This window comes from Vitis vinifera, chromosome 16 (assembly GCF_030704535.1).
Source record: "Vitis vinifera cultivar Pinot Noir 40024 chromosome 16, ASM3070453v1".
NCBI classification, from domain to species: Eukaryota; Viridiplantae; Streptophyta; class Magnoliopsida; order Vitales; family Vitaceae; genus Vitis; species Vitis vinifera.
The window spans coordinates 21,240,113-21,312,201 of NC_081820.1; the positions used below are offsets into that span (position 1 = coordinate 21,240,113).

The 72,089-nt window shown below is 33.4% G+C and overlaps 5 protein-coding genes across 5 annotated transcripts; all 5 read right to left on the bottom strand.

Moving 5' to 3' along the window:
- Nucleotides 1–3,597: 3,597 nt before the first annotated feature.
- Nucleotides 3,598–5,414, bottom strand: LOC100254045 (stilbene synthase 4-like). Its single transcript, XM_003634021.4, has 2 exons — nt 5,137–5,414; nt 3,598–4,798 (listed from the first exon to the last, which is right to left on the bottom strand). Exons 1-2 carry the CDS (start codon nt 5,312–5,314, stop codon nt 3,798–3,800), a joined length of 1,179 nt encoding a protein of 392 aa, XP_003634069.1. The 5' UTR covers nt 5,315–5,414; the 3' UTR covers nt 3,598–3,797.
- Nucleotides 5,415–18,014: 12,600 nt separating this feature from the next.
- On the bottom strand, nt 18,015–19,959 carry LOC132255344 (stilbene synthase 2). The gene is made up of 2 exons (XM_059743472.1): nt 19,655–19,959; nt 18,015–19,298 (listed from the first exon to the last, which is right to left on the bottom strand). The coding sequence occupies exons 1-2, from the start codon at nt 19,830–19,832 to the stop codon at nt 18,298–18,300; spliced, it is 1,179 nt and encodes a 392-aa protein (XP_059599455.1). The 5' UTR covers nt 19,833–19,959; the 3' UTR covers nt 18,015–18,297.
- An 8,220-nt stretch (nt 19,960–28,179) lies between these two features.
- LOC132255345 (stilbene synthase 4-like) lies at nt 28,180–29,988 on the bottom strand. The gene is made up of 2 exons (XM_059743473.1): nt 29,721–29,988; nt 28,180–29,382 (listed from the first exon to the last, which is right to left on the bottom strand). The coding sequence occupies exons 1-2, from the start codon at nt 29,894–29,896 to the stop codon at nt 28,380–28,382; spliced, it is 1,179 nt and encodes a 392-aa protein (XP_059599456.1). The 5' UTR covers nt 29,897–29,988; the 3' UTR covers nt 28,180–28,379.
- Nucleotides 29,989–42,579: 12,591 nt separating this feature from the next.
- Nucleotides 42,580–44,496, bottom strand: LOC100855299 (stilbene synthase 2). Its single transcript, XM_002268806.5, has 2 exons — nt 44,217–44,496; nt 42,580–43,860 (listed from the first exon to the last, which is right to left on the bottom strand). The coding sequence occupies exons 1-2, from the start codon at nt 44,392–44,394 to the stop codon at nt 42,860–42,862; spliced, it is 1,179 nt and encodes a 392-aa protein (XP_002268842.3). The 5' UTR covers nt 44,395–44,496; the 3' UTR covers nt 42,580–42,859.
- Nucleotides 44,497–52,749: 8,253 nt separating this feature from the next.
- On the bottom strand, nt 52,750–54,562 carry LOC132255346 (stilbene synthase 4-like). The gene is made up of 2 exons (XM_059743474.1): nt 54,289–54,562; nt 52,750–53,950 (listed from the first exon to the last, which is right to left on the bottom strand). The coding sequence occupies exons 1-2, from the start codon at nt 54,464–54,466 to the stop codon at nt 52,950–52,952; spliced, it is 1,179 nt and encodes a 392-aa protein (XP_059599457.1). The 5' UTR covers nt 54,467–54,562; the 3' UTR covers nt 52,750–52,949.
- Between the last annotated feature and the right edge of the window lie 17,527 nt (nt 54,563–72,089).

A 72,089-nucleotide genomic window follows, 5' to 3' on the forward strand; every position in this document is an offset into this window, starting at 1 on the left:
GTAATTATGCAAGGTAACACAAAGGATAGTGAAAAAGGTCTCTAGATTGGTCTAATAGATTAATTAGAAAGCCCTATGTGGTTAGTTAATAAATTAGGACTTGTTTTGGATTGGATTAAGTGACTCAATCCTCAATGGGCACAAGTCACTTAAGCCTAGTGAGTAACCCTATAAATACCTTTTGAGGGATTATAGTTTCCTAATGACTTTCAATTAGTCATTTTCCACCTCCAAAGAGAGAGAGAGAGAGAGAGAGAGAGAGATGGTTTATGAGAGTTGGATTGATTATAGGTTCACTCTTATGTATAAGTGACCTAAGCTTATATGGTTTAACTCACTTAAGCTTAGTAGCGAAACCATATAAATATCCCCTTAGGGGTTAAGGTTTCATAATCACTTTTCAAAAAGTCATCTTTCATTTTTAGAGAAAGAGAGAGAGGTACGAGACCTTCAAAGTTTTCAAGCATCCTCTTCACTACATAGATTTGATTTGGGAACATCCAGATCTAGACAAAGTTTTCTAAAGCTTTTTTATTCTATATCCTTATATTATTATGATTATTATTTATTTTTTGCTTCATTCCTAGGATATAAAAGCCCTAGGGAAAATTTCATATACTTAACCTGAGTCTGGGTTAGGGTTAAAAATGATAAAGAGTTTCCTACAATTGGTATTAGAGCCTTAGGTTAGGAAAAAAACATGATATAACCTTTCTAGGATATGCTAATGGTTGTTTTGCCTGGATTTTTGTTTATCCTATGGCCTTAAGGATTCTTCTTAAAGAAAAATAAATTTCATGAGAAGTCTTTTCCATTGTTATTTTTCTAAAACTGGTTATTAAAAGTCATATTGTTATTTCTTTTTTAGACTATCCACTTGGTTTGGATAGGTGGTTCTCTAAACTCTTCTCCCCAAGAGAAAGAGAATGGCACATATAGCGATGGTGGTCCTGCTGGCTCTTTTCTCTGGAGAGAAGGACTAAACTACCAAGTTTTTTAGGCTTTCCCTCTTAAGAGAATAAAGACTTTTGTGGATATGGATAGTCCAAGGATAAATGAATAAGAGAGCATTTCTTTTGGCATAGGCGTCCTAGTTTAAGAAATAAAAAATGGTTTCAAAAAGTCTCATGATAAAGAGTTTATTTTAATAAAGGTTACCAAAATTGAGATGGAACCTAGGATGGCGTTGTAATGATGGGAGTGTAAACTGAGTAAAACCTAGCATGGTGTCAAAATGACGAGCATCCAAAGAAACTAAGGATAAACTAAGATAAAAACTAGGATGATGTCGAAATGACAAGAGTCCAAAGTAGCTAAGAATAAGCTCATATAGATCTTAGGATAACGTTGTAATGATGAGAATTCAAAGGAACTAAGGATAAACTGAGATAAAACCGAGGATGACATTGTAATCATGGGAGTCCAAAGGAGCTAAGCATACACTTAGATAGAACCTAGGATGACATTGCAATCATGAATTCAAAGGAACTATGGATAAACTAAGATCGAACCTATGATGATCTCGCAATGGTGAGAATGCAAGGTAACCAAGGAAAAATTGAGATAGATCAACCTAGGATGATGTCACAATGATAGGAGTCCAAATGAACTAAGGACAAATTGAGATAGAGTCTAGGATGACATGGAAATGATGGGAGTCCAAAGGAGCTAAGAATAAACTTAGATAGAACTAGGATGAAGTCATAATGACAGGCATCCAAAGGAATTAACCATAAACTGAGATAAAGCCTAGGATGACATCATAAAAAGAACATAAGATGGTGTCACAATGATAGGAATACAAAGGAAATAAGGATAAATTGAGATAAAACCTAAGATAACATCGTAATAATAAGAGTTTAAAGGAACTAAGCATAAATAAAGATAGAACATAGGATGGTGTCACAATGACGGGAATCGAAAGGAGCTAAGTATAAACTTAGATAGAACCTAGGATGATGTTGCAATGACAAGAATCCAAAGGAACTAAGGATAAACTAAGAAAGAACCTAGGATTGCGTCACAATGACAAGAGTCCAAAGGAGCTAAGAATAAACTTAGGTAGAACCTAGGATGATGTGGTAATGACGAGAGTGAAAAGGAATTAAGGATAAACTAATATAGATCCTAGGATCGTGTCGCAACGACAAGAATCCAAGGGAAGCAAGGATAAATTGAGATAGAATCTAGAATGGTATCGTAATGATCGAAATATAAGGAAACTAAAGATAAATAGGGATTGAATATATTTTAACATTGTTAAAGCATTTTACCGTAATTTTTAAATATAATTATGAAAAAAAAAAACTTTTTTAAAAAAAGATTACTAAAAGAAAAATGTTAATTTCACTGACATTTATCTAATTATTAAATGTCAAGAATCATATGAATATATGAGAAAAATGATAAAAAAAAAAAAAGAGTAATAATAATAAATGTAATTACCGTTATTACTCAAATTTATGATTAAAAGTGTTGCGGATTATAAAATTTTTAAAACATTTATTTAGTAAATCTAAGAGTAAATTTATTGGAAGATCTAAAATTCAATTCACTATTTTTGTCAAAAATCTAGGTCTAATTTACAGTCACAAAATTATCCTAAAGTCTCACCTGCAGCCATAGCCCTACCACAGGAAAGCTTTTTTTAAAAAAAATAAAAAAATAAACTCCTCCTCATTCCAAATAAAATAAATCTTTAGTGATATTCACAGGCCCCTCAAGGGTACAGCAGGAGCCGGCATGAACCAGATTCCACGTCCACCTTATTCTTCTAATCCAAGCCAACCAATCAAGTCCAGCCATGTTATCCACCCACCAACCTTCGCACTTGGCAACTGTTGCCAAGTTATCCACTGCTCTTACATGGGCCCACTTCTCAAGCGTGTCTATCACCTGTACCTTACACGTTATCTTTGCTGAGATGGCAGACGACGTGATCTTCGCATATTATAATAATGGCGGATTGTGGATGGCGGCGGAGACTTGTTCAATGATCTCATGCTGATTTTGAATGCTCTTTTTGGTGGAGGGTGAAAGTAACAAATTCAGCACCAGCCGCCAGCTGCAAGCCCGATCGTCCATTTCGTCTTTTAAGGAAATTAATTCATCAACTTTAAGAATTTTTGTGTAGATTTTAAACTCATGAGAAGGACACATTTCTGTAATTACAGCATTATTTTAATCTAAGTTCGGTATAGGTATTAATTAATAAACAAAATGTCTTTAGCGGAAGTTTAGATAAAATTATGGTTTTGGTCTTAATTATAAAGCAAAATTTGAATATTTTTTTTTAATCAAGAAGTTGTCGGATTTTTGTATTCTGAAATTTGTTTGTTTATTTGTTTTATTTATAAAAAAATTGTCATATTTTTGTAATATTAATATAGAATTAGTCTTGCATATGTCGAGTCTAATAGGACTTATGCAAGTTAATATTTTTCTTACAGCATGTTCAGGTAAGGGTGATAGTGGAGCAGTAGACGTCACCCATGTTGTGGTGGTGGCTATCTTCTTTAACTTATACGAACTATAGAGTACCCCACCTGGTTTCCACTCATTTTACATATTTTTCAAATCAATAGCATAAATTGAAAATTTTCTTGTATGCTTAAAAAAAAAAACTCAGATATATTCTTCCTTCCTTTTGATAACATACACAAGAATAAACAATGATTTTGACTTGAGGTCTTTGAGGAGGTCCTCCAACAATAGTAAAATAACAATTCAATATATTTACTACCTTTTTATTTGATTAATAAAACATGACTCATGAATAACTTTTCCCATCATTTCACCTAGTTTGAATCCGTACCAACGCTATGGATCACAACGGTCTCAATGGTTAGGCCCGGCCCAAAGCCAAACAAGACACCCCAATCCAATCCTTCACCTGTCGTCATTTTGCCTTCCTTGAGCGATTTCTTTCTCATCTCATCCAAAATAAATAGGACACATGCACTTGACATGTTCCCATATTCACTTAGAATATGCCTTGTTGCTTTGAGTTTCTGTTTATCTAAACCGAGTTTTGCTTCAACTGCGTCAAGAATAGCTGGGCCACCTGGATGAGCAATCCAAAATAAGGAATTCCAATCACTAATACCAATTGGGTCAAAAGCCTTAGTCAAACAATTCTCTATGTTTTCAGAGATCAAGGTAGGCACATTAGGCCACAAATGAAAGGTGAGACCCACTTCACGTAAGTTGCCTGCAATAGCACCTGCTGAATTAGGAATAAATGTTTGGGCTGCTGAAACAAGTTGAAAGAGTGGTCGTTCAATCGAGCTATCTGGATCGGATCCAATGATTACAGCTGCAGACCCATCACCGAAAAGGGCTTGGCCAACTAAAGAGTCCAAAGCATCTTCGGAAGGACCACGAAATGTAACAACAGTGATCTCTGAGCACACCACAAGAACTCGTGCTCCTGCATTATTCTCTGCAAGATCCTTAGCGGTTCGAAGGACAGTTCCACCTGCATAGCACCCTTGATGGTACAACATCACTCTTCTGACAGATGGTTCGAGCCCTAAAAGATTAGCGAGTTTATAATCTGCACCAGGCATTTCTACACCTGAGGTTGTACAAAATACAAGGTGGGTGATCTTCGATTTAGGCTGACCCCACTCTTTAAGAGCCTTCAATGCTGCTTCCTTACCAAGCTTGGGTACCTCAGCAGTGATAATCTCTTGGCGTATGTTAAGAGATGGAGCCATATAAGCACCAATGTTTGGGTGCTCTTCAAGCATTTCTTCGGTCAAATGAATGTAACGCTTCTTGATCATGGATTTGTCACCTGTATATAAATTAAATAACAGTAATATGTAAGCTCAAGGCACACTAGTGAAACAAAATCAATTCAATGGGAAGATTGATTGTTCAAGATGATCAAACATTGTTCAACTGAGTGTAAAAAGATTCATCTTAATACAGTATAAAAGCTTATTTTTTATTACATCAATTAATAACGTGATCCCATGCGTTATACCATGTGATTCAAAGAGCACCTGCTCATACCATCACTCACAGATGCACTGTATTAATTTAAGATGAGTACACAGAAAGCTTGAAAATGATGTTTCAGTGGTCGTAGGGGAATCATATGTATATGAAGGATGTTAAAATTATACTTACAAATGCGGTTGAACTTCTTCTTGAGCTCGGTCATGTGCTCGCTTTTAGTGACCCGGAAATAGTAATCAGCGAAATCAGACTGGTACAGACAGTTGTCCGGGGTAGCTGTGCCAATGGCTAGAACGGTGGCCGGACCCTTGGCACGCTGAGCATTTCTAATTTCCTCCACAGACGCCATTGATAGTGTGTGATGACTACTGAAATGGAAGCTTCAAAGTTGAAGAAGGAAAGAGAAATGAAATTTTAGGAGCACAAGTGCTTGGAGCTGTCTGGCCAAAGTTGTGTGTTGAGGTTGGTATTTATAATCACCACAAATGCTGTCTCACCAACTCTCATCCACTTCCATGTAGGTAGGCTTGCATTTGAATAATCCGGTGCCATGGGGTTTGATTTCCATCTTGGTAGGCTTCGGTTTTCATTCTTTATTTTATTTTTCTGTCTTTCTTCTTCCTCTAAAGCTCTTTTGGTCTTCTAAACCCACGTAAGGCGGTTGGAAGCTTACCCTTTTTGACTCCAAGTTGGTAGCATCACTTTCATATCCCCCGAGTACTATTTGACAAAAGACCCAAAATTTTCACGTGCTGGGCCAGCTGCTGCCGGCTGGACCAAGCCGATGATCAATATTAATGCAGAACGTTAGGAAACCTGTAATATTTCAAGTCATAAATATAGATGTTGAATAAATAAATTTATTGTTTAACAACAATGAAGGCAAAAATTAGTTACTATTAACGAACATAAATATTCGTTAATTATTTTTAAAAGTTTTTATATTTGATATTATTTAGTTTGTTTTTTTTAAAAAAAATTCCTTAATTTTTGAAGGCAGAAGCTCACCCATTTTGACTCCAAGCTGGTAGGGTCATTTTCATATTCCCAAGTACAATAATATTTGACCATTGAGGTGGAATTCTTGACTTGATCTTCCACATCATGTTGGGCCAAGCTAATTAGGAAATCTGTAATGTGGCAGATTATATATTCAAGTCATAAATTAATATATACCTTTTTGTCAAAGTTATTTACATCGGAACTTCCTTGAACAAAGTTGATATCGAATATCACTTGAGAGAAAAATATGATTGATAAAAAATAACACTTTCTAACTAACCTTCTAAATTTTGAATGAAAGTTGTTTTAGTGTATTGGAATTTGTTTAAAAAAATTATTATTGAATATATATATATATATTAAATAAATATAATCAATGAACTCAATAAACTTTTTGGTTTGACCTTCCAATTTTTTCAACAAAATGACATATTTTTTCAACAAAACGACAAATATAAGAAAATCAAGAATAAAAACGCAAGCAAGGAGGAATAATTTGCAAAGTATCTAAAATTCAATCCTCTATCTATTATAGAGAAAACAAAGAGTGGAAAAGTAATCCAAAATGTATCAAAGGTACTCCCTGTTTCAACCTAATACATCAAAAACCAACCATGCATAAAGGTCGAAATCTTATTGATCCAACTTCTTATATTAAATTTCTTTAGTGATAAAGGAAGTTCAAATCAAACCTAAAATTCTCTATGGTCAAAAGGAGGTTCAAAGCATCCCAAAACCTAAAATTATTTAGGGTCACAAGGAGTTTTAAATAATTCTCTAAATTCTCTAAAATTTAAGATTGGACACTTTTGACAATTTTTTGATCGAATACCTACAAACTCTTATAATTACAATTTTTAGAAAATTAAGTAATCTAGATATAATAGAGTATGAAAAACTAATTTATAGGATACAAAGAAAAAAATTAATTTTTAGAATTCAAATGAAGTTCAAAATTAAAAAGAATAAAACATAACTAAATAAAATAAGATTTCAATGGAACATTGGAGAAGCTAGAAAACATTTATATGTAAAAATTGCTACTTGAAGAAACAACTATTTGAATTGAAGATGGATGAAGAATAGACGGTAGGGATTATATAAATAAATTTAATAAGCGCATCGTCCGATTATTAAGTATAGCGGTTACGATTGATGAGGAAGATTAACATATTTTTTTTATCGGCATCCCTACCAAAATAATATGAGCCAGTGGTAACTGTGCTCTTAGTTGAAAAGATGATGTTAATAGTGGATAAGCCATCAATTGCTCTTTTAGAGACAAAAAATTAAGTAGCCAAGTAGTTCATCTCATACAAAACAAGCTCTTGTGATGAATTATAAATCACATCGTGGTAACAGCAAGTCATGATAGAGATATTATGATAGGAGAAATTATCATTCTTAAATCACACTTTTGAACTGATATGGAAATTTATTACTACCCAAGAAAAGGACATATTAAAAGGCACTATGAAGAATTGACAAAGCATGTAGAAACAAGGAAAAATCTTGAATCCCATGAGGCTCTACTAATATTCTTGATGAAATTTTTGTTGGCTCTTGGATTTTTGGTTTTGGTGTTCTTTTCATATGTGCCCAAATAAGGAGAGGTTTGATATCTATAATGAATGTGATGCTAGTACTATATGAATGGATAATGAATCAAGCTCTAAATTGATCAGGATTGACACCATGATAGTGAAGATGTTTGATTGTGTTGTGAGGATATTGTGTAATGTTAAGCATGCATGTTCCTAATTTAAGGAGTATAATTTTTTGGGGGGCTTGGGGCTCTTTGGGTTATGATTTTTCAGCAAATAACTATGTAATAAAAATTAATCAAGGTACTTTGATAGCTATGAAAGAGAAAAAGTTCAAATATTTATACACCTTGATTGAGAAGATAATTTTAGGTGAAGCCACACCATGAAGAGTATTTTGCTAGTGATAAAGAAGTTATCAAAGTAAAAGAGTGCAACAAGACGATTAAGACTCCATTTTCAACTAAGGGTACTCAATGGCATAAGGATGATACTAATTGCAAAAGGAATGAAGTTATATATATATAATTTTGTTGAGTCTAGTTGTATGAGAATTTGAACTTGATACATGTTTATTATCATTAATTATGCAAGATTGAGAGAATTTGAGTCAAGGTGAAGGTTTATGGAAGTTGGTTCAAATAATTTGTTCTTTATTTTTAGGATAGTCAAATATTTATAGAGTTTGTATTTTAGTAAATTACCATTTTAAGTTTGACTAGGATTAGGAAACTATTAATTTAGATTTAAACCATAGGGCTTTGTAAATATGTTGTTTTATATATAATTTCAAGAGAGAGTGAAAAGGTTAACAAAGAGCTATGAGAATTAGGCAAAGAGTGTCTTAGATTTTGGGCAGATAGAGGTTGACGGTGTTTGAGTTTGTATTTATGAAGTTTATTAATAAATTTAATCTCCTTGTGTAGTGGAAGTAGGCAATTAGGCCAAACTATGTAAATCTTTTCCCTTCTCTAATTTAATTTATTTTACCAACTTCATTTGGGTCAAACAAAAGGAATACAACAAGGAAGCCCATTTCCTTGGTTTTTATGAATATATTTTTACACTAATTCAATATCAAAATGGTTGCCTTTCAAATGTTGCTTAAATCCATCCTTTTATGTAGGAATCACAAAGCTTAGGATGTAACCCCATTAATGAAATTCAAGAAGGAATAGCACAATTGGTTTTAGGTTATGATGAAGCCCTCAGGCCTAATGGATTTGAAACTTGCAAAAATCATACAATGAGATAGTGGATGAACTGGCAATAGGTACATCTCAAACTAATGGTTCTACTTATAAGGGGTGTAAAGGCGGATATCAAAGAAAGATAACCTTACATGTGGATTGCGGTAACTTGAGTCAAGGTGATATTGTTGGAAATTTTGACTCAAATGATTTATTTTTTAATTTGAGGAAAGTCAATATTTGTATAGTTTATGTTTAAGTAAAATAACTTTTTAAGTTTGGCAAGGATTCAAGAGCTTATCATTTAGGTTAGCCTTTGGGACTTCATAAATATGTGGTTTTTTTCATAGGATTTCAAGAGAGAGTTAGAAAAGTGAATGGAAAGTGAAGAGAGATAGGGAAAGTTTTGGGAAAATCACAATACCCAAATACAATAGGAAAAACAAAATAAATTAGAAAAGATAAGCGATTTACATGGTTCGACCTAATCATCTAGGTCTACTATAAAGGGAAATCAAATATATAATAAAATTCAAAATGGCAAAATCACAAAACCTAAATACACACAGGAAAAAGTAAAATAAATTAGAGAAAAGAAAAAATTTACTTCGTTCAACTTAATCGCCTAAGTCTATTATAGAGGGAGATCGAATTTATTAATAAAATTTAGAAATACAAAATCAAACTTTGTCAAGCTCTCTTTACCCAAAACCCAATGCTTAGAGTTTTCAAAGAAATCAGAATCCTTCTCAACTTTAGAACTTGCTTAAGATTAGTCAGTGTCTTGACAACATAAAAAATCTTCACATTCGCAATACCAATCCAAAAGGTTTTAGTGCTTGAACCATTTATCATTAAAACTATATTAGCATTGCATGCCTTATAGATATCAGACCACTCCTTATATGGAGGTCCATATGAAATAAACATCAAAGAGTCATAAAAATTTTCATCAACTATAGTAGAAAAAACATTACCTTATCAAAATCTTCATCAACAACATCAATTAATAGATTTTGAAGTTTCTTAAGATTCAAGAATTTTCTTTTCTTCCAGGTGTTTTGTCATTTCTTCACGGTATCTTATGATACGTTCCTTTTGTGAAAGAGTAACACTCCACATATATCCAATAGTGTGATTGGAAATGATTAGTTCTTCTATCTTAATATCTCCTCTATGATTTACCCCTACTAGATTATAATTTAGACTTCATCATAAGAGCTTATTGGATATGAGATGAACTATTTGGCTACTTAATAATTTTTGTTTCCAGATCAGTAGTTGACATCTCATCCATAATAAACGTTTTCTTTCCATAAAATAGTAGTTTCAACTTCCTCATCAATGTTGACCTTTACGCTCAATATATAGGTTGTACACTTATTGAATTTATTTATATGAAGATCAATTCCTTCATTCATCTTCAAATTCATATAATTGTTCACTACAAAAAATTTGAGTTTTACCAACCCACTTAAGTTTACTTTTGTAATGGATTTAAGTTGTCGCTTACATATGTAATTTTTTGTGAACAGTAATTACAAGTTCTTGAGTTTAGACTGATTATGTAAGTGTAGACCTTCCATTTTGTCCCCTTAGCACATGTGATACTAATTGTTTTCCCTAATATTTTTCTCTTGCCTTGTGATCATCCCTTGGTGACCCATCGATACTTAAATAGCTACTTTTTTTTAGCCACCTTCAAGGATCCTTTGTTGATGGATTTATCTAGACCTGCACTATGACCTTGGTTGCCTTTCAATCTTAGGTTAGGCTTCATTTAGTTGCGTTTCCACTTAGTTCCCCTAGACATTGTCTTAGAGACTTAGGTCACTTAGACACCGCTTTGGGATGGTTTTCACTTAGACTCTTCACTAGGCTTAGTTCACTTAGGTTTGGTTTTTGGTTCATTTTTGAGTTTTAGGCTTGAGTGAGTTTTCTTTTACTTGATTCCATTTTCCGTTCTATTATTGCATAAAATGGCTTTCTAACATTTACTTGTGTGAGTGTGATATTTCTATCTTATTATTTATTGCTTTTAGTTTAATATCTTGATTTCTTTTTATTATATACATTCGATTTTTATATTTATATTTCCGCTCGTACTATTTATTTATTTATTTTATAGAATATTGCACAAGATTGATGTTCTTAATAGCATAAATAGATGTCTTGATTTCTTGTGTACATATAACTGACATATTTTTTACATATTTTTTTTTTTAATGGCATGATTTCTTATCTTATTTATTTATTTATACTTTTTCTTCAATTTTATTTTGACATGATTAGCTTTTGGAGGGACTGTCAATGACTTACCATCTACACGCAATTGGGAGGAGAATCCACACATACCATTTAAACTCCACAAGGCTGCAATCGGAAGGAAGATATGCACAGTCCACTTTCCATGAAAAGCTCCACAACACGCATCAAGGATAGGGCTATAGAGTCCTATAGGGTAACACTAAACAATAAGATTTTTTAATGCTAGCTAGTTGAACTTAAAAATGTAATTTATCCAAATCTAAACTATATTGACTTTCCCAAAAACAAAAAGAAAAAATTGAGTTAAAATTACCAACACATAAGGCCTACTCTATTGATCACAAATGTTATATATTCATTGATATCAATTTCCTAATAAGGTAGTAAGCATATTCTCAAATTCTTCTAAACGAAGTCTTTTTGTCTCCAATGAAACTTTCTTATACATTTTTCATTTTAAATTTTGAGATCGTAATCAAACAAAATAAGTTATGGTTAAATGTATGTGAGTATTGTGCTTGGACAAGAGAGATGATCCAACTTATTTATACAAATCATCAATGAAGTATCACTCATTATAGAACTCCTAATCTAATTAAGTTAATACTCCTACACAGTCTTAATTAATCCAATCTAAATGTAAGAATTAATCTATTGGAACCATATATTAAAATATTGCGAAAATACGTCAAAAGATCAAATATTTTTTAGTGTATCGATTATGGCTAATATGATATAAGGAGTGAATAATTGGTAGAATGTTATAAAATATGAGATTTTGTACCACTATGGTAACTTGTGAATGATCATCCATAAATATCTATTGTAATTCCATATAAAAGGGAGAGACCCTTAATGAAATTGAATATAGAGTTTTCCCGTGCATTCTATTCTCTTCTTACATTTTGATTTCTCTTGTTTTCTTCTCGTTTCACTTTACAATTTTATAACACATTATCAGCACGACTAGTCTCTACAAAAGAAATAGAAAGATTTTTCTCTATTCAGAAAAATGGAAAGATCTTCTCTCTTCTTTCTCACGAAAAAGTATGTGATAAACTTATATCATGAATTTCTATTTTATTACCCTTTGATCTCTATTTTAAGTTATTTTATTTGAATACATAAATATGTAGAATCCCTATAACCAGAAGTTATGAAAAATATGTGCAATTTCTATAACCAGAAGTTATGAGGAAAAATTACAGAATTACAGATACATGATTAGAAGTTATGTATATGATCTCTAATTATTTATTTTTAATTATACGGTATAACTGGATGTTATACCAAACAATATTAGCCAGAAGCTATAAAATAAATAAATAAATGTTCATAGCCCGAAGTCTACATAATGAAAGTTCATAGCTCGAAGCTATGCACAAATCTACCTAATGAATAGTTCATAGCCTGAATCTATATATAAATTTATAAAAAAAAAAATAGTTCATAGCCTAAGTGATGTACAAATTTAAATATTTTCTTATTCTGACAAAATAATCATGGTCTGAAGCTATGAAAGATATTAATTTTTAATTTCTTTTAATTATATTGTGTAACTAGAAGTTATACATAAATAGTTCATAGCCTGAAGCTATGTACAAATTTGAATATTTTCTTGTTTTGGCAAAATAATCATAACTCAAAGTTATGAAAAATATTGGATTTAATTTTTATTTCGTACTCATTTATTTTTCACAACAGGAATTATGGAAAACAATTTTTATTAACAATTGTTTCATAGCCAGAAGTTATGCATACAATTTCTAATTCTCTTGTATAACCAGAACTTATTCAAAACAAAAATGTTAATGAATCTTGGAGCTATGATTAAAGAAGGAAATCAAGCATCCCTATAGGATCATGCAAAAACACTGATTTTCCTTCGTCATCATCTCCATGAATGTTTAACAAAAATGGACTGTTGATGAGAAATCACCAATCTCGTCCAACTAGATTTGAATCATTCCCTGAAGTGAATGTAATATTGTCCCAAACTCATGGACGATGACAACGACAAGGTCGTGGTCATGGAAGAAATCCCCGATACCATGGTTCTTATAGTAATAATTCACCAAATTCTCAGAAAAGAAAAACCTCATTGCACCACTAGAAGTGGAATAATACTGAGGTAAAACAAGAAAATGGGAAGTGTTTACAAGATAAACCTCCTAAGAACCATGAGAATAATTGTTATAGATGTGGTATGAAGGGGCATTGGTTGCATACCTATCGTACGCCCAACATTTGGTCGACCTTTACTAAGCATGAATAAAAGGAATGGAAGTTGAAATGAACTTCATTGATAGTGATGGCCAAGTGGATCTAACCCATTTAGATGTTTCAGATTTCTTTGAGAATCCTAATGGGAAAATTGACCATCTAATTGGTGATGGAAATGTTTGTTATGATTAAACGTTATGTTTAGTTATTTGCAAATAGGTTTATTTTGTTATCATCTTTGAACACATTGTTTATTGTTCATCTTTTATAGTTTATTTCACATTTTATTATTTATCATTTAAATTCTTTTCTTTATTTATACTTGAAGATATATGAATCTCTCTCATATATTGATCCATCACTACAATTAGTTTGATTATTGAAATACCACCTTGTTATTTCATGTATAAATTGCTCAACACTTACAAAATCAAATGTGTGAGATACTTACGAAATATATAACTTTAAATTATCTTTTCATATTTGTTTTATTGTGTTATATATGCTCTCATTGCTTTTACACAACTTATTAAGTTAAGTCATCATCGATGACTAATATTCTTCCATTGATTTTAATTCTTTCTCTATGATAACATTTCTTCAACTCTACAAAGACAAAGTCTTTATGACAATGTTTTATGACTTATTAATTTGATGAAACTCTTGTCTCATTAATTGCACAACATTGATGACAAACAATGTTAATACTATATCAGGTGACAGAAACCTGATCAAAGGCTCCAGAAGAGCTTATACTATGTCATTAGTAGTATTTGATTCCATGTGAATGACACTTTATACGATGATAGATCCAGAAGAATCTTGTAAGACCAACTTGGTCCCCCGGGATAAAAGGTCATATGGATGTACATTACAAAACCAGAAGTTTTTAATTAGTGACTAGTCTACCTATACAATTAAAAGGTAGAATGACATGTTGTGCAGATTATCATTTTAATGAGACAATTTTCTCACCGTTAGGGGGAGAAGAGCCAGTTCCAGAAGAACGGCGTGAAATTATTTGGAATGCATTGACTTTGACTCATCTTGATCCTCATACAAATCAATGTGAATTAGAAGTTCAAAGGACTATTCATTTGCAAAATCTTACAAATAAATTACAAGATGCATTTATTGATACAAAGAAAGTGACAAAATCATATATCCCGGCTGCAAATACTCTAGCACAGATTGATGTCCTTGTAGGACAGTTAACAAATTAATCTAAGATACGCTTGAAGCGTGGTAGACCTAACGGCTCTAAGGATGTAACTCTCCGGAAGAGGAGAACCCAAGAAAAACTTAGCACTCTAAAAGAGGCCATAAAAAATAACTGATCAGTTTAAAATTGATAAATCTATAGCCCTGGAAGAGGCACAAATAATACAAGAAGCCCTTGAAGAGGCACATATATTGAACAAAAAGCCCTTGAAGAGGCATAAGTACCCGAAAATTCTGAGATCTCAGTAAGTTATGTATACACGGGAGAAAAATTGGATCAAAATAATATTATTTTCACTTTCCAAGTGGCCTTCATAAGAAATGATGAAGATCTTGAACCACGAAATGTGGAAGAATGCCGACATAGAAATGATTGGCCAAAATGGAAAAAAGTTATACAGGCAAAGTTAAACTCATTAATAAAATGAGAAGTTTTTGGACCTGTAGTCCAAACACCTGAAGATGTAAAGCCTGTTGGGTACAAAGGGGTATTTGTACGAAAACGCAATGAGAATAATGAGATCATAAGATATAAAGTGTGATTAGTAGCACAAGGTTTCTCGCAAAAACCTGGTATTGACTATGAGAAAACATTATTTCCCGTCATGGACACAATCACATATAATTTCTTAATTAGTTTGGCAGTCCAAGAAGGACTAGATATGCGTCTCATGAATGTTATTACAGTATATTTATATGGATCCATGGATAATGATATATACATGAAAATCCCTGAAGGATTTAAATTGCCTGAAGCAAATTGTACAAAGCCTCGTAGCATGTACTCAATCAAGTTACAACGATCCTTGTATGGATTAAAGTAATTTGGATGCATGTGGTACAATCGCTTTAGCGAATAATTGCTAAAAGAAGGGTATATGAATAATCTTTTATGCCCATGCATCTTCATTAAGAAATCAGAAACCAGATTTGCAATTATGGCAGTGTATGTTGATGACTTAAATCTTGTTGGAACTCTTGAAGAGCTCACAAAAACAAAAAATTAATTGAAAAATGAATTTGAGATGAAAGGTCTTGGAAAAACAAAATTCTGTCTCGGTTTGCAGATTAAGCATTTTCCAAATGGAGTTTTAGTACATCAATCAACATACATTAAGAAAGTTTTGAAGCATTTTTATATGGATAAAGTGCATCCTTTAAGTTCTCCAATGATTGTCCGATCACTTGATGTGAAAAATGATGCATTTCGTCCTTGCGAAAAATGATGAAGAATTATTTGGTCCTGAAGTACCATATCTTAGTGCTATTGGTGAACTTATATATCTTGCCAATTGTATACGTCCAAACATTGCTTTTTCTATCAATTTATTAGCAAGATATAGTTTCGCTCCAACTCAAAGACATTGGAATGGTATCAAACATATATTGCGTTATCTTTGCGAAACTACTAGTATGAGTCTATTTTACTCAAGAGAATCAAAGCAACAATTGCTTGGATATGCAGATGCAGAATATCTTTTAGATCCTTATAAAGGTAAGTCACAAACATGGTATGTGTTTAATTACAATGGTACTGTTATCTCATGGAGATCTATCAAACAAACAATGGTGGTCACGTCATCAAATCATTCAGAAATTCTTGCAATTCATGAAGCAAGTTGTGAATATGTATGGTTAAGGTCAATGATCCAACATATTCAAGAAACATGTGGACTACCTTCCATTAGAGGCAATGCAACCAAGTTACATGAAGATAATGTTGCTTGTATTGCACAAATTAAAGGAGGATTCATAAAAGGTGACATAACTAAGCATATCTCCCCTAAATTATTCTATACTCATGAGCTCCAAAAGAAAGGTGAGATCGATGTTCAACATATTCGATCATGCAATAATCTAGCAGATTTATTCACAAAGGCGTTACCTTCGACCGCATTGAAAAAGTTAAAGTATGACTTTGGAATACGAAGATTGAGAGATCTACCATTTGAAATGTTGAAGAAATCATAATCATGTTTACATGAGGAGGAGAATGATAATATGGATATACTGCACTATTTTTTCCTTCGTCCAAGTTTTGTCCCAATGGGTTTTACTGGCAAGGTTTTTAACGAGGCAATTATAGTAATCCAAAAGAATATTGTACTCTTTTTCCTTCACTAGGGTTTTTCCCATAGGGTTTTTCCTAGTAAGGTTTTAATGAGGCATATTCTTATGATCATCCAAGGGAGAGTGTTATAAAATATGAGATTTTGTACCACTATGGTAACTTGTGGATGATCATCCATAAATATCTCTTGTAACTCCCTATAAAAGGAAGAGACCCCTAATGAAATTGAATATAGAGTTTTCCCGTGCATTCTATTCTCTTCCTACATTTTGATTTCTCTTGTTTTCTTCTCCTTTCACTTTATAATTTTACAACATAGAAAGTTTTTTCAGATGTTCACCAAATTTATTGGGATTTGCCTTATACCACGATGGCATCTAGAATGACCTCGCCAAGCGCAAAACTTCATCCCTATTAACATATGTGCATAAGTTTTATATATACTAATTTTATATCTTCTAATATTTCTAATATATTCATATAAAAAATGAAATATTTAAATACAATTTTAATAAATAAATTAATTTTAATCATCTTATTTTTAAATTTCATTTAACTAGTTATTAAATATATAAAAACTATCATGAAAATCTTTTTAATAAATTAATATTTTTTATATCTTTTATATATTGATTAAATTCAAGAGAAATATAAGCTCATAAATAAAATGACATAATTTTTAAAAAAAATAATGATACATATATTATAATTTCTTTTATATTCTTAAATACATCCAAATTATATAGATCTTATTTTAGTGGTATATCAAATAATTGTGTTTTAATTTTTATACGTTATTATCTAATGTGACAAATTTTGTCGTATTTTGATATTTTATTATGACTTGAATATATAATCTACCTCATTATAGATTTCATAAAATTTTGTATTAATATCGAATCGTTAGCTTAGAAGTCAAGAATCCCAACTCAATGGTCAAACAATATGGTATGTGGGGCATATGAAAGTGATCCTCCCAGCTTGGAGACAAAAAGTTGTTTTTATTTTTATTTATTTATTCTTTTTAACAAATAGAGCAAATTTTAAAAATAATTTTCTGTTTTTAAATTTACTGCTCTTTGTACCATGCATGGAAGCGCCGACATGGACATTACCAACATGGACATTAGATCAAAACCTAAAACGAGCATAATTCTTTATGGATATTCTCCCGGCGGTGGTAGTTACCCGGTTGCTGAGGTTGCTTCAAATTACTCACAACTTTTATTGCCCTTATTTTCAAACATATATAGAAGGACGATATCCTAAGCAGAGAAAGCCAAAGAAACGTAATCGAGTTGAATACTTTCTCAGTTCCTACTTCCAGCGGAGGAATAGAAGAACAGGCATAGGGGAGGAAGAAAGACAAAAGCAAAAATAAATTAATGAATGAAAACGGCAGCCTACCAACTTGGACATCAGATCATATTTCCCTGGATTATTCAAATGCCCATCTACCTACATACAAGTCCCCATTCATATATCATCAAATATAAGCAAAGGAGAAACCAATTCAATGACAACTAGAGCTATCAAATCCAATATTTCTTTTATTAATTTACTTTTCAATAATGTTCATATGAACACAACATTACAATGTTTAGGGAATCTTCAAGATGATAAAACAGTCTGAACTTGAAACTCAACCGTTTCATTTGAGCTCACCAAGAGGGTCTAATAATCACTAGATTACAATCTAAATTTAGAAAAAAATAATAAAATAGTATAAGAGTATAATTTAGTTTCGGAGATAAATACCTTACTCCTATTCAACATAATAGGACATTGAAGGGACCATTCTCTTTTCCTTCACTTAATTTGTCACCATAGGAATGCTATGCAACACAACAGTTTCAATAGTCAAGCCTGGTCCAAAACCAAATAATACTCCCCAATCCAATCCTTCACCTGTGGTGGCCCTCTCCCCCTTAAGGGATTTCTTTCTCATCTCATCCAAAATAAACAACACACATGCACTTGACATGTTTCCATACTCACTTAGCACATGCCTCGTTGCTTCGAGTTTCTTTTTATCTAAATTGAGTTTTGCTTCAACTGCATCAAGAATTGCAGGGCCACCTGGGTGAGCAATCCAAAATAAGGAGTTCCAATCGCTAATACCAAGTGGGTCAAAAGCCTGAGTCAAACATTTCTCTATGTTCTCAGAAATTAAAGTGGGCACATTGGGCCACAAATGAAAGGTGAGTCCCACCTCACGTAAGTTTCCTGCAATGGCACCTGCAGAATTAGGAATAAATGTTTGGGCTGCTGAGACAAGCTGGAAGAGTGGTCGTTCAATTGAGATATCCGGATCTGATCCTACGATTACAGCTGCAGACCCATCACCAAAAAGGGCTTGGCCAACTAAAGAGTCCAAAGCATCTTCGGAAGGGCCGCGAAATGTAACAACTGTGATCTCAGAGCACACCACAAGAACTCGTGCTCCTGCATTATTCTCTGCAAGATCCTTAGCGGTTCGAAGGACAGTTCCACCTGCATAGCACCCTTGATGGTACAACATCACTCTTCTGACAGATGGTTCGAGGCCTAAGAGATTAGCGAGTTTATAATCTGCACCAGGCATTTCTACACCTGAGGTGGTACAAAATACAAGGTGGGTGATCTTCGATTTAGGCTGACCCCACTCTTTAAGAGCCTTCAATGCTGCTTCCTTACCGAGCTTGGGTACCTCAGCAGTGATAATCTCTTGGCGTATGTTAAGAGATGGAGCCATATAAGCACCAATGTTTGGGTGCTCCTCAAGCATTTCTTCGGTCAAATGAATGTAACGCTTCTTGATCATGGATTTGTCACCTATAAATGAAATAACATGAACACATTAGTTTTACCAATCAACAAGTGATATAGAATATCGTTGAATATGATCGACATGCATTTAACATTGAAGCAAGTATAAAAGGTTATTCTTAATTATAGCTGGCAATGAGACATGATTCAAAGAACAGCTCTTCAAGCCATTACAGTCAGATGAAATGAATATTAGTTACTGAAGTAAAATAATTTTCAAGTTTTCTGTAGTATTTTATCTAAAAGCTATACTCTAGAAAGATTGCAACATTCATTCACTTGGAGGTGAGCCTCACCTAGTGTCAGTCACATATATACAGAACTGTTATGCATGTAAGAAATTAATGCATGAATATACTTACATATGCGATTGAACTTCTTCTTCAACGCAGTCATGTGCTCGCTCTTAGTGACCCTGAAATAGTAATCAGCATAATCAGACTGGTAGACACAGTGGTCGGGGGTAGCTGTGCCAATGGCTAGGATGGTGGCCGGACCCTTGGCACGTTGAGCGTTTCTAATTTCCTCGACTGAAGCCATTGATCCCAGCTACGTACTCAAATTAAAGCCTAAGATTAAGTTGAGGAAGGAAAGAGAACTCAGTGTGCACAAGTGCTTGGAGTTGGCTTGAGAAAGCTCGGTGTGAGTGTTGGCCTTTTATAACCTGTGTTTCACCAACTCTCATCCATTGGTAGTCTTTGAATTATCAGTTGGCGTCAAAGTTTGTGTGCGTGAGTTTTTTTCCTGGTGGGGTTGATTTTCAGACATGTATGCATGCGTTAATGTATTTGTGTTGTTTTCTGTTCTTCACCTACCCATAGGAAGGAGAAAGCATTCAATCCGGTCACATTTGTTATATATAGAGATAAGGACTTTTCCAGCCTCCTGGAAATTAATGCATTGTTCATTTGACTTTTCCATGTGTGGGAAGCTGCTACCAACTTTCTTATTGAAGAATTCATCAAAGTCATTCAAATTTGGATTTCTAAATTTGAAATAACCTCAACAACCCAATAATTAATGCATTATTTTTCTTTTGCAGGATTACATCACATGTTATTTAACTTATTCAATAAGTAATTCAACAAATATCTCATTTTTATTTAACCTATTTCGTCATCTAACTTGCTAAGAACTCGTTTGATTCTCTCTCTCACACATTGAAGAATTCATCAAAGTCATTTAAATTTGGATTTCTAAATTTGAAATAACTTCAACAACCCAATACCTAATGCATTATTTTTCTTTTTCAGGATTACATCACATTTCATTTTACTTATTCAAAAGTAATTCAACAAATATCTCATTTTTATTTAACCTATTTTGTCATTTAGTGATTGACTTTTCAATTGACACCAACCTTTAATGCTCCTTCAATAAAACTCTTTAATTACTATGTTGCCCTTTTGAGTTTCCATCATTCTTTCAGTTGACAACAATTCATTCCCCATATATAGGCTATTTTTGTAAAATGTTTCTTTCCAAAAAGGCACTATAAAGTCCTTATAAAACATTAAATTCCTTTTATCTATACAATATATAAAATTACAATGTGTCTTTTTTTCAAAAATAACTTTATTATTTCGATTTTATGCGCTTATATCATATCTTTATTATATGTAATTAATTCAAATAATGTTTATTTTTTCTAAGGACAATTTACTCTTTATAAAAATTATTATAATGTAATTAAAATAATTTTAATATGTTCATAAAAGATTTGGATAAAAAAAATCCTCTTTTAAAAAAATTATAATAATTTAGGTTTTTAATACAAAGTGTTTTGACATTTTTTTCCCAAAAATAGTCTTATCATTTCTATTATATGCGCTTATATCCTATCATTATTATTATATGTAATTAATTCATGTAATGTTTATTTTTCGAAGGACAACCTACTCTTTATAAAAATTATTATAATGAAATTAAAATAATTTTAATATCTTCATAAAAAAACTTAAATTAGATAAAGATCCTCTTTAAAAATTTTAAAATGATGATAATTTAGGTTTTTATTATTAATTTATTGAATTAAAAAATTTAGATAAAATTAAAGTTACATAAATACAAAATAATATTTTTTTAGAATCCGAATTACACATTTTTTCTATTACAAATAATAAAATAAATTCAATCTCCCTTTATAATAGACATAGGTGATTAAGTTGAACCAAATAAATTGCTTCTCTTCCATAATTTATTTTATTTTTCCAATTGTATTTAGGCGTTGTTATTTTTTCATTCTAAAGTTTATTATAAAATTGATCTCCTATTGCGGACATAGGCAATTAGGTCAAACCATGTAAATATTTTATCTTCTCTAATTTATTTTATTTTTCCTATTGTATTTGAGTGTTGTGATTTTCCTAACAACTTTGCCTATCTTTCTTAGCTTTCTATTATCTTTTTTTACCTCTCTTTTAAAATCCTATGAAAAAAACCATATATTAATAAAGTCTTATAGATTAACCCTTAATGATATGTTTTTGAATCCTTGTCAAACTTAAAAAGCCAATTTACTCAAACATAAACTCTACAAATATTGATTTTCCTTAAATTAAAAAATAAATAATTTGAGTCAAATTTACCAACAATCTCCACCTTGACTCAAGTTCTCTCATTCTACATGTAAGGTTTTCTTTTTTTGATACCCACCTTTACACCCCCCTATGAGTAAAACTATCAGCTTGAGATGCATATATTGCTAGTTCACCCATTGTCCCATCGTATGATTTTTGTGAGTTTTAGACCCATTAGGTCCAAGGCCTTTCTCATAGCCTAAAACCAATTATTCTATGCTATTTTGTTTGTGGGGCAAAAATAAGTTTGCATACTTAATAAGCTTTGTGATTCGTACATAAAAAGGATGGATTTAACTAGTATTCAAAAGGAAATTGTTTTGATATTGAATTGGTGTAAAAATATATTCATAAACACCGAGAAAATGTGGCTTCCTTGTTCTATTCCTTTCGTTTGACCTAAATGAAGTTAGTAACATAAAATAAACTAGAGAAGAAAATATTTACATGGTTTGGCCTAATTGCTTATATCCACTACACAGAGAGGTCAAATTTATTAATAAACTTCATAAATACAAACTCAAACTCTCTCAACCTCCCTTTACTATAAACCTAATACACTCTTTGCCTAACTTTCTTAACACTTTGTTAACGTTTTCACTCCCTCTTGAAATCATATGCAAAACCACATATTTATAGAGCTTTATGGTTCAAACCTAAATCAATAGTTTCATAATCCTAGTCAAACTTAAAAAGGTAATTTATTAAAATACAAACTCTATAAATATTGTCTTTCCTAAAAATAAAGAATAAATTATTTGAGGTAACTTCCAAAAACCTCAATATTGACTCAAATTCTTTCAATCTTACACAATTAATGAGAATAAACATGTATCAAGTTCAATTTTTCGTCAAACTATTTTTCTCTTTTTTGATAACTTTATTCCTTTTGCAATTAGTATCATCCTTATGCTAATGAGTACTCTTATTTGAAAATAGAATCTTGATTATCTTGTTCCACTTTTCTACTTTAACAACTTCTTTAACACTAGGAAAATACTCTCTATGGTGTGGCTTCACCCTCATAGCTTCACTTAAAATTGTCTTCTCAATTAAGGTGTATAAATATTTCACATTTTTCTTTTGCACTGTTAGGATTGAGACCAAAAAAAACATGATATGATATAATAGATTGAGATTCATTTATAAATTTTTTTATCTATGTTTCTTGGTTTTTCATTTATTATCATATTTGCATTAATTAGTTACTAATTTGAGTATACATACCCACATCACTTGTATTGTACATAGCTTGGGAGCATTAGAAGTTACATAGAAAATCCAAGTCATGGGGTCCTTACAAAGTGATGAGTTGTCCATAGTTGATCAATGGATTTGGGCAATTTATTTGAGACTATATTGCACTACCTCCTAATTGGGGGGATGACTTGTTTTGGTCATCGGGATGGTTTTCCCATGGTAAATGCACTATTATATGTAATGCACACTGGACAAGACTTATGAGGAATCATGATCTAAGTCATGGGTTCCTTGAAAAGTGATGAGTTGTCTATAGTGTATTAATGGATTTGGGCAATCTATTTGAAACTGTAGTGCATTATCTCTTAATTGGGGAGATGACTTGTACTGGTCATCGGGATGGTTTTCCCATGGCGAGTGCACTATTGTATGTGATGTACATTGTACAAGACTTATGGTAAATCATGACGTAAGGCTAATAGTTATCATGATTCACTTGTTAGGATTGAGCCTTTAAAAGCAAGAAATAATGTAACAAAGTAACACTTTACTATCCCTAGGTTATCCTTTTTATGCATTGACAGTGATTTGAACATTCAACTCATATCTTTTACACTGTACATGACTTGGGTGTATTAGGAGTTGTATAAAGGATACAAGTCATTAGATTCATGTAAATAGATAAGTTGTCCATAGTCAATTTATGGATTTTGGCAATCCAATAGAGACTGTAGTGCATTACCTCCTAATTTGAGAGATGGTTTATCTTAACCATCAAAACTAATTTCCCATAGTGAGTGCACTAGTGTATACTGGACAAGACATATGATGAATCATGACATAAGACTATCAATTGTCATGATTTACCAAGCTGCTATATTGTGTAGGCTCTCAACCTTGAGAGGATATTGAACCTATGTCAAAATCAACAAGAGGCTTTAACTTATGAGTAAGATGCTAAAGTAGTCATATATCCTTATAGATTGAGTTATTCTTGATTGAGGCTAGTGGTAATAGGTATTTTCAATAAATGTATCATGATATCTCATGAAATTGACGCAATGTGTCTCCTTGGATGATCCAAAGGACATATGATCATGAAATCTATAACATCGTAGTAATTCCTTAAGTGGAATTTGACGTATGCTCTTTATGGGTTAGAGTATGTCCATTGATCATATAATAATCAGATTTTTTATTTAAGGATTATAAAGATAATCTTGATAGGTGATAAAACTACCTTATTAGATTACATATACTAATTCATGAGGAGTCAACATGCAGTGGATAGTAGGTCATGGACCCAAGCTTTGTGTCATTGTTATTTACGTAAGGTACTAGAATACAGTTAGTTCTCTTTAGTGGAATGTTGAATCAACTTCAAAATTAGATTTTGAGGAAGCCAATACTCCTATGGGTCCTAATGATCCCCACTCTGAGCTCATATATCATGATGACACAATTTATGAAGGTTGGAGCTCTAAGTTCACTCTTATACATAAGAGTGTTTTAGTAATTATGCAAGGTAACACAAAGGATAGTGAAAAAGGTCTCTAGATTGGTCTAATAGATTAATTAGAAAGCCCTATGTGGTTAGTTAATAAATTAGGACTTGTTTTGGATTGGATTAAGTGACTCAATCCTCAATGGGCACAAGTCACTTAAGCCTAGTGAGTAACCCTATAAATACCTTTTGAGGGATTATAGTTTCCTAATGACTTTCAATTAGTCATTTTCCACCTCCAAAGAGAGAGAGAGAGAGAGAGAGAGAGAGATGGTTTATGAGAGTTGGATTGATTATAGGTTCACTCTTATGTATAAGTGACCTAAGCTTATATGGTTTAACTCACTTAAGCTTAGTAGCGAAACCATATAAATATCCCCTTAGGGGTTAAGGTTTCATAATCACTTTTCAAAAAGTCATCTTTCATTTTTAGAGAAAGAGAGAGAGGTACGAGACCTTCAAAGTTTTCAAGCATCCTCTTCACTACATAGATTTGATTTGGGAACATCCAGATCTAGACAAAGTTTTCTAAAGCTTTTTTATTCTATATCCTTATATTATTATGATTATTATTTATTTTTTGCTTCATTCCTAGGATATAAAAGCCCTAGGGAAAATTTCATATACTTAACCTGAGTCTGGGTTAGGGTTAAAAATGATAAAGAGTTTCCTACAATTGGTATTAGAGCCTTAGGTTAGGAAAAAAACATGATATAACCTTTCTAGGATATGCTAATGGTTGTTTTGCCTGGATTTTTGTTTATCCTATGGCCTTAAGGATTCTTCTTAAAGAAAAATAAATTTCATGAGAAGTCTTTTCCATTGTTATTTTTCTAAAACTGGTTATTAAAAGTCATATTGTTATTTCTTTTTTAGACTATCCACTTGGTTTGGATAGGTGGTTCTCTAAACTCTTCTCCCCAAGAGAAAGAGAATGGCACATATAGCGATGGTGGTCCTGCTGGCTCTTTTCTCTGGAGAGAAGGACTAAACTACCAAGTTTTTTAGGCTTTCCCTCTTAAGAGAATAAAGACTTTTGTGGATATGGATAGTCCAAGGATAAATGAATAAGAGAGCATTTCTTTTGGCATAGGCGTCCTAGTTTAAGAAATAAAAAATGGTTTCAAAAAGTCTCATGATAAAGAGTTTATTTTAATAAAGGTTACCAAAATTGAGATGGAACCTAGGATGGCGTTGTAATGATGGGAGTGTAAACTGAGTAAAACCTAGCATGGTGTCAAAATGACGAGCATCCAAAGAAACTAAGGATAAACTAAGATAAAAACTAGGATGATGTCGAAATGACAAGAGTCCAAAGTAGCTAAGAATAAGCTCATATAGATCTTAGGATAACGTTGTAATGATGAGAATTCAAAGGAACTAAGGATAAACTGAGATAAAACCGAGGATGACATTGTAATCATGGGAGTCCAAAGGAGCTAAGCATACACTTAGATAGAACCTAGGATGACATTGCAATCATGAATTCAAAGGAACTATGGATAAACTAAGATCGAACCTATGATGATCTCGCAATGGTGAGAATGCAAGGTAACCAAGGAAAAATTGAGATAGATCAACCTAGGATGATGTCACAATGATAGGAGTCCAAATGAACTAAGGACAAATTGAGATAGAGTCTAGGATGACATGGAAATGATGGGAGTCCAAAGGAGCTAAGAATAAACTTAGATAGAACTAGGATGAAGTCATAATGACAGGCATCCAAAGGAATTAACCATAAACTGAGATAAAGCCTAGGATGACATCATAAAAAGAACATAAGATGGTGTCACAATGATAGGAATACAAAGGAAATAAGGATAAATTGAGATAAAACCTAAGATAACATCGTAATAATAAGAGTTTAAAGGAACTAAGCATAAATAAAGATAGAACATAGGATGGTGTCACAATGACGGGAATCGAAAGGAGCTAAGTATAAACTTAGATAGAACCTAGGATGATGTTGCAATGACAAGAATCCAAAGGAACTAAGGATAAACTAAGAAAGAACCTAGGATTGCGTCACAATGACAAGAGTCCAAAGGAGCTAAGAATAAACTTAGGTAGAACCTAGGATGATGTGGTAATGACGAGAGTGAAAAGGAATTAAGGATAAACTAATATAGATCCTAGGATCGTGTCGCAACGACAAGAATCCAAGGGAAGCAAGGATAAATTGAGATAGAATCTAGAATGGTATCGTAATGATCGAAATATAAGGAAACTAAAGATAAATAGGGATTGAATATATTTTAACATTGTTAAAGCATTTTACCGTAATTTTTAAATATAATTATGAAAAAAAAAACTTTTTAAAAAAAAGATTACTAAAAGAAAAATGTTAATTTCACTGACATTTATCTAATTATTAAATGTCAAGAATCATATGAATATATGAGAAAAATGATAAAAAAAAAAAAAGAGTAATAATAATAAATGTAATTACCGTTATTACTCAAATTTATGATTAAAAGTGTTGCGGATTATAAAATTTTTAAAACATTTATTTAGTAAATCTAAGAGTAAATTTATTGGAAGATCTAAAATTCAATTCACTATTTTTGTCAAAAATCTAGGTCTAATTTACAGTCACAAAATTATCCTAAAGTCTCACCTGCAGCCATAGCCCTACCACAGGAAAGCTTTTTTTAAAAAAAATAAAAAAATAAACTCCTCCTCATTCCAAATAAAATAAATCTTTAGTGATATTCACAGGCCCCTCAAGGGTACAGCAGGAGCCGGCATGAACCAGATTCCACGTCCACCTTATTCTTCTAATCCAAGCCAACCAATCAAGTCCAGCCATGTTATCCACCCACCAACCTTCGCACTTGGCAACTGTTGCCAAGTTATCCACTGCTCTTACATGGGCCCACTTCTCAAGCGTGTCTATCACCTGTACCTTACACGTTATCTTTGCTGAGATGGCAGACGACGTGATCTTCGCATATTATAATAATGGCGGATTGTGGATGGCGGCGGAGACTTGTTCAATGATCTCATGCTGATTTTGAATGCTCTTTTTGGTGGAGGGTGAAAGTAACAAATTCAGCACCAGCCGCCAGCTGCAAGCCCGATCGTCCATTTCGTCTTTTAAGGAAATTAATTCATCAACTTTAAGAATTTTTGTGTAGATTTTAAACTCATGAGAAGGACACATTTCTGTAATTACAGCATTATTTTAATCTAAGTTCGGTATAGGTATTAATTAATAAACAAAATGTCTTTAGCGGAAGTTTAGATAAAATTATGGTTTTGGTCTTAATTATAAAGCAAAATTTGAATATTTTTTTTTAATCAAGAAGTTGTCGGATTTTTGTATTCTGAAATTTGTTTGTTTATTTGTTTTATTTATAAAAAAATTGTCATATTTTTGTAATATTAATATAGAATTAGTCTTGCATATGTCGAGTCTAATAGGACTTATGCAAGTTAATATTTTTCTTACAGCATGTTCAGGTAAGGGTGATAGTGGAGCAGTAGACGTCACCCATGTTGTGGTGGTGGCTATCTTCTTTAACTTATACGAACTATAGAGTACCCCACCTGGTTTCCACTCATTTTACATATTTTTCAAATCAATAGCATAAATTGAAAATTTTCTTGTATGCTTAAAAAAAAAAACTCAGATATATTCTTCCTTCCTTTTGATAACATACACAAGAATAAACAATGATTTTGACTTGAGGTCTTTGAGGAGGTCCTCCAACAATAGTAAAATAACAATTCAATATATTTACTACCTTTTTATTTGATTAATAAAACATGACTCATGAATAACTTTTCCCATCATTTCACCTAGTTTGAATCCGTACCAACGCTATGGATCACAACGGTCTCAATGGTTAGGCCCGGCCCAAAGCCAAACAAGACACCCCAATCCAATCCTTCACCTGTCGTCATTTTGCCTTCCTTGAGCGATTTCTTTCTCATCTCATCCAAAATAAATAGGACACATGCACTTGACATGTTCCCATATTCACTTAGAATATGCCTTGTTGCTTTGAGTTTCTGTTTATCTAAACCGAGTTTTGCTTCAACTGCGTCAAGAATAGCTGGGCCACCTGGATGAGCAATCCAAAATAAGGAATTCCAATCACTAATACCAATTGGGTCAAAAGCCTTAGTCAAACAATTCTCTATGTTTTCAGAGATCAAGGTAGGCACATTAGGCCACAAATGAAAGGTGAGACCCACTTCACGTAAGTTGCCTGCAATAGCACCTGCTGAATTAGGAATAAATGTTTGGGCTGCTGAAACAAGTTGAAAGAGTGGTCGTTCAATCGAGCTATCTGGATCGGATCCAATGATTACAGCTGCAGACCCATCACCGAAAAGGGCTTGGCCAACTAAAGAGTCCAAAGCATCTTCGGAAGGACCACGAAATGTAACAACAGTGATCTCTGAGCACACCACAAGAACTCGTGCTCCTGCATTATTCTCTGCAAGATCCTTAGCGGTTCGAAGGACAGTTCCACCTGCATAGCACCCTTGATGGTACAACATCACTCTTCTGACAGATGGTTCGAGCCCTAAAAGATTAGCGAGTTTATAATCTGCACCAGGCATTTCTACACCTGAGGTTGTACAAAATACAAGGTGGGTGATCTTCGATTTAGGCTGACCCCACTCTTTAAGAGCCTTCAATGCTGCTTCCTTACCAAGCTTGGGTACCTCAGCAGTGATAATCTCTTGGCGTATGTTAAGAGATGGAGCCATATAAGCACCAATGTTTGGGTGCTCTTCAAGCATTTCTTCGGTCAAATGAATGTAACGCTTCTTGATCATGGATTTGTCACATGTATATAAATTAAATAACAGTAATATGTAAGCTCAAGGCACACTAGTGAAACAAAATCAATTCAATGGGAAGATTGATTGTTCAAGATGATCAAACATTGTTCAACTGAGTGTAAAAAGATTCATCTTAATACAGTATAAAAGCTTATTTTTTATTACATCAATTAATAACGTGATCCCATGCGTTATACCATGTGATTCAAAGAGCACCTGCTCATACCATCACTCACAGATGCACTGTATTAATTTAAGATGAGTACACAGAAAGCTTGAAAATGATGTTTCAGTGGTCGTAGGGGAATCATATGTATATGAAGGATGTTAAAATTATACTTACAAATGCGGTTGAACTTCTTCTTGAGCTCGGTCATGTGCTCGCTTTTAGTGACCCGGAAATAGTAATCAGCGAAATCAGACTGGTACAGACAGTTGTCCGGGGTAGCTGTGCCAATGGCTAGAACGGTGGCCGGACCCTTGGCACGCTGAGCATTTCTAATTTCCTCCACAGACGCCATTGATAGTGTGTGATGACTACTGAAATGGAAGCTTCAAAGTTGAAGAAGGAAAGAGAAATGAAATTTTAGGAGCACAAGTGCTTGGAGCTGTCTGGCCAAAGTTGTGTGTTGAGGTTGGTATTTATAATCACCACAAATGCTGTCTCACCAACTCTCATCCACTTCCATGTAGGTAGGCTTGCATTTGAATAATCCGGTGCCATGGGGTTTGATTTCCATCTTGGTAGGCTTCGGTTTTCATTCTTTATTTTATTTTTCTGTCTTTCTTCTTCCTCTAAAGCTCTTTTGGTCTTCTAAACCCACGTAAGGCGGTTGGAAGCTTACCCTTTTTGACTCCAAGTTGGTAGCATCACTTTCATATCCCCCGAGTACTATTTGACAAAAGACCCAAAATTTTCACGTGCTGGGCCAGCTGCTGCCGGCTGGACCAAGCCGATGATCAATATTAATGCAGAACGTTAGGAAACCTGTAATATTTCAAGTCATAAATATAGATGTTGAATAAATAAATTTATTGTTTAACAACAATGAAGGCAAAAATTAGTTACTATTAACGAACATAAATATTCGTTAATTATTTTTAAAAGTTTTTATATTTGATATTATTTAGTTTGTTTTTTTTAAAAAAAATTCCTTAATTTTTGAAGGCAGAAGCTCACCCATTTTGACTCCAAGCTGGTAGGGTCATTTTCATATTCCCAAGTACAATAATATTTGACCATTGAGGTGGAATTCTTGACTTGATCTTCCACATCATGTTGGGCCAAGCTAATTAGGAAATCTGTAATGTGGCAGATTATATATTCAAGTCATAAATTAATATATACCTTTTTGTCAAAGTTATTTACATCGGAACTTCCTTGAACAAAGTTGATATCGAATATCACTTGAGAGAAAAATATGATTGATAAAAAATAACACTTTCTAACTAACCTTCTAAATTTTGAATGAAAGTTGTTTTAGTGTATTGGAATTTGTTTAAAAAAATTATTATTGAATATATATATATATATTAAATAAATATAATCAATGAACTCAATAAACTTTTTGGTTTGACCTTCCAATTTTTTCAACAAAATGACATATTTTTTCAACAAAACGACAAATATAAGAAAATCAAGAATAAAAACGCAAGCAAGGAGGAATAATTTGCAAAGTATCTAAAATTCAATCCTCTATCTATTATAGAGAAAACAAAGAGTGGAAAAGTAATCCAAAATGTATCAAAGGTACTCCCTGTTTCAACCTAATACATCAAAAACCAACCATGCATAAAGGTCGAAATCTTATTGATCCAACTTCTTATATTAAATTTCTTTAGTGATAAAGGAAGTTCAAATCAAACCTAAAATTCTCTATGGTCAAAAGGAGGTTCAAAGCATCCCAAAACCTAAAATTATTTAGGGTCACAAGGAGTTTTAAATAATTCTCTAAATTCTCTAAAATTTAAGATTGGACACTTTTGACAATTTTTTGATCGAATACCTACAAACTCTTATAATTACAATTTTTAGAAAATTAAGTAATCTAGATATAATAGAGTATGAAAAACTAATTTATAGGATACAAAGAAAAAAATTAATTTTTAGAATTCAAATGAAGTTCAAAATTAAAAAGAATAAAACATAACTAAATAAAATAAGATTTCAATGGAACATTGGAGAAGCTAGAAAACATTTATATGTAAAAATTGCTACTTGAAGAAACAACTATTTGAATTGAAGATGGATGAAGAATAGACGGTAGGGATTATATAAATAAATTTAATAAGCGCATCGTCCGATTATTAAGTATAGCGGTTACGATTGATGAGGAAGATTAACATATTTTTTTTATCGGCATCCCTACCAAAATAATATGAGCCAGTGGTAACTGTGCTCTTAGTTGAAAAGATGATGTTAATAGTGGATAAGCCATCAATTGCTCTTTTAGAGACAAAAAATTAAGTAGCCAAGTAGTTCATCTCATACAAAACAAGCTCTTGTGATGAATTATAAATCACATCGTGGTAACAGCAAGTCATGATAGAGATATTATGATAGGAGAAATTATCATTCTTAAATCACACTTTTGAACTGATATGGAAATTTATTACTACCCAAGAAAAGGACATATTAAAAGGCACTATGAAGAATTGACAAAGCATGTAGAAACAAGGAAAAATCTTGAATCCCATGAGGCTCTACTAATATTCTTGATGAAATTTTTGTTGGCTCTTGGATTTTTGGTTTTGGTGTTCTTTTCATATGTGCCCAAATAAGGAGAGGTTTGATATCTATAATGAATGTGATGCTAGTACTATATGAATGGATAATGAATCAAGCTCTAAATTGATCAGGATTGACACCATGATAGTGAAGATGTTTGATTGTGTTGTGAGGATATTGTGTAATGTTAAGCATGCATGTTCCTAATTTAAGGAGTATAATTTTTTGGGGGGCTTGGGGCTCTTTGGGTTATGATTTTTCAGCAAATAACTATGTAATAAAAATTAATCAAGGTACTTTGATAGCTATGAAAGAGAAAAAGTTCAAATATTTATACACCTTGATTGAGAAGATAATTTTAGGTGAAGCCACACCATGAAGAGTATTTTGCTAGTGATAAAGAAGTTATCAAAGTAAAAGAGTGCAACAAGACGATTAAGACTCCATTTTCAACTAAGGGTACTCAATGGCATAAGGATGATACTAATTGCAAAAGGAATGAAGTTATATATATATAATTTTGTTGAGTCTAGTTGTATGAGAATTTGAACTTGATACATGTTTATTATCATTAATTATGCAAGATTGAGAGAATTTGAGTCAAGGTGAAGGTTTATGGAAGTTGGTTCAAATAATTTGTTCTTTATTTTTAGGATAGTCAAATATTTATAGAGTTTGTATTTTAGTAAATTACCATTTTAAGTTTGACTAGGATTAGGAAACTATTAATTTAGATTTAAACCATAGGGCTTTGTAAATATGTTGTTTTATATATAATTTCAAGAGAGAGTGAAAAGGTTAACAAAGAGCTATGAGAATTAGGCAAAGAGTGTCTTAGATTTTGGGCAGATAGAGGTTGACGGTGTTTGAGTTTGTATTTATGAAGTTTATTAATAAATTTAATCTCCTTGTGTAGTGGAAGTAGGCAATTAGGCCAAACTATGTAAATCTTTTCCCTTCTCTAATTTAATTTATTTTACCAACTTCATTTGGGTCAAACAAAAGGAATACAACAAGGAAGCCCATTTCCTTGGTTTTTATGAATATATTTTTACACTAATTCAATATCAAAATGGTTTCCTTTCAAATGTTGCTTAAATCCATCCTTTTATGTAGGAATCACAAAGCTTAGGATGTAACCCCATTAATGAAATTCAAGAAGGAATAGCACAATTGGTTTTAGGTTATGATGAAGCCCTCAGGCCTAATGGATTTGAAACTTGCAAAAATCATACAATGAGATAGTGGATGAACTGGCAATAGGTACATCTCAAACTAATGGTTCTACTTATAAGGGGTGTAAAGGCGGATATCAAAGAAAGATAACCTTACATGTGGATTGCGGTAACTTGAGTCAAGGTGATATTGTTGGAAATTTTGACTCAAATGATTTATTTTTTAATTTGAGGAAAGTCAATATTTGTATAGTTTATGTTTAAGTAAAATAACTTTTTAAGTTTGGCAAGGATTCAAGAGCTTATCATTTAGGTTAGCCTTTGGGACTTCATAAATATGTGGTTTTTTTCATAGGATTTCAAGAGAGAGTTAGAAAAGTGAATGGAAAGTGAAGAGAGATAGGGAAAGTTTTGGGAAAATCACAATACCCAAATACAATAGGAAAAACAAAATAAATTAGAAAAGATAAGCGATTTACATGGTTCGACCTAATCATCTAGGTCTACTATAAAGGGAAATCAAATATATAATAAAATTCAAAATGGCAAAATCACAAAACCTAAATACACACAGGAAAAAGTAAAATAAATTAGAGAAAAGAAAAAATTTACTTCGTTCAACTTAATCGCCTAAGTCTATTATAGAGGGAGATCGAATTTATTAATAAAATTTAGAAATACAGAATCAAACTTTGTCAAGCTCTCTTTACCCAAAACCCAATGCTTAGAGTTTTCAAAGAAATCAGAATCCTTCTCAACTTTAGAACTTGCTTAAGATTAGTCAGTGTCTTGACAACATAAAAAATCTTCACATTCGCAATACCAATCCAAAAGGTTTTAGTGCTTGAACCATTTATCATTAAAACTATATTAGCATTGCATGCCTTATAGATATCAGACCACTCCTTATATGGAGGTCCATATGAAATAAACATCAAAGAGTCATAAAAATTTTCATCAACTATAGTAGAAAAAACATTACCTTATCAAAATCTTCATCAACAACATCAATTAATAGATTTTGAAGTTTCTTAAGATTCAAGAATTTTCTTTTCTTCCAGGTGTTTTGTCATTTCTTCACGGTATCTTATGATACGTTCCTTTTGTGAAAGAGTAACACTCCACATATATCCAATAGTGTGATTGGAAATGATTAGTTCTTCTATCTTAATATCTCCTCTATGATTTACCCCTACTAGATTATAATTTAGACTTCATCATAAGAGCTTATTGGATATGAGATGAACTATTTGGCTACTTAATAATTTTTGTTTCCAGATCAGTAGTTGACATCTCATCCATAATAAACGTTTTCTTTCCATAAAATAGTAGTTTCAACTTCCTCATCAATGTTGACCTTTACGCTCAATATATAGGTTGTACACTTATTGAATTTATTTATATGAAGATCAATTCCTTCATTCATCTTCAAATTCATATAATTGTTCACTACAAAAAATTTGAGTTTTACCAACCCACTTAAGTTTACTTTTGTAATGGATTTAAGTTGTCGCTTACATATGTAATTTTTTGTGAACAGTAATTACAAGTTCTTGAGTTTAGACTGATTATGTAAGTGTAGACCTTCCATTTTGTCCCCTTAGCACATGTGATACTAATTGTTTTCCCTAATATTTTTCTCTTGCCTTGTGATCATCCCTTGGTGACCCATCGATACTTAAATAGCTATTTTTTTTTAGCCACCTTCAAGGATCCTTTGTTGATGGATTTATCTAGACCTGCACTATGACCTTGGTTGCCTTTCAATCTTAGGTTAGGCTTCATTTAGTTGCGTTTCCACTTAGTTCCCCTAGACATTGTCTTAGAGACTTAGGTCACTTAGACACCGCTTTGGGATGGTTTTCACTTAGACTCTTCACTAGGCTTAGTTCACTTAGGTTTGGTTTTTGGTTCATTTTTGAGTTTTAGGCTTGAGTGAGTTTTCTTTTACTTGATTCCATTTTCCGTTCTATTATTGCATAAAATGGCTTTCTAACATTTACTTGTGTGAGTGTGATATTTCTATCTTATTATTTATTGCTTTTAGTTTAATATCTTGATTTCTTTTTATTATATACATTCGATTTTTATATTTATATTTCCGCTCGTACTATTTATTTATTTATTTTATAGAATATTGCACAAGATTGATGTTCTTAATAGCATAAATAGATGTCTTGATTTCTTGTGTACATATAACTGACATATTTTTTACATATTATTTTTTTTAATGGCATGATTTCTTATCTTATTTATTTATTTATACTTTTTCTTCAATTTTATTTTGACATGATTAGCTTTTGGAGGGACTGTCAATGACTTACCATCTACACGCAATTGGGAGGAGAATCCACACATACCATTTAAACTCCACAAGGCTGCAATCGGAAGGAAGATATGCACAGTCCACTTTCCATGAAAATCTCCACAACACGCATCAAGGATAGGGCTATAGAGTCCTATAGGGTAACACTAAACAATAAGATTTTTTAATGCTAGCTAGTTGAACTTAAAAAAGTAATTTATCCAAATCTAAACTATATTGACTTTCCCAAAAACAAAAAGAAAAAATTGAGTTAAAATTACCAACACATAAGGCCTACTCTATTGATCACAAATGTTATATATTCATTGATATCAATTTCCTAATAAGGTAGTAAGCATATTCTCAAATTCTTCTAAACGAAGTCTTTTTGTCTCCAATGAAACTTTCTTATACATTTTTCATTTTAAATTTTGAGATCGTAATCAAACAAAATAAGTTATGGTTAAATGTATGTGAGTATTGTGCTTGGACAAGAGAGATGATCCAACTTATTTATACAAATCATCAATGAAGTATCACTCATTATAGAACTCCTAATCTAATTAAGTTAATACTCCTACACAGTCTTAATTAATCCACTCTAAATGTAAGAATTAATCTATTGTAACCATATATTAAAATATTGCGAAAATACGTCAAAAGATCAAATATTTTTTAGTGTATCGATTATGGCTAATATGATATAAGGAGTGAATAATTGGTAGAATGTTATAAAATATGAGATTTGTACCACTATGGTAACTTGTGAATGATCATCCATAAATATCTATTGTAATTCCATATAAAAGGGAGAGACCCTTAATGAAATTGAATATAGAGTTTTCTCGTGCATTCTATTCTCTTCTTACATTTTGATTTCTCTTGTTTTCTTCTCGTTTCACTTTACAATTTTATAACACATTATCAACACGACTAGTCTCTACAAAAGAAATAGAAAGATTTTTCTCTATTCAGAAAAATGGAAAGATCTTCTCTCTTCTTTCTCACGAAAAAGTATGTGATAAACTTATATATCATGAATTTCTATTTTATTACCCTTTGATCTCTATTTTAAGTTATTTTATTTGAATACATAAATATGTAGAATCCCTATAACCAGAAGTTATGAAAAATATGTGCAATTTCTATAACCAGAAGTTATGAGGAAAAATTACAGAATTACAGATACATGATTAGAAGTTATGTATATGATCTCTAATTATTTATTTTTAATTATACAGTATAACTGGATGTTATACCAAACAATATTATATAGCCAGAAGCTATAAAATAAATAAATAAATGTTCATAGCCTGAAGTCTACATAATGAAAGTTCATAGCTCGAAGCTATGCACAAATCTACCTAATGAATAGTTCATAGCCTGAAGCTATATATAAATTTATATATAAAAAAAATAGTTCATAGCCTAAGTGATGTACAAATTTAAATATTTTCTTATTCTGACAAAATAATCATGGTCTGAAGCTATGAAAGATATTAATTTTTAATTTCTTTTAATTATATTGTGTAACTAGAAGTTATACATAAATAGTTCATAGCCTGAAGCTATGTACAAATTTGAATATTTTCTTGTTTTGAAAAAATAATCATAACTCAAAGTTATGAAAAATATTGGATTTAATTTTTATTTCGTACTCATTTATTTTTCACAACAGGAATTCTGAAAAACAATTTTTATTAACAATTGTTTCATAGCCAGAAGTTATGCATACAATTTCTAATTCTCTTGTATAACCAGAACTTATTCAAAACAAAAATGTTAATGAATCTTGGAGCTATGATTAAAGAAGGAAATCAAGTATCCCTATAGGATCATGCAAAAACACTGATTTTCCTTCGTCATCATCTCCATGAATGTTTAACAAAAATGGGCTGTTGATGAGAAATCACCAATCTCGTCCAACTAGATTTGAATCATTCCCTGAAGTGAATGTAATATTGTCCCAAACTCATGGACGATGACAACGACAAGGTCGTGGTCATGGAAGAAATCCCCGATACCATGGTTCTTATAGTAATAATTCACCAAACTCTCAGAAAAGAAAAACCTCATTGCACCACTAGAAGTGGAATAATACTGAGGTAAAACAAGAAAATGGGAAGTGTTTACAAGATAAACCTCCTAAGAACCATGAGAATAATTGTTATAGATGTGGTATGAAGGGGCATTGGTTGCGTACCTATCATACGCCCAACATTTGGTCGACCTTTACTAAGCATGAATAAAAGGAAAGGAAGTTGAAATGAACTTCATTGATAGTGATGGCCAAGTGGATCTAACCCATTTAGATGTTTCAGATTTCTTTGAGAATCCTAATGGGAAAATTGACCATCTAATTGGTGATGGAAATGTTTGTTATGATTAAACGTTATGTTTAGTTATTTGCAAATAGGTTTATTTTGTTATCATCTTTGAACACATTGTTTATTGTTTTATAGTTTATTTCACATTTTATTATTTATCATTTAAATTCTTTTCTTTATTTATACTTGAAGATATATGAATCTCTCTCATATATTGATCCATCACTACAATTAGTTTGATTATTGAAATACCACCTTGTTATTTCATGTATAAATTGCTCAACACTTACAAAATCAAATGTGTGAGATACTTACGAAATATATAACTTTAAATTATCTTTTCATATTTGTTTTATTGTGTTATATATGCTCTCATTGCTTTTACACAACTTATTAAGTTAAGTCATCATCGATGACTAATATTCTTCCATTGATTTTAATTCTTTCTCTATGATAACATTTCTTCAACTCTACAAAGATAAAGTCTTTATGACAATGTTTTATGACTTATTAATTTGATGAAACTCTTGTCTCATTAATTGCACAACATTGATGACAAACAATGTTAATACTATATCAGGTGACAGAAACCTGATTAAAGGCTCCAGAAGAGCTTATACTATGTCACTAGTAGTATTTGATTCCATGTGAATGACACTTTATACGATGATAGATCCAGAAGAATCTTGTAAGACCAACTTGGTCCCCCGGGGTAAAAGTCATATGGATGTACATTACAAAACCAGAAGTTTTTAATTAGTGACTAGTCTACCTATACACTTAAAAGGTAGAATGACATGTTGTGCAGATTATCATTTTAATGAGACAATTTTCTCACCGTTAGGGGGAGAAGAGCCAGTTCCAAAAGAACGGCGTGAAATTATTTGGAATGCATTGACTTTGACTCATCTTGATCCTCATACAAATCAATGTGAATTAGAAGTTCAAAGGACTATTCATTTGCAAAATCTTACAAATAAATTACAAGATGCATTTATTGATACAAAGAAAGTGACAAAATCATATATCCCGGCTACAAATACTCCAGCACAAATTGATGTCCTTGTAGGACAGTTAACAAATTAATCTAAGATACGCTTGAAGCGTGGTAGACCTAACGGCTCAAAGGATGTAACTCTCCGGAAGAGGAGAACCCAAGAAAAACTTAGCACTCTAAAAGAGGCCATAAAAAATAACTGATCAGTTTAAAATTGATAAATCTATAGCCCTGGAAGAGGCACAAATAATACAAGAAGCCCTTGAAGAGACACATATATTGAACAAAAAGCCCTTGAAGAGGCATAAGTACCCGAAAATTCTGAGATCTCAGTAAGTTATGTATACACGGGAGAAAAATTGGATCAAAATAATATTATTTTCACTTTCCAAGTGGCCTTCATAAGAAATGATGAAGATCTTGAACCACGAAATGTGGAAGAATGCCGACATAGAAATGATTGGCCAAAATGGAAAAAAGTTATACAGGCAAAGTTAAACTCATTAACAAAATGAGATGTTTTTGGACCTGTAGTCCAAACACCTGAAGATGTAAAGCCTGTTGGGTACAAAGGGGTATTTGTACGAAAACGCAATGAGAATAATGAGATCATAAGATATAAAGTGCGATTAGTAGCACAAGGTTTCTCGCAAAAACCTGGTATTGACTATGAGAAAACATTATTTCCCGTCATGGACACAATCGCATATAATTTCTTAATTAGTTTGGCAGTCCAAGAAGGACTAGATATGCGTCTCATGAATGTTATTACAGTATATTTATATGGATCCATGGATAATGATATATACATGAAAATCCCTGAAGGATTTAAATTGCCTGAAGCAAATTGTACAAAGCCTCGTAGCATGTACTCAATCAAGTTACAACGATCCTTGTATGGATTAAAGTAATTTAGATGCATGTGGTACAATCGCTTTAGCGAATAATTGCTAAAAGAAGGGTATATGAATAATCTTTTATGCCCATGCATCTTCATTAAGAAATCAGAAACCAGATTTGCAATTATGGCAGTGTATGTTGATGACTTAAATCTTGTTGGAACTCTTGAAGAGCTCACAAAAACAAAAAATTAATTGAAAAATGAATTTGAGATGAAAGATCTTGGAAAAACAAAATTCTGTCTCGGTTTGCAGATTAAGCATTTTCCAAATGGAGTTTTAGTACATCAATCAACATACATTAAGAAAGTTTTGAAGCATTTTTATATGGATAAAGTGCATCCTTTAAGTTCTCCAATGATTGTCCGATCACTTGATGTGAAAAATGACGCATTTCGTCCTTGCGAAAAATGATGAAGAATTATTTGGTCCTGAAGTACCATATCTTAGTGCTATTGGTGAACTTATATATCTTGCCAATTGTATACATCCAAACATTGCTTTTTCTATCAATTTATTAGCAAGATATAGTTTCGCTCAAACTCAAAGACATTGGAATGGTATCAAACATATATTGCGTTATCTTTGCGAAACTACTAGTATGAGTCTATTTTACTCAAGAGAATCAAAGCAACAATTGCTTGGATATGCAGATGCAGAATATCTTTTAGATCCTTATAAAGGTAAGTCACAAACATGGTATATGTTTAATTACAATGGTACTGTTATCGCATGGAGATCTATCAAACAAACAATGGTGGTCACGTCATCAAATCATTCAGAAATTCTTGCAATTCATGAAGCAAGTTGTGAATATGTATGGTTAAGGTCAATGATCCAACATATTCAAGAAACATGTGGACTACCTTCCATTAGAGGCAATGCAACCAAGTTACATGAAGATAATGCTGCTTGTATTGCACAAATTAAAGGAGGATTCATAAAAGGTGACATAACTAAGCATATCTCCCCTAAATTATTCTATACTCATGAGCTCCAAAAGAAAGGTGAGATCGATGTTCAACATATTCGATCATGCAATAATCTAGCAGATTTATTCACAAAGGCGTTACCTTCGACCGCATTGAAAAAGTTAAGGTATGACTTTGAAATACGAAGATTGAGAGATCTACCATTTGAAATGTTGAAGAAATCATAATCATGTTTACATGAGGAGGAGAATGATAATATGGATATACTGCACTCTTTTTTCCTTCGTCCAAGTTTTGTCCCAATGGGTTTTACTGGCAAGGTTTTTAACGAGGTAATTATAGTAATCCAAAAGAATATTGTACTCTTTTTCCTTCACTAGGGTTTTTCCCATAGGCTTTGCCTAGTAAGGTTTTAATGAGGCATATTCTTATGATCATCCAAGGGAGAGTGTTATAAAATATGAGATTTTGTACCACTATGGTAACTTGTGGATGATCATCCATAAATATCTCTTGTAACTCCCTATAAAAGGAAGAGACCCCTAATGAAATTGAATATAGAGTTTTCCCATGCATTCTATTCTCTTCCTACATTTTGATTTCTCTTGTTTTCTTCTCCTTTCACTTTATAATTTTACAACATAGAAATTTTTTTCAGATGTTCACCAAATTTATTGGGATTTGCCTTATACCACGATGGCATCTAGAATGACCTCGCCAAGCGCAAAACTTCATCCCTATTAACATATGTGCATAAGTTTTATATATACTAATTTTATATCTTCTAATATTTCTAATATATTCATATAAAAAATGAAATATTTAAATACAATTTTAATAAATAAATTAATTTTAATCATCTTATTTTTAAATTTCATTTAACTAGTTATTAAATATATAAAAACTATCATGAAAATCTTTTTAATAAATTAATATTTTTTATATCTTTTATATATTGATTAAATTCAAGAGAAATATAAGCTCATAAATAAAATGACATAATTTAAAAAAAAAATAATGATACATATATTATAATTTCTTTTATATTCTTAAATACATCCAAATTATATAGATCTTATTTTAGTGGTATATCAAATAATTGTGTTTTAATTTTTATACGTTATTATCTAATGTTACAAATTTTGTCGTATTTTGATATTTTATTATGACTTGAATATATAATCTACCTCATTATAGATTTCATAAAATTTTGTATTAATATCGAATCGTTAGCTTAGAAGTCAAGAATCCCAACTCAATGGTCAAACAATATGGTATGTGGGGCATATGAAAGTGATCCTCCCAGCTTGGAGACAAAAAGTTGTTTTTATTTTTATTTATTTATTCTTTTTAACAAATAGAGCAAATTTTAAAAATAATTTTCTGTTTTTAAATTTACTGCTCTTTGTACCATGCATGGAAGCTCCGACATGGACATTAGATCAAAACCAAAAACGAGCATAATTCTTTATGGATATTCTGCCGGCGGTGGTAGTTACCCGGTTGCTGAGGTTGCTTCAAATTACTCACAACTTTTATTGCCCTTATTTTCAAACATATATAGAAGGACGATATCCTAAGCAGAGAAAGCCAAAGAAACGTAATCGAGTTGAATACTTTCTCAGTTCCTACTTCCAGCGGAGGAATAGAAGAGCAGGCATAGGGGAGGAAGAAAGACAAAAGCAAAAATAAATTAATGAATGAAAACGGCAGCCTACCAACTTGGACATCAGATCATATTTCCCTGGATTATTCAAATGCCCATCTACCTACATACAAGTCCCCATTCATATATCATCAAATATAAGCAAAGGAGAAACCAATTCAATGACAACTAGAGCTATCAAATCCAATATTTCTTTTATTTACTTTTGAATAATGTTCATATGAACACAACATTACAATGTTTAGGGAATCTTCAAGATGATAAAACAGTCTGAACTTGAAACTCAACCGTTTCATTTGAGCTCACCAAGAGGGTCTAACAATCACTAGATTACAATCTAAATTTAGAAAAAAAATAATAAAATAGTATAAGAGTATAATTTAGTTTCGGAGATAAATACCTTACTCCTATTCAACATAATAGGACATTGAAGGGACCATTCTCTTTTCCTTCACTTAATTTGTCACCATAGGAATGCTATGCAACACAACAGTTTCAATAGTCAAGCCTGGTCCAAAACCGAATAATACTCCCCAATCCAATCCTTCACCCGTGGTGGCCCTCTCCCCCTTAAGGGATTTCTTTCTCATCTCATCCAAAATAAACAACACACATGCACTTGACATGTTTCCATACTCACTTAGCACATGCCTCGTTGCTTCGAGTTTCTTTTTATCTAAATTGAGTTTTGCTTCAACTGCATCAAGAATTGCAGGGCCACCTGGGTGAGCAATCCAAAATAACGAGTTCCAATCGCTAATACCAAGTGGGTCAAAAGCCTGAGTCAAACATTTCTCAATGTTTTCAGAAATTAAAGTGGGCACATTGGGCCACAAATGAAAGGTGAGTCCCACCTCACGTAAGTTTCCTGCAATGGCACCTGCAGAATTAGGAATAAATGTTTGGGCTGCTGAGACAAGCTGGAAGAGTGGTCGTTCAATTGAGATATCCGGATCTGATCCTACGATTACAGCTGCAGACCCATCACCAAAAAGGGCTTGGCCAACTAAAGAGTCCAAAGCATCTTCGGAAGGGCCGCGAAATGTAACAACTGTGATCTCAGAGCACACCACAAGAACTCGTGCTCCTGCATTATTCTCTGCAAGATCCTTAGCGGTTCGAAGGACAGTTCCACCTGCATAGCACCCTTGATGGTACAACATCACTCTTCTGACAGATGGTTCGAGGCCTAAGAGATTAGCGAGTTTATAATCTGCACCAGGCATTTCTACACCTGAGGTGGTACAAAATACAAGGTGGGTGATCTTCGATTTAGGCTGACCCCACTCTTTAAGAGCCTTCAATGCTGCTTCCTTACCGAGCTTGGGTACCTCAGCAGTGATAATCTCTTGGCGTATGTTAAGAGATGGAGCCATATAAGCACCAATGTTTGGGTGCTCCTCAAGCATTTCTTCGGTCAAATGAATGTAACGCTTCTTGATCATGGATTTGTCACCTGTAAATGAAATAACATGAACACATTAGTTTTACCAATCAACAAGTGATATAGAATATCGTTGAATATGATCGACATGCATTTAACATTGAAGCAAGTATAAAAGGTTATTCTTAATTATAGCTGGCAATGCGACATGATTCAAAGAACAGCTCTTCAAGCCATTACAGTCAGATGAAATGAATATTAGTTACTGAAGTAAAATAATTTTCAAGTTTTCTGTAGTATTTTATCTAAAAGCTATACTCTAGAAAGATTGCAACATTCATTCACTTGGAGGTGAGCCTCACCTAGTGTCAGTCACATATATACAGAACTGTTATGCATGTAAGAAATTAATGCATGAATATACTTACATATGCGATTGAACTTCTTCTTCAACGCAGTCATGTGCTCGCTCTTAGTGACCCTGAAATAGTAATCAGCATAATCAGACTGGTAGACACAGTGGTCGGGGGTAGCTGTGCCAATGGCTAGGATGGTGGCCGGACCCTTGGCACGTTGAGCGTTTCTAATTTCCTCGACTGAAGCCATTGATCCCAGCTACGTACTCAAATTAAAGCCTAAGATTAAGTTGAGGAAGGAAAGAGAACTCAGTGTGCACAAGTGCTTGGAGTTGGCTTGAGAAAGCTCGGTGTGAGTGTTGGCCTTTTATAACCTGTGTTTCACCAACTCTCATCCATTGGTAGTCTTTGAATTATCAGTTGGCGTCAAAGTTTGTGTGCGTGAGTTTTTTTCCTGGTGGGGTTGATTTTCAGACATGTATGCATGCGTTAATGTATTTGTGTTGTTTTCTGTTCTTCACCTACCCATAGGAAGGAGAAAGCATTCAATCCGGTCACATTTGTTATATATAGAGATAAAGACTTTTCCAGCCTCCTGGAAATTAATGCATTGTTCATTTGACTTTTCCATGTGTGGGAAGCTGCTACCAACTTTCTTATTGAAGAATTCATCAAAGTCATTCAAATTTGGATTTCTAAATTTGAAATAACCTCAACAACCCAATAATTAATGCATTATTTTTCTTTTGCAGGATTACATCACATGTTATTTAACTTATTCAATAAGTAATTCAACAAATATCTCATTTTTATTTAACCTATTTCGTCATCTAACTTGCTAAGAACTCGTTTGATTCTCTCTCTCACACATTGAAGAATTCATCAAAGTCATTTAAATTTGGATTTCTAAATTTGAAATAACTTCAACAACCCAATACCTAATGCATTATTTTTCTTTTTCAGGATTACATCACATTTCATTTTACTTATTCAAAAGTAATTCAACAAATATCTCATTTTTATTTAACCTATTTTGTCATTTAGTGATTGACTTTTCAATTGACACCAACCTTTAATGCTCCTTCAATAAAACTCTTTAATTACTATGTTGCCCTTTTGAGTTTCCATCATTCTTTCAGTTGACAACAATTCATTCCCCATATATAGGCTATTTTTGTAAAATGTTTCTTTCCAAAAAGGCACTATAAAGTCCTTATAAAACATTAAATTCCTTTTATCTATACAATATATAAAATTACAATGTGTCTTTTTTTCAAAAATAACTTTATTATTTCGATTTTATGCGCTTATATCATATCTTTATTATATGTAATTAATTCAAATAATGTTTATTTTTTCTAAGGACAATTTACTCTTTATAAAAATTATTATAATGTAATTAAAATAATTTTAATATGTTCATAAAAGATTTGGATAAAAAAAATCCTCTTTTAAAAAAATTATAATAATTTAGGTTTTTAATACAAAGTGTTTTGACATTTTTTTCCCAAAAATAGTCTTATCATTTCTATTATATGCGCTTATATCCTATCATTATTATTATATGTAATTAATTCATGTAATGTTTATTTTTCGAAGGACAACCTACTCTTTATAAAAATTATTATAATGAAATTAAAATAATTTTAATATCTTCATAAAAAAACTTAAATTAGATAAAGATCCTCTTTAAAAATTTTAAAATGATGATAATTTAGGTTTTTATTATTAATTTATTGAATTAAAAAAAATTAGATAAAATTAAAGTTACATAAATACAAAATAATATTTTTTTAGAATCCGAATTACACATTTTTTCTATTACAAATAATAAAATAAATTCAATCTCCCTTTATAATAGACATAGGTGATTAAGTTGAACCAAATAAATTGCTTCTCTTCCATAATTTATTTTATTTTTCCAATTGTATTTAGGCGTTGTTATTTTTTCATTCTAAAGTTTATTATAAAATTGATCTCCTATTGCGGACTTAGGCAATTAGGTCAAACCATGTAAATATTTTATCTTCTCTAATTTATTTTATTTTTCCTATTGTATTTGAGTGTTGTGATTTTCCTAACAACTTTGCCTATCTTTCTTAGCTTTCTATTATCTTTTTTTACCTCTCTTTTAAAATCCTATGAAAAAAACCATATATTAATAAAGTCTTATAGATTAACCCTTAATGATATGTTTTTGAATCCTTGTCAAACTTAAAAAGCCAATTTACTCAAACATAAACTCTACAAATATTGATTTTCCTTAAATTAAAAAATAAATAATTTGAGTCAAATTTACCAACAATCTCCACCTTGACTCAAGTTCTCTCATTCTACATGTAAGGTTTTCTTTTTTTGATACCCACCTTTACACCCCCCTATGAGTAAAACTATCAGCTTGAGATGCATATATTGCTAGTTCACTCATTGTCCCATCGTATGATTTTTGTGAGTTTTAGACCCATTAGGTCCAAGGCCTTCCTCATAGCCTAAAACCAATTATTCTATGCTATTTTGTTTGTGGGGCAAAAATAAGTTTGCATACTTAATAAGCTTTGTGATTCGTACATAAAAAGGATGGATTTAACTAGTATTCAAAAGGAAATTGTTTTGATATTGAATTGGTGTAAAAATATATTCATAAACACCGAGAAAATGTGGCTTCCTTGTTCTATTCCTTTCGTTTGACCCAAATGAAGTTAGTAACATAAAATAAACTAGAGAAGAAAAGATTTACATGGTTTGGCCTAATTGCTTATATCCACTACACAGAGAGGTCAAATTTATTAATAAACTTCATAAATACAAACTCAAACTCTCTCAACCTCCCTTTACTATAAACCTAATACACTCTTTGCCTAACTTTCTTAACTCTTTGTTAACGTTTTCACTCCCTCTTGAAATCATATGCAAAACCACATATTTATAGAGCTTTATGGTTCAAACCTAAATCAATAGTTTCATAATCCTAGTCAAACTTAAAAAGGTAATTTATTAAAATACAAACTCTATAAATATTGTCTTTCCTAAAAATAAAGAATAAATTATTTGAGGTAACTTCCAAAAACCTCAATATTGACTCAAATTCTTTCAATCTTACATAATTAATGAGAATAAACATGTATCAAGTTCAAATTTTCGTCAAACTATTTTTCTCTTTTTTGATAACTTTATTCCTTTTGCAATTAGTATCATCCTTATGCTAATGAGTACTCTTATTTGAAAATAGAATCTTGATCATCTTGTTCCACTTTTCTACTTTGACAACTTCTTTAACACTAGGAAAATACTCTCTATGGTGTGGCTTCACCCTCATAGCTTCACTTAAAATTGTCTTCTCAATTAAGGTGTATAAATATTTCACATTTTTCTTTTGCACTGTTAGGATTGAGACCAAAAGAAACATGATATGATATAATAGATTGAGATTCATTTATAAATTTTTTTATCTATGTTTCTTGGTTTTTCATTTATTATCATATTTACATTAATAAGTTACTAATTTGAGTATACATACCCACATCACTTGTATTGTACATAGCTTGGGAGCATTAGAAGTTACATAGAAAATCCAAGTCATGGGGTCCTTACAAAGTGATGAGTTGTCCATAGTTGATCAATGGATTTGGGCAATTTATTTGAGACTATATTGCACTACCTCCTAATTGGGGGGATGACTTGTTTTGGTCATCGGGATGGTTTTCCCATGGTAAGTGCACTATTATATGTAATGCACACTAGACAAGACTTATGAAGAATCATGATCTAAGTCATGGGTTCCTTGAAAAGTGATGAGTTGTCTATAGTTTATTAATGGATTTGGGCAATCTATTTGAAACTGTAGTGCATTATCTCCTAATTGGGGAGATGACTTATACTGGTCATCCGGATGGTTTTCCCATGGCGAGTGCACTATTGTATGTGATGTACATTGTACAAGACTTATGGTAAATCATGACGTAAGGCTATTAGTTATCATGATTCACTTATTAGGATTGAGCCTTTAAAAGCAAGAAATAATGTAACAAAGTAACAGTTTACTATCCCTAGGTTATCCTTTTTATGCATTGACAGTGATTTGAACATTCAACTCATATCTTTTACACTGTACTTGACTTGGGTGTATTAGGAGTTGTATAAAGGATACAAGTCATTAGATTCATGTAAATAGATAAGTTGTCCATAGTCAATTTATGGATTTTGGCAATCCAATAGAGACTGTAGTGCATTACCTCCTAATTTGAGAGATGGTTTATCTTAACCATCAAAACTAATTTCCCATAGTGAGTGCACTAGTGTATACTGGACAAGACATATGATGAATCATGACATAAGACTATCAATTGTCATGATTTACCAAGCTACTATATTGTGTAGGCTCTCAACCTTGAGAGGATATTGAACCTATGTCAAAATCAACAAGAGACTTTAACTTATGAGTAAGATCGTAAAGTAGTCATATATCCTTATAGATTGAGTTATTCTTGATTGAGGCTAGTGGTAATAGGTATTTTCAATAAATGTATCATGATATCTCATGAAATTGACGTAGTGTGTCTCCTTGGATGATCCAAAGGACATATGATCATGAAATCTATAACGTCGTAGTAATTCCTTAAGTGGAATTTGACGTATGCTCTTTATGGGTTAGAGTATGTCAATTGATCATATAATAATCAGATTTTTTATTTAAGGATTATAAAGATAATCTTAATAAGTGATAGAACTACCTTATTAGATTACATATACTAATTCATGAGGAGTCAACATGCAGTGGATAGTAGGTCATGGACCCAAGCTTTGTGTCATTGTTATTTACGTAAGGTACTAGAATACAGTTAGTTCTCTTTAGTGGAATGTTGAATCAACTTCAAAATTAGATTTTGAGGAAGCCAATACTCCTATGGGTCCTAATGATCCCCACTCTGAGCTCATATATCATGATGACACAATTTATGAAGGTTGGAGCTCTAAGTTCACTCTTATACATAAGAGTGTTTTAGTAATTATGCAAGGTAACACAAAGGATAGTGAAAAAGGTCTCTAGATTGGTCTAATAGATTAATTAGAAAGCCCTATGTGGTTAGTTAATAAATTAGGACTTGTTTTGGATTGGATTAAGTGACTCAATCCTCGATGGGCACAAGTCACTTAAGCCTAGTGAGTAACCCTATAAATACCTTTTTAGGGATTATAATTTCCTAATGACTTTCAATTAGTCATTTTCCACCTCCAAAGAGAGAGAGAGAGAGAGAGAGAGAGAGAGAGAGATGGTTTATGAAAGTTGGATTGATTATAGGTTCACTTTTATGTATAAGTGACCTAAGCTTATATGGTTTAACTCACTTAAGCTTAGTAGTGAAACCATATAAATATCCCCTTAGGGGTTAAGGTTTCATAATCACTTTTCAAAAAGTCATCTTTCATTTTTAGAGAAAGAGAGAGAGGTACGAGACCTTCAAAGTTTTCAAGCATCCTCTTCACTGCATAGATTTGATTTGGGAACATCCAGATCTAGACAAAGTTTTCTAAAGCTTTTTTATTCTATATCCTTATATTATTATTATTATTATTTATTTGTTGCTTCATTCCTAGGATATAAAAGCCCTAGGGAAAATTTCATATACTTAACCTGAGTCTGGGTTAGGGTTAAAAAAGATATAGAGTTTCCTACAATTGGTATTAGAGCCTTAGGTTAGGAAAAAAACATGATATAACCTTTCTAAGGTATGCTAATGGTTGTTTTGCCTGGATTTTTGTTTATCCCATGGCCTTAAGGATTCTTCTTAAAGAAAAATAAATTTCATGAGAAGTCTTTTCCATTGTTATTTTTCTAAAACTGGTTATTAAAAGTCATATTGTTATTTCTTTTTTAGACTATCCACTTGGTTTAGATAGGTGGTTCTCTAAACTCTTCTCCCCAAGAGAAAGAGAATGGCACCTATAGCGATGGTGGTCCTGCTGGCTCTTTTCTCCGGAGAGAAGGACTAAACTACCAAGTTTTTTAGGCTTTCCCCCTTAAGAGAATAAAGACTTTTGTGGATATGGATAGTCCAAGGATAAATGAATAAGAGAGCATTTCTTTTGGCATAGGCGTCCTAGTTTAAGATATAAAAAATGGTTTCAAAAAGTCTCATGATAAAGAGTTTATTTTAATAAAGGTTACCAAAATTGAGATGGAACCTAGGATGGCGTTGTAATGATGGGAGTGTAAACTGAGTAAAACCTAGCATGGTGTCAAAATGACGAGCATCCAAAGAAACTAAGGATAAACTAAGATAAAAACTAGGATGATGTCGAAATGACAAGAGTCCAAAGTAGCTAAGAATAAGCTCAGATAGATCTTAGGATAACGTTGTAATGATGAGAATTCAAAGGAACTAAGGATAAACTGAGATAAAACCGAGGATGACATCGTAATCATGGGAGTTCAAAGGAGCTAAGCATACACATAGATAGAACCTAGGATGACATTGCAATCATGAATTCAAAGGAACTATGGATAAACTGAGATAGAACCTATGATGATCTTGCAATGATGAGAATCCAAGGGAACCAAGGAAAAATTGAGATAGATCAACCTAGGATGATGTCACAATGATAGGAGTCCAAATGAACTAAGGACAAATTGAGATAGAGTCTAGGATGACGTGGAAATGATGGGAGTCCAAAGGAGCTAAGAATAAACTTAGATAGAACTAGGATGAAGTCATAATGACAGGCATCCAAAGGAATTAACCATAAACTGAGATAAAGCCTAGGATGACATCATAAAAAGAACATAAGATGGTGTCACAATGATAGGAATAAAAAGGAAATAAGGATAAATTGAGATAAAACCTAAGATAACATAGTAATCATAAGAGTTTAAAGGAACTAAGCATAATAAAGATAGAACATAGGATGGTGTCACAATGACGGGAATCGAAAGGAGCTAAGTATAAACTTAGATAGAACCTAGGATGATGTTGCAATGACAAGAATCCAAAGGAACTAAGGATAAACTAAGAAAGAACCTAGGATTGCGTCACAATGACAAGAGTCCAAAGGAGCTAAGAATAAACTTAGGTAGAACTTAGGATGATGTGGTAATGACGAGAGTGAAAAGGAATTAAGGATAAACTAATATAGATCCTAGGATCGTGTCGCAACGACAAGAATCCAAGGGAAGCAAGGATAAATTGAGATAGAATCTAGAATGGTATCGTAATGATCGAAATACAAGGAAACTAAAGATAAATAGGGATTGAATATATTTTAACATTGTTAAAGCATTTTACCGTAATTTTTAAATATAATTATGAAAAAAAAAACTTTTTTAAAAAAAGATTACTAAAAGAAAAATGTTAATTTCACTGACATTTATCTAATTATTAAATGTCAAGAATCATATGAATATATGAGAAAAATGATAAAAAAAAAAAAAAAGAGTAATAATAATAAATGTAATTACCGTTATTACTCAAATTTATGATTAAAAGTGTTGCGGATTATAAAATTTTTAAAACATTTATTTAGTAAATCTAAGAGTAAATTTATTGGAAGATCTAAAATTCAATTCACTATTTTTGTCAAAAATCTAGGTCTAATTTACAGTCACAAAATTATCCTAAAGTCTCACCTGCAGCCATAGCCCTACCACAGGAAAGCTTTTTTTAAAAAAAATAAAAAAATAAACTCCTCCTCATTCCAAATAAAATAAATCTTTAGTGATATTCACAGGCCCCTCAAGGGTACAGCAGGAGCCGGCATGAACCAGATTCCACGTCCACCTTATTCTTCTAATCCAAGCCAACCAATCAAGTCCAGCCATGTTATCCACCCACCAACCTTCGCACTTGGCAACTGTTGCCAAGTTATCCACTGCTCTTACATGGGCCCACTTCTCAAGCGTGTCTATCACCTGTACCTTACACGTTATCTTTGCTGAGATGGCAGACGACGTGATCTTCGCATATTATAATAATGGCGGATTGTGGATGGCGGCGGAGACTTGTTCAATGATCTCATGCTGATTTTGAATGCTCTTTTTGGTGGAGGGTGAAAGTAACAAATTCAGCACCAGCCGCCAGCTGCAAGCCCGATCGTCCATTTCGTCTTTTAAGGAAATTAATTCATCAACTTTAAGAATTTTTGTGTAGATTTTAAACTCATGAGAAGGACACATTTCTGTAATTACAGCATTATTTTAATCTAAGTTCGGTATAGGTATTAATTAATAAACAAAATGTCTTTAGCGGAAGTTTAGATAAAATTATGGTTTTGGTCTTAATTATAAAGCAAAATTTGAATATTTTTTTTTAATCAAGAAGTTGTCGGATTTTTGTATTCTGAAATTTGTTTGTTTATTTGTTTTATTTATAAAAAAATTGTCATATTTTTGTAATATTAATATAGAATTAGTCTTGCATATGTCGAGTCTAATAGGACTTATGCAAGTTAATATTTTTCTTACAGCATGTTCAGGTAAGGGTGATAGTGGAGCAGTAGACGTCACCCATGTTGTGGTGGTGGCTATCTTCTTTAACTTATACGAACTATAGAGTACCCCACCTGGTTTCCACTCATTTTACATATTTTTCAAATCAATAGCATAAATTGAAAATTTTCTTGTATGCTTAAAAAAAAAAACTCAGATATATTCTTCCTTCCTTTTGATAACATACACAAGAATAAACAATGATTTTGACTTGAGGTCTTTGAGGAGGTCCTCCAACAATAGTAAAATAACAATTCAATATATTTACTACCTTTTTATTTGATTAATAAAACATGACTCATGAATAACTTTTCCCATCATTTCACCTAGTTTGAATCCGTACCAACGCTATGGATCACAACGGTCTCAATGGTTAGGCCCGGCCCAAAGCCAAACAAGACACCCCAATCCAATCCTTCACCTGTCGTCATTTTGCCTTCCTTGAGCGATTTCTTTCTCATCTCATCCAAAATAAATAGGACACATGCACTTGACATGTTCCCATATTCACTTAGAATATGCCTTGTTGCTTTGAGTTTCTGTTTATCTAAACCGAGTTTTGCTTCAACTGCGTCAAGAATAGCTGGGCCACCTGGATGAGCAATCCAAAATAAGGAATTCCAATCACTAATACCAATTGGGTCAAAAGCCTTAGTCAAACAATTCTCTATGTTTTCAGAGATCAAGGTAGGCACATTAGGCCACAAATGAAAGGTGAGACCCACTTCACGTAAGTTGCCTGCAATAGCACCTGCTGAATTAGGAATAAATGTTTGGGCTGCTGAAACAAGTTGAAAGAGTGGTCGTTCAATCGAGCTATCTGGATCGGATCCAATGATTACAGCTGCAGACCCATCACCGAAAAGGGCTTGGCCAACTAAAGAGTCCAAAGCATCTTCGGAAGGACCACGAAATGTAACAACAGTGATCTCTGAGCACACCACAAGAACTCGTGCTCCTGCATTATTCTCTGCAAGATCCTTAGCGGTTCGAAGGACAGTTCCACCTGCATAGCACCCTTGATGGTACAACATCACTCTTCTGACAGATGGTTCGAGCCCTAAAAGATTAGCGAGTTTATAATCTGCACCAGGCATTTCTACACCTGAGGTTGTACAAAATACAAGGTGGGTGATCTTCGATTTAGGTTGACCCCACTCTTTAAGAGCCTTCAATGCTGCTTCCTTACCAAGCTTGGGTACCTCAGCAGTGATAATCTCTTGGCGTATGTTAAGAGATGGAGCCATATAAGCACCAATGTTTGGGTGCTCTTCAAGCATTTCTTCGGTCAAATGAATGTAACGCTTCTTGATCATGGATTTGTCACCTGTATATAAATTAAATAACAGTAATATGTAAGCTCAAGGCACACTAGTGAAACAAAATCAATTCAATGGGTAGATTGATTGTTCAAGATGATCAAACATTGTTCAACTGAGTGTAAAAAGATTCATCTTAATACAATATAAAAGCTTATTTTTTATTACATCAATTAATAACGTGATCCCATGCGTTATACTATGTGATTCAAAGAGCACCTGCTCATACCATCACTCACAGATGCACTGTATTAATTTAAAATGAGTACACAGAAAGCTTGAAAATGATGTTTCAGTGGTCGTAGGGGAATCATATGTATATGAAGGATGTTAAAATTATACTTACAAATGCGGTTGAACTTCTTCTTGAGCTCGGTCATGTGCTCGCTTTTAGTGACCCGGAAATAGTAATCAGCGAAATCAGACTGGTACAGACAGTTGTCCGGGGTAGCTGTGCCAATGGCTAGAACGGTGGCCGGACCCTTGGCACGCTGAGCATTTCTAATTTCCTCCACAGACGCCATTGATAGTGTGTGATGACTACTGAAATGGAAGCTTCAAAGTTGAAGAAGGAAAGAGAAATGAAATTTTAGGAGCACAAGTGCTTGGAGCTGTCTGGCCAAAGTTGTGTGTTGAGGTTGGTATTTATAATCACCACAAATGCTGTCTCACCAACTCTCATCCACTTCCATGTAGGTAGGCTTGCATTTGAATAATCCGGTGCCATGGGGTTTGATTTCCAACTTGGTAGGCTTCGGTTTTCATTCTTTATTTTATTTTTCTGTCTTTCTTCTTCCTCTAAAGCTCTTTTGGTCTTCTTAACCCACGTAAGGCGGTTGGAAGCTTACCCTTTTTGACTCCAAGTTGGTAGCATCACTTTCATATCCCCCGAGTACTATTTGACAAAAGACCCAAAATTTTCACGTGCTGGGCCAGCTGCTGCCGGCTGGACCAAGCCGATGATCAATATTAATGCAGAACGTTAGGAAACCTGTAATATTTCAAGTCATAAATATAGATGTTGAATAAATAAAATTATTGTTTAACAACAATGAAGGCAAAAATTAGTTACTATTAACGAACATAAATATTCGTTAATTAATGAGGATATTTGTTATGAAAATTATTTTTAAAAGTTTTTATATTTGATATTATTTAGTTTGTTTTTTTTAAAAAAAAATTCCTTAATTTTTGAAGGCAGAAGCTCACCCATTTTGACTCCAAGCTGGTAGGGTCATTTTCATATTCCCAAGTACAATAATATTTGACCATTGAGGTGGAATTCTTGACTTGATCTTCCACATCATGTTGGGCCAAGCTAATTATCGGTATTAATACAGAAATTTAGGAAATCTGTAATGTGGCAGATTATATATTCAAGTCATAAATTAATATATACCTTTTTGTCAAAGTTATTTACATCAGAACTTCTTTGAACAAAGTTGATATCGAATATCACTTGAGAGAAAAATATGATTGATAAAAAATAACACTTTCTAACTAACCTTCTAAATTTTGAATGAAAGTTGTTTTAGTGTATTGGAATTTGTTTAAAAAATTATTATTTAATATATATATATATATATATATATATATATATATATATATATATATATTAAATAAATATAATCAATGAACTCAATAAACTTTTTGGTTTGACCTTCCAATTTTTTCAACAAAATGACATATATTTTCAACAAAACGACAAATATAAGAAAATCAAGAATAAAAACGCAAGCAAGGAGGAATAATTTACGAAGTATCTAAAATTCAATCCTCTATCTATTATAGAGAAAACAAAGAGTGGAAAAGCAATCCAAAATGTATCAAAGGTACTCCCTGTTTCAACCTAATACATCAAAAACCAACCATGCATAAAGGTCTAAATCTTATTGATCCAACTTCATATATTAAATTTCTTTAGTGATAAAGGAAGTTCAAATCAAACCTAAAATTCTCTATGGTCAAAAGGAGGTTCAAAGCATCCCAAAACCTAAAATTATTTAGGGTCACAAGGAGTTTTAAATCTAAATTCTCTAAAATTTAAGATTGGACACTTTTGACAATTTTTTGATCGAATACCTACAAACTCTTATAATTACAATTTTTAGAAAATTAAGTAATCTAGATATAATAGAGTATGAAAAACTAATTTATAGGATACAAAGAAAAAAAATTAATTTTTAGAATTCAAATGAAGTTCAAAATTAAAAAGAATAAAACATAATTAAATAAAATAAGATTTCAATGGAACATTGGAGAAGCTAGAAAACATTTATATGTAAGAAACAACTATTTGAATTGAAGATGGATGAAGAATAGACGGCAGGGATTATATAAATAAATTTAATAAGCGCATCGTCCGATTATTAATTATAGCGGTTAAGATTGATGAGGAAGATTAACATATTTTTTTTATTGGCATCCCTACCAAAATAATATGAGCCAGTGGTAACTGTGCTCTTAGTTGAAAAGATGATGTTAATAGTGGATAAGCCATCAATTGCTCTTTTAGAGACAAAAAATTAAGTAGCCAAGTAGTTCATCTCATACAAAACAAGCTCTTGTGATGAATTATAAATCACATCGTGGTAACAGCAAGTCATGATAGAGATATTATGATAGGAGAAATTATCATTCTTAAATCACACTTTTGAACTGATATGGAAATTTATTACTACCCAAGGAAAGGACATATTAAAAGGCACTATGAAGAATTGACAAAGCATGTAGAAACAAGGAAAAATCTTGAATCCCATGAGACTCTACTAATATTCTTGATGAAATTTTTGTTGCCTCTTGGATTTTTGGTTTTGGTGTTCTTTTCATATGTGCCCAAATAAGGAGAGGTTTGATATCTATAATGAATGTGATGCTAGTACTATATGAATGGATAATGAATCAAGTTCTAAATTGATCAGGATTAACACCATGATAGTGAAGATGTTTGATTGTGTTGTGAGGATATTGTGTAATGTTAAGCATGCATGTTCCTAATTTAAGGAGTATAATTTTTGGGGGGGCTTGGGGCTCTTTGGGTTATGATTTTTCAGCAAATAACTATGTAATAAAAATTAATCAAGGTACTTTGATAGCTATGAAAGAGAAAAAGTTCAAATATTTATACACCTTGATTGAGAAGATAATTTTAGGTGAAGCCACACCATGAAGAGTATTTTGCTAGTGATAAAGAAGTTATCAAAGTAGAAGAGTGCAACAAGATGATTAAGACTCCATTTTCAACTAAGGGTACTCAATGCCATAAGGATGATACTAATTGCAAAAGGAATGAAGTTATATATATATAATTTTGTTGAGTCTAGTTGTATGAGAATTTGAACTTGATACATGTTTATTATCATTAATTATGCAAGATTGAGAGAATTTGAGTCAAGGTGAAGGTTTATGGAAGTTGGTTCAAATAATTTGTTCTTTATTTTTAGGATAGTCAAATATTTATAGAGTTTGTATTTTAGTAAATTACCATTTTAAGTTTGACTAGGATTAGGAAACTATTAATTTAGATTTAAACCATAGGGCTTTGTAAATATGTTGTTTTATATATAATTTCAAGAGAGAGTGAAAAAGTTAACAAAGAGCTATGAGAATTAGGCAAAGAGTGTCTTAGATTTTGGGCAGATAGAGGTTGACAGTGTTTGAGTTTGTATTTATGAAGTTTATTAATAAATTTAATCTCCTTGTGTAGTGGAAGTAGGCAATTAGGCCAAACTATGTAAATCATTTCCCTTCTCTAATTTAATTTATTCTACCAACTTCATTTGGGTCAAACAAAAGGTATACAACAAGGAAGCCCATTTCCTTGGTTTTTATGAATATATTTTTACACTAATTCAATATCAAAATGGTTTCCTTTCAAATGTTGCTTAAATCCATCCTTTTATGTAGGAATCACAAAGCTTAGGATGTAACCCCATTAATGAAATTCAAGAAGGAATAGCACAATTGGTTTTAGGTTATGATGAAGTCCTCAGACCTAATGGATTTGAAACTTGCAAAAATCATACAATGAGATAGTGGATGAACTGGCAATAGATACATCTCAAACTAATGGTTCTACTTATAAGGGGTGTAAAGGCGGATATCAAAGAAAGATAACCTTACATGTGGATTGCGGTAACTTGAGTCAAGGTGATATTGTTGGAAATTTTGACTCAAATGATTTATTTTTTAATTTCAGGAAAGTCAATATTTGTAGAGTTTATGTTTAAGTAAAATAACCTTTTAAGTTTGGCAAGGATTCAAGAGCTTATCATTTAGGTTAGCCTTTGGGACTTCATAAATATGTGGTTTTTTTCATAGGATTTCAAGAGAGAGTTAGAAAAGTGAATGGAAAGTGAAGAGAGATAGGGAAAGTTTTGGGAAAATCACAATACCCAAATACAATAGGAAAAACAAAATAAATTAGAAAAGATAAGCGATTTACATGGTTCGACCTAATCATCTAGGTCTACTATAAAGGGAAATCAAATATATAATAAAATTCAAAATTGCAAAATCACAACACCTAAATACACACAGGAAAAAGTAAAATAAATTAGAGAAAAGAAAAGATTTACTTCGTTCAACTTAATCGCCTAAGTCTATTATAGAGGGAGATCGAATTTATTAATAAAATTTAGAAATACAGAATCAAACTTTGTCAAGCTCTCTTTACCCAAAACCCAATGCTTAGAGTTTTCAAAGAAATCAGAATCCTTCTCAACTTTAGAACTTGCTTAAGATTAGTCAGTGTCTTGACAACATAAAAAGTCTTCACATTCGCAATACCAATCCTAAAGGTTTTAGTGCTTGAACCATTTATCATTAAAACTATATTAGCATTGCATGCCTTATAGATATCAGACCACTCCTTATATGGAGGTCCATATGAAATAAACATCAAAGAGTCATAAAAATTTTCATCAACTATAGTAGAAAAAACATTACCTTATCAAAATCTTCATCAACAACATCAATTAATAGATTTTGAAGTTTCTTAAGATTCAAGAATTTTCTTTTCTTCCAGGTGTTTTGTCATTTCTTCACGGTATCTTATGATACGTTCCTTTTGTGAAAGAGTAACACTCCACATATATCCAATAGTGTGATTGGAAATGATTAGTTCTTCTATCTTAATATCTCCTCTATGATTTACCCCTACCAGATTATAATTTAGACTTCATCATAAGAGCTTATTGGATATGAGATGAACTATTTGGCTACTTAATAATTTTTGTTTCCAGATCAGTAGTTGACATCTCATCCATAATAAACGTTTTCTTTCCATAAAATAGTAGTTTCAACTTCCTCATCAATGTTGACCTTTACGCTCAATATATAGGCTGTACACTTATTGAATTTATTTATATGAAGATCAATTCCTTCATTCATCTTCAAATTCATATAATTGTTCACTACAAAAAATTTGAGTTTTACCAACCCACTTAAGTTTACTTTTGTAATGGATTTAAGTTGTCGCTTACATATGTAATTTTTTGTGAACAGTAATTACAAGTTCTTGAGTTTAGACTGATTATGTAAGTGTAGACCTTCCATTTTGTCCCCTTAGCACATGTGATACTAATTGTTTTCCCTAATATTTTTCTCTTGCCTTGTGATCATCCCTTGGTGACCCATTGATACTTAAATAGCTACCTTTTTTTAGCCACCTTCAAGGATCCTTTGTTGATGGATTTATCTAGACCTGCACTATGACCTTGGTTGCCTTTCAATCTTAGGTTAGGCTTCATTTAGTTGCGTTTCCACTTAGTTCCCCTAGACATTGTCTTAGAGACTTAGGTCACTTAGACACCGCTTTGGGATGGTTTTCACTTAGACTCTTCACTAGGCTTAGTTCACTTAGGTTTGGTTTTTGGTTCATTTTTGAGTTTTAGGCTTGAGTGAGTTTTCTTTTACTTGATTCCATTTTCCGTTCTATTATTGCATAAAATGGCTTTCTAACATTTACTTGTGTGAGTGTGATATTTCTATCTTATTATTTATTGCTTTTAGTTTAATATCTTGATTTCTTTTTATTATATACATTCGATTTTTATATTTATATTTCCGCTCGTACTATTTATTTATTTATTTTATAGAATATTGCACAAGATTGATGTTCTTAATAGCATAAATAGATGTCTTGATTTCTTGTGTACATATAACTGACATATTTTTTACATATTATTTTTTTTAATGGCATGATTTCTTATCTTATTTATTTATTTATACTTTTTCTTCAATTTTATTTTGACATGATTAGCTTTTGGAGGGACTGTCAATGACTAACCATCTACACGCAATTGGGAGGAGAATCCACACATACCATTTAAACTGCACAAGGCTGCAATCGGAAGGAAGATATGCACAGTCCACTTTCCATGAAAAGCTCCACAACACGCATCAAGGATAGGGCTATAGAGTCCTATAGGGTAACACTAAACAATAAGATTTTTTAATGCTAGCTAGTTGAACTTAAAAATGTAATTTATCCAAATCTAAACTATATTGACTTTCCCAAAAACAAAAAGAAAAAATTGAGTTAAAATTACCAACACATAAGGCCTACTCTATTGATCACAAATGTTATATATTCATTGATATCAATTTCCTAATAAGGTAGTAAGCATATTCTCAAATTCTTCTAAACGAAGTCTTTTTGTCTCCAATGAAACTTTCTTATACATTTTTCATTTTAAATTTTGAGATCGTAATCAAACAAAATAAGTTATGGTTAAATGTATGTGAGTATTGTGCTTGGACAAGAGAGATGATCCAACTTATTTATACAAATCATCAATGAAGTATCACTCATTATAGAACTCCTAATCTAATTAAGTTAATACTCCTACACAGTCTTAATTAATCCAATCTAAATGTAAGAATTAATCTATTGTAACCATATATTAAAATATTGCGAAAATACGTCAAAAGATCAAATATTTTTTAGTGTATCGATTATGGCTAATATGATCTAAGGAGTGAATAATTGGTAGAATGTTATAAAATATGAGATTTTGTACCACTATGGTAACTTGTGAATGATCATCCATAAATATCTATTGTAATTCCATATAAAAGGGAGAGACCCTTAATGCAATTGAATATAGAGTTTTCCCGTGCATTCTATTCTCTTCTTACATTTTGATTTCTCTTGTTTTCTTCTCGTTTCACTTTATAATTTTATAACACGTTATCAGCACGAATAGTCTCTACAAAAGAAATAGAAAGATTTTTCTCTATTCAGAAAAATGGAAAGATCTTCTCTCTTCTTTCTGACGAAAAAGTATGTGATAAACGTATATCATGATTTTCTATTTTATTACCCTTTGATCTCTATTTTTAGTTATTTTATTTGAATACATAAATATGTAGAATCCCTATAACCAGAAGTTATGAAAAATATGTGCAATTCCTATAACCAGAAGTTATGAGGAAAAATTACAGAATTACAGATACATGATTAGAAGTTATGTATATGATCTCTAATTATTTATTTTTAATTATACGGTATAACTGGATGTTATACCAAACAATATTATATAGCCAGAAGCTATAAAATAAATAAATAAATGTTCATAGCCCGAAGTCTACATAATGAAAGTTCATAGCTCGAAGCTATGCACAAATCTACCTAATGAATAGTTCATAGCCTGAAGCTATATATAAATTTATATAAAAAAAATAGTTCATAGCCTAAGTGATGTACAAATTTAAATATTTTCTTATTCTGACAAAATAATCATGGTCTGAAGCTATGAAATATATTAATTTTTAATTTCTTTTAATTATATTGTATAACTAGAAGTTATACATAAATAGTTCATAGCCTGAAGCTATGTACAAATTTGAATATTTTCTTGTTTTGACAAAATAATCATAACTCAAAGTTATGAAAAATATTGGATTTAATTTTTATTTCGTACTCATTTATTTTTCACAACAGGAATTATGGAAAACAATTTTTATTAACAATTGTTTCATAGCCAGAAGTTATGCATACAATTTCTAATTCTCTTGTATAACCATAACTTATTCAATACAAAAATGTTAATGAATCTTGGAGCTATGATTAAAGAAGGAAATCAAGCATCCCTGTAGGATCATGCAAAAACACTGATTTTCCTTCGTCATCATCTCCATGAAGGTTTAACAAAAATGGGCTGTTGATGAGAAATCACCAATCTCGTCCAACTAGATTTGAATCATTCCCTGAAGTGAATGTAATATTGTCCCAAACTCATGGACGATGACAAGGACAAGGTCGTGGTCATGGAAGAAATCCCCGATACCATGGTTCTTATAGTAATAATTCACCAAATTCTCAGAAAAGAAAAACCTCATTGCACCACTAGAAGTGGAATAATACTGAGGTAAAACAAGAAAATGGGAAGTGTTTACAAGATAAACCTCTTAAGAACCATGAGAATAATTGTTATAGATGTGGTATGAAGGGGCATTGGTTGCGTACCTATCGTACGCCCAACATTTGGTCAACCTTTACTAAGCATGAATAAAAGGAAAGGAAGTTGAAATGAACTTCATTGATAGTGATGGCCAAGTGGATCTAACCCATTTAGATGTTTCAGATTTCTTTGAGAATCCTAATGGGAAAATTGACCATCTAATTAGTGATGGGAATGTTTGTTATGATTAAACGTTATGTTTAGTTATTTGCAAATAGGTTTATTTTGTTATCATCTTTGAACACATTGTTTATTGTTCATCTTTTATAGTTTATTTCACATTTTATTATTTATCATTTAAATTCTTTTCTTTATTTATACTTGAAGATATATGAATCTCTCTCATATATTGATCCATCACTATAATTAGTTTGATTATTGAAATACTACCTTGTTATTTCATGTATAAATTGCTCCACACTTGCAAAATCAAATGTGTGAGATACTTACGAAATATATAACTTTAAATTATCTTTTCATATTTGTTTTATTGTGTTATATATGCTCTCATTGCTTTTACACAACTTATTAAGTTAAGTCATCATCGATGACTAATATTCTTCCATTGATTTTAATTCTTTCTCTATGATAACATTTCTTCAACTCTACAAAAACAAAGTCTTTATGACAATGTTTTATGACTTATTAATTTGATGAAACTCTTGTCTCATTAATTGTACAACATTGATGACAAACAATGTTAATACTATATCAGATGATAGAAACCTGATTAAAGGCTCCAGAAGAGCTTATACTATGTCACTAGTAGTATTTGATTCCATGTGAATGACACTTTATACGATGATAGATCCAGAAGAATCTTGTAAGACCAACTTGGTCCCCCGGGGTAAAAGGTCATATGGATGTATGATAACCCGACTCTTGGTAGCTTGGCATGTAAGGGTATCAACAAAATTTATACCTAACGTCCTTACACTAAAGTAGCAAAGCTACTATAGCATAGTGGCTCTAGGATCGAACACTGGGAAGGGTTTTTACTTTAACTGATGAAGTTCGGAGGATGGAGTGAACTTTTCTTAATAAAGATTAGGTTAAGATGAAAACATAAAAAGATGAAGGTGTTGTAAACTAAACTAACATGCAAATAGGTTAAAAGATGGAAAAAGAAGTTTCTCAAAGCTTTGGATAGCCATGCTTAACTCACTGTGTAAAAATGGAGATTTTGGAACTTTTCACCTCGAGTTGGGGAAGCAACTAAGGTGATGCTTACTTCCCGAACCGGTATGTGTTTAACAACTGAGTTTTAGTCCTTCAAAACTTACAAAAAGGGTAGCTGAACCTCATAAATGCTCTTTTAATGATATAGGTCATCTCCTCGACTTGCAATACAATGGCTCGTAGGAGATAACTAATGAACGTCAGTGGATCTAACAATAAGAATCCACTGAGACCAAAAGGTTATCAAGTATTGGCCGTTCAAAGCAAGTCAGAGGGATTAAAAGCTTTACTTTGAATGAAAACATTTATGACGCTCAGCTACTTACATTCATGGCTTGGAAATCTCCATCCTGACACGGGAGCTTCACATGGCATCCATTACTTCAAGAAACAAAAAGGTTTTAGCCTCTCATCCTTGGGGATTTCATCCTCCAAGGATGTTTGGCTACTAAGAAAATAGAAAATAGTAGAGAGAAAAAGAAAGCAAAAGATATTTTCTATTTCACTAAGTGTAAAATTTACATAAGTTTTTTCTCCGGAGAAAGTTCCCCGACGTTTTTAAAGTGAAAATTACAAAAAAATACATATCAGGTTGTTTACCCCTGCATCCTTGCTCAACAACTAAGGAATCATCTAATTGGTGGATTACAAGGAGAGAATTGGCATTTAGACAACAAATATCTGAGGCAAAATAACAAAAAACGATGGTCGCAAATATCTGGAAGCACTCGGGAGAATTTCGCAGGCGCACAAAATGGCTGCGAAATTTCGCAGATGAACAAGATGGCTGCGAAATCATTTCGCAGCCGAAGGCTGATTTCGCAGCCAAAGGCTGATTTCGCAGCCCTGCGAAATTGGCCTTCAGCTTGGAGTGATCTGCTTCCATTGGCTCTAACTTCTTCATTTCAACTCCGATTTGCGAACCGTTTCAAGCATTGGATTGTTGACTTCCCGATCTTCGAAACGACATAAAGTATGCATAAATTGGACTTCAGGAAGTACTCCAAAAGTGGCTGAAATGACTGTCATCAAGAATGCTTCAAGGTGGATTCTCTCTTTACTTCTCCTCCTTGCAATCCGGATTGGTTATGGCAAAGGACTTTAAGGCTTCAAATCTCTGATTCTTCATGTTCCTGAGCTTTCTATTGCTTTACCATGGATTCCAAATAACTCTCCTCCATCTTGGATTGCTTTGGTGATCAAATTACTAACAAAAACACCAAAACTTACACAAAGTGATTAGAAGTGATTGCAAAGGTCCTTAATATGTTAATTGGGTTAAAGGGCAATAATTACTACTCAAAAGTGTTTAAAAGAGTTAATTACAAGCTATCAAATAGCCCTTTTTGAGTAGTAATCACTCCCCCAACCGACATATTGCTAGTCCCTTAGCAAATAAGGAGAGAAAAACTAAGCAAACAAAGTAGTAAACAAAAAAAAGAGGTCATGCAAATCATTCCAAAAAAATAATTGAGTGGCATGACCGATATCAAAACACATCTCACATGGTGAACTAAAGATATGAAGATTCAAAATGCAATAGGAGTTGTCAAAGCTAAAAACTTAAACAAAAAGTACAAAGAGTGGAGATTATGCAATTAAGTGTCAAAAGAATCTCTACTCTCAAGGCTCCAAATCAAACTCTTCCATAATGAGCTAAGTGTTAACGAGATTAGGCTCCGGATATAGTATATACAACTATCCTCACCCTCCAACCTAAGCTTTTCTCGAACAAAGGCAAAATTAACCAACTCTTAATAGGTTAGGAACGCACCTTCTTATTCACAATTCTTTTTACTCACTAAACTTTAACCAATTCACCTATGTAGCAAGCAGAGGATCGATGACTCCCAACCAATCAAGGTTTAGGGCATCGGGTTTTAAAGGCTTTCGCCACCCCTTCGGATCATGCTTAGGCTTCAAGGAAAGAATAGAAGCTTATTCTCTTTTTCTTTTTCTTTTTCTCTTTTTCTTTTTCTTTTTCTCTTTTTCTTTTTCTAAGACTCATTGGCCTTTTTGAGGTGTCCCAACACTATTAAAAAAGAGGTTAAGTAATGAACCAAGTCAAAATTTTCCTAAGCTTAGAAGGTGAGAAAGTTTTACATCATATATCCGGGATCTAATGTGCACTGTGTGTGTAAAGCTTGAAATGGAAGAAATAAGTTCGAAAACAAAGAGAGCTTTAATAGATTATCAACTTTGAAAGCATAAAACAAACTCAAAGACTTAAATAATTAAGTTAAAACTCGACTTATCCTATTTTATTTTTGAGAAATTATCTTTAACAACCATAGAGAAAAATTTTAAAATTAAACAAAAGTAACCTAAATTACCAAAAAATTTAGTATTAACACTAATAATAATAAAAAACTTCCTTCCTCAACTGTCTCCCCCCAACCAAGCTGAGCATTGTCCTCAATGTGGTATGAGCGATTGAAATTACAGGGAGGAAGTGGTGCCTCCTGAGTGGATGTAATTTGAGTAGACAAGGAGAAACCACATGTTTCAAAAAGAAAATAGATATGAGTAGAGGAATAAAAATAAAATAATACCAAGAGTATGCAAAAAATGATAGAGTTGTATTACTTCATGAAAGTACATTAAAGATGATAACAAGTAATACAACCAATCCCACAATATATAATAACAAAAGCATAGGATTGCAAGTGCTACTATAATAAGAAAGTGCATAAAGAAAATACATAAAGTAAACTATGGAAATGATCAAGTAGATGGGTGCTGATTATGTGAAGATAATGGCTCAGGTGGATGTCTGTGTGTCTCCTGGAGTCGGCTCTGTGGGCTCTAAGGGGGCAGGCATCTGGTGCTGAGGGGCTGATGGAATACCCAGATGGCTCTGAATTTGCCTCAGAATGGCAGTATGCTGAGTCTGAGTAGCAATAATTTGCTCCTGATGAGCACGAAGAGCTGCCATCTCCTGAGTAAGAGTGCTCTGTGAAGTGGTCAATGTCTGCAAAGTGTGACATAGAGCTCTGTACTCGGAAATGGATATGGTAGTCCTCGGCTCTGCTGAAGAGGAGGGCTGTGATGTGGCTGAAAAAACAGGGGAAGGCTGTGGTGTGGCAGGAGAAGCAGAGGGAGCAACCTCAGGTATGGGCTCTGCGGAGGGCACTGCAGGGGCAGGTGCTCTCGTGTCAGCTGGTGTCTCAATGGGCTGTAGCTCCTGTGGCTGCTCTGCATGTGGAATCTCTGGATGCTCTACTCCAACTGGGGCCCCTGGCTCTGCACTATAGGCTGTCATATTCGTCCATTTGTCAAGAGTGAATATCTCTCGACAAATCCGTTTGCGCTCAAATTGAGGCTCAGTTGGGTAGCCCAAGTGTTCCAAAATCTGACATAACAATCTGGGGAATAGCAGAGGAATGGCATCAGCTCTGAGCAGCTTCTTCTGATGGACCTTCTCTTCAAAATATAGAAGGGCGGCCATAATGAGATGATGAGGGCCAAAGAAGAATCCCTCAGATATCCGATATAATGCCTCCAGCAAAGCTCCTCGCCTCTGCACCCAGTGCTGTAGTGGAAAGATATTGTGGCGGAGGAGAGCATCTATGAAAAACATGCTAGGAGGGAGCTCCTTCCTCTGTAGATACTGGCCTGTGGATGCCCCTCTGGACAGAATACGAACTATGTCGCTCGGGGAAGGATTAGTCCAGACTCGATAATCCTCTGGCCTAGCTGGCTCGTAGGGAATGCGCAATGCCTCTGCTATGTGCCTAGCTCCCAGAATACCATGACGTCCGTCTATGGTGAAGTGGATGACAGTAGGATCGCGGACATGGTGTGTGGTCATGGATTGGTAAAAATCCATTGCCACACGGGGATAAAAGAAATCCCTTGGAGTAAGCAATTGTTCCATATGATACCTCCGGAGCAGATGGAAGGAGTCCCTGAGCTGGGGCTGAAGTCTGAAAGTGGCCACGTCAAAACAGAGCTCAGAGTGGAAAGGCCTAGCCCTGCAATCTAAATTACCCTCTATGGGCGGCTGAGTGAGCATGGGGCGCTTGATAATCATCTCAGGAGTCATGCCGGAGGGGATCTGAGAATCTGAAGGCGGCGGCTGAGACGACTGAGGCTCTGAAGCTGGCTGAGACGGCTGAGATGGCCGAGACGGCTGAGACGGCCGAGATGGCCGAGAAGGCCGAGACTCTAAAGCTGGCTGAGACGGCTGAGATGGCCGAGAAGGCCGAGACGGCCGAGACGGCTGAGATGGCCGAGAAGGCCGAGACGGCCGAGACGGCTGAGATGGCCGAGAAGGCCGAGACGGCCGAGACGACGGAGACTCGGTAGCTGGCTCTTCTGGCTCTGATAAATCGATTAACGTTGGCTCAGATACCTTAGCTTTCTTCTTGGGTGGCTGGCTACTCGCCCGTGTATGATAGCGCCTGACCGGAGGGCTCATTGGTGCGCCCTCAACTGGAGGTGGGACGCGTGGTGGTCGCGGAGGCTCAGATGTGGAGCCTTGGACAGGGGTCTTTGATGAAACCCTCGTACGGCTTGACGGGGAGGAGGACTTAGCTCCTCGGGTTCTTGCCATGGCGGGCCGGCGGAGATGAGCGGAGGTGCGCGCGGCCGAGGTTCAGGCGAGAGGGAGAAGATGGAAGGTTGCTCTGTTTTTGGGTCTTCTCTGGTACTATTTAAAGTTCAAATGACCGGTTATATTAGAAATTTGGAATTTATACCGTTAAAAATTGGATACCAAGGGTCACTTAAATTTTCGCAGCCGAGGGCGGATTTCGCAGAGAAAGGGCATTTTCGCAGAGGAGGGCCCTTTTCGCAGCCCATTTCGCAGCCCATTTCGCAGCTGCGAAAATGGGTTACTGTGTTGCGAAATGGCACACGAGTGCCAAAGGGGTGTTTCGCAGCTGCGAAACACCCTGCGAAATGAGGCTATCGCTGCGAAAATTGAAAATTTAACTCTTTGGGGATTTCGCAGCCATTTCGCAGCTGCGAAATGGAGTTACTGTGCTGCGAAATGGCACACGAGTGCCAAGAGGTGGTTTCGCAGCTGCGAAAATTTTCGCAGAGGAGGGTGTTGGGCTGCGAAATTTATTTCGCAGCGGAGGGCCATTTTCGCAGCCAAACCTCGATTTCGCAGCAGACACCAAGGGGCTGCAAAATTATTTCGCAGCCGATGGCCATTTTCGCAGGGGGCTATTTTGGGCTGCGAAATTTCGCAGACCATTGAAATTTCTTGGTTTTGAGCTCCTTTTTGCTCCCTGGGACCTTCTTTCATTTTCTTCGCAATTCCTCCTACAAAAGATCATTCAAAAAGATGAAGTTACATATAATTAACAAAACTTTAAACCAAAATTAAAATCAAAAGAATTAATAAAGCTTTCAAATTAATAAACTTAAGCAAAAATATGGACTTTGGTGAAACCAAGCCCATCTAACCCTTTTCTGATTATGCTTTCTGTGGCTCAAGGAGGTTGATTTCCTCCTTGTCTTGCTTGAATGGCTCAATGAATGGCTTGAGACGATGGTCATTGACCTTGAAGGTCTTTGCACTATTTGAGTTGAGTAACTCAATTACTCCATGTGAGTGTACTTGGTGGATGACAAAAGGCCCTACCCACCTTGATTTGAGCTTTCCCGGAAATAGGTGAAGCTTAGAGTCATATAGCAAGACTCTTTGTCCCTTGAAAAATTCTTTCTTGGTCACCAACTGATCATGCCATCTCTTTAGCTTTTCCTTAGCTATTTTTGAGTTGAGATAGGCATCATTTCTCAATTCCTCAAGCTCATTCAAATCCAAACTCCTCTTTAGCCCAGCCTTAGTTAAATCCATGTTGAGCTTTTTAATGGCCCACCATGCCTTGAACTCAATCTCGACGGGAAGATGGCAAGCTTTGCCATAAACAAGACGGTACGGTGACATCCCAAGGATAGTCTTATAAGCTGTCCTATACGCCCATAGGGAATCAAGGAGCTTAACAGACCAATCTTTCCTATTGGTGTTCACCACCTTCATCAAGATGTTCTTAATTTCCCGGTTGGCTAGCTCTACTTGGCCACTCGTCTGAGGATGATAAGGTGTAGCTACCTTATGCTTGACTCCGTACTTGGCCAAAAGAGCTTCAAAGGGCTTGTTGCAAAAGTGAGTGCCTCCATCACTGATGATTGCTTTAGGCACTCCAAACCTCGAGAAGATGTTTTCTTTTAGGAATTTGAGAACCACTTTGTGATCATTGGTTCTACAGGGTATAGCTTCAACCCACTTTGAAACATAATCAACTTCTACCAAGATGTAGGAGTGGCCAAAAGACATAGGGAAAGGTCCCATGAAGTCTATGCCCCAAACATCAAAAATATCCACTATCAAGATGGGGTTCAAAGGCATCATGTTTCTCCTTGAAAGCTTGCCTAGTCTTTGGCACTTATCACATCCTTTACTTACCTCATGGGCATCCTTAAAAAGTGAGGGCCACCAAAAACCCGATTGAAGAACTCTCATTGCCGTCTTTCGAGAGGCAAAGTGGCCTCCACATGCATTCTCATGGCAATGAGATAGGATCCCATGCTTCTCTTGTTCAGGCACACACTTCCTTATAATTTGGTCCGCACAATACTTGAAGAGAAAAGGCTCCTCCCAATAATATGCATGGACCTTGGCAAAGAAATTCTTCTTGTCCTGAGAGCTCCATTCACTTGGTATTTCTCCCGTGACCAAGTAATTGGCAATGTGTGCAAACCATGGCACTTCCTCCACAAGCATCAAGGATTCCTCAGGGAAATCATCATTTATGGGAAGTCCATGGGTGTCATGAGCAATGTTGAGCCTTGACAAGTGGTCAGCTACCACATTCTCAACACCTTTCTTATCTCTGATCTGGAGGTTGAACTCTTGAAGCAAAAGTATCCACCTAATCAACCTAGCCTTGGCATCTTGCTTGGTTAGCAAATACTTCAAAGCTGAATGATCCGTGAATACCACAATGGAAGACCCTATCAAATAAGCTCTGAACTTATCCAAAGCATACACCACAGCAAGTAATTCCTTCTCAGTAGTGGTGTAATTCCTTTGAGCATCATTCAAAGACTTACTGGCATAGTAGATCACATAAGGTTTACCATCTTCTCTTTGTCCCAAAACAGCTCCAATGGCATAATCACTTGAGTCACACATCACTTCAAATGGCAACTCCCAATTTGGTGCTCTCACAATGGGTGCTGATGTTAAGAATTGCTTAAGAAGCTCAAAACTCCTTTGACATTTATCATCCCACTCAAACTTGGCATCCTTCACCAATAATTCACAAAGAGGTTTGGCAATCTTGGAAAAATCCTTTATAAACCTCCTATAGAACCCGGCATGCCCAAGGAATTGCCTTATTCCTTTTACATTGGTGGGAGGTGGCAACTTCACGATTAGTTCCACCTTAGCTCTATCAACCTCTATACCCTTCTTTGAGATTACGTGCCCAAGAACAATACCTTGATTTACCATAAAATGGCACTTCTCCCAATTGAGTACGAGGTCTTTCTCTATGCATCTTTTCAAAACATCTTCAAGATGTGACAAACAATCCTCAAAAGAAGTCCCATACACAGTTATGTCATCCATGAAGACTTCCATGATTCGTTCAACCATGTCACTGAAGATGCTAAGCATGCATCTTTGGAAGGTAGCAGGAGCGTTGCATAATCCAAAAGGCATCCGCCTATAAGCATAGGTGCCGAATGGACAAGTGAAGGTAGTCTTCTCCTGGTCCTCCACATCAATCTCTATTTGGAAATACCCGGAATAACCATCCAAGAAGCAATAAAAAGGATGCCCAGATACCCTCTCAAGGACTTGATCCATGAAAGGTAAAGGGAAGTGATCCTTTCTTGTTACTGCGTTTAGCTTCCTGTAGTCAATGCACACCCTCCAACCAGTTGTGAGGCGTGTGGACACTTCATCTCCATTTTCCCCCTTGACTACGGTTATCCCGGACTTCTTTGGAACAACTTGGGTTGGGCTCACCCAAGCGCTATCCGAAATGGGGTAAATGATACCCGCTTGAAGAAGCTTCAACACTTCAGCCCTCACTACCTCTTGCATATGAGGATTCAATCTTCTCTGTGGCTGACGAGTTGGCTTAGCTCCCTCCTCCATATAAATATGGTGCGTGCAAATCAATGGGCTTATCCCCTTCAAATCAGAAATTTGCCATCCGATGGCCTTCTTGTGCTTTCTAAGGATTCTTAGAAGATTGTCCTCTTGTGAAACGGTTAAAGAAGAAGAAATTACCACCGGGGCTTTATTGCCTTCCTCCAAGTAAGCATACTTCAACTCGGCAGGAAGGGTCTTCAATTCAAGCTTAAGAATTTCATCCTTAGCTTCTTTCATCTCTTCCTCATCCTTGAACAAAGGGAGGATCACTGGCTTTTGTCTCCAGTTTGACATAACGGCATTCATTCCCATGGGTTCAGCTAACCCATCATCAAGATCTTCATGGCTTTCATTTGGATTCTCTTCAAACTGATCAAGCATACTCTG

Excerpts from the sequence above, each read along its gene's own strand:
- LOC132255344 (XM_059743472.1), bottom strand. The coding sequence starts at position 19,832 with ATGGCTTCAGTCGAGGAAATTAGAAACGCTCAACGTGCCAAGGGTCCG. Across the intron at positions 19,299-19,654 it reads GAAGAAGTTCAATCGCATAT|GTGACAAATCCATGATCAAG; the intron begins GTAAGTATATTC and ends TTTCATTTATAG.
- LOC132255345 (XM_059743473.1), bottom strand. The coding sequence starts at position 29,896 with ATGGCGTCTGTGGAGGAAATTAGAAATGCTCAGCGTGCCAAGGGTCCG. Across the intron at positions 29,383-29,720 it reads AAGAAGAAGTTCAACCGCAT|ATGTGACAAATCCATGATCA; the intron begins TTGTAAGTATAA and ends TAATTTATATAC.
- LOC100254045 (XM_003634021.4), bottom strand. The coding sequence starts at position 5,314 with ATGGCGTCTGTGGAGGAAATTAGAAATGCTCAGCGTGCCAAGGGTCCG. Across the intron at positions 4,799-5,136 it reads GAAGAAGTTCAACCGCATTT|GTGACAAATCCATGATCAAG; the intron begins GTAAGTATAATT and ends ATTTATATACAG.
- LOC132255346 (XM_059743474.1), bottom strand. The coding sequence starts at position 54,466 with ATGGCGTCTGTGGAGGAAATTAGAAATGCTCAGCGTGCCAAGGGTCCG. Across the intron at positions 53,951-54,288 it reads GAAGAAGTTCAACCGCATTT|GTGACAAATCCATGATCAAG; the intron begins GTAAGTATAATT and ends ATTTATATACAG.
- LOC100855299 (XM_002268806.5), bottom strand. The coding sequence starts at position 44,394 with ATGGCTTCAGTCGAGGAAATTAGAAACGCTCAACGTGCCAAGGGTCCG. Across the intron at positions 43,861-44,216 it reads GAAGAAGTTCAATCGCATAT|GTGACAAATCCATGATCAAG; the intron begins GTAAGTATATTC and ends TTTCATTTACAG.